Source organism: Sycon ciliatum, chromosome 9 (genome assembly GCF_964019385.1).
Source record: "Sycon ciliatum chromosome 9, ocSycCili1.1, whole genome shotgun sequence".
In the NCBI taxonomy this organism is placed as follows: domain Eukaryota; kingdom Metazoa; phylum Porifera; class Calcarea; order Leucosolenida; family Sycettidae; genus Sycon; species Sycon ciliatum.
Genome location: NC_088651.1, coordinates 11053518 through 11124314, shown reverse-complemented (window position 1 = coordinate 11124314; position 70797 = coordinate 11053518). Strand labels below are relative to the sequence as shown.

Below are 70797 nucleotides of genomic sequence, written 5' to 3'. Positions count from 1 at the left end.
GCACCGAGAGTGCTCAACAAGACGCATGTCGAGGAGCGAGATACCCAATGCTGTAGACAGCAAGATGCTTCGGCCATCGAGGCCTCATCAGTACAGCTACGAGCTTTAGATGAGCAAAACTACCGACCACGGTGCAAAGGTGGCACCACAGACATTTTATGATAGCTCATCGTTCTAGCGCCAGAGTGCTCGCACTACGAAGAGTAGAGAGCGATGCATAAGTTGGAAGATAGTATGTGCATGCATACTTGAACACCTGCTGTCTGCAGCTGTCCTGCGTCTCCATAGCAACTGATCATTGCTGCCTGTACTGTCTGGGGGCACCGTATCTTCTGGAGTATTAGCCGCAATTTAAATACTCGTAATACGCCCACACGAAAAGCCGGTGCGGTGCGACTTCTACTACGATGGTCAAAAGAACCATGAAGTGAGGGTAGATGGCTGTATCTCTACGCACCGTATGTCATGACAAACACCTGGGTGTGGCTTATATTCCGGAAAGCTCGGTATGTCAGCTCAACATGATGATTGTGCGTTGGGCTTGTTTGGTTTTCACGTGACGTCTTACACGCTGTGCATGTGTATGGGGTGACCAAATTGTCACTTGACCAGTTTTCCCTTTTACTTTTGTTAGAATTCAATTGCGGTCCCCTGGATGCGTGTGTGTGTGTGTGTGTGTGTGCGAGTGTGTGCATGTGCGCGTTGGCGTGTGCGTGCGTGCGTGTGTGTGTGCGTGTATGTGTGTGTACGTGTGTGTGTGTGTGTGTGTGTGCGTGTTCAGGTTCGTCTTCTATTTTTGTAACTGTATGTCTGTGTAGCTGTCTGAATCTGTTTTTTGCCTGTCCGTTTGTCAGTCTGTGTGTACGTCCGAGGGACGCTCAAAACATTTCCGGCCTAACACAGCAAATCGGCCAAATTTCTGCCGAAGAAATCATTTTTGCAAATTGTGTATTATGGACCATACAAAATGTTACCAAATTTGGAAAATAGAAAGTAGTTATCATTACGAACTTAGAAGTTGCAACTTCGGCAGCAATAGTCATGAAGTTGATTGTTCCAACTAGGAACACACGCTTCTTGCCGAACTCGACACTTGACTGACTCACGACTGCCATCCGGAGCACACGAGGAGCACGTCGCACATTCGTCTCGGCAAACCTGCAGGGAGAGGTGCTTTCTTGCAGGTTTGCCGAGAGGAAGGTGCGACGTGCTCCTCGTGTGCTCCGGATGGCAGGCGTGAGTCAGTCAAGTGTTAAGTTTGGCAAGAAGCGTGTGTTCCTAGTTGGAACAATCAACTTCATAGTTATCATTACAGAAGGAAAAGATCATTTTGGACTTTTGTAGAATTAGGCTGTGAGTGGTGTTGAAACTGAAATGGAGATGGACAGGAAAGAGATCAGGACAATCATCGTATGCCGGTGTGCATGTGTGTGTACACATGGTTGTAAACAAACGCGCTGCGCACTAGGTAGCTTCAAGGGTAGTAGCTAACGGCAACGGAATTTTGGCTCGTACTTTGTATTTCGTATTTGTATTTATGGGTTCTCCACCGGCCTTAGCCTAAATCGAGCGGAGTCTCCATAATTAGGTACATGTATGTGTGTTTCTGCTGTCCTTCTCGTGCAGAGATCTCAGCCAGAATAGAATACATACTTTGCCGGATGGTGTTTTCGATTTGAACAAGATGACCCAGCTCCGAGTTCTGTGAGTACCACGCATTTGGATACCTTTACCTCAGTGAATATCTTACTACTTCTGGGCATTGCCTTTAGTACTCCATGATTACTACAGTCAATATCATGAACAACGACATCAGGTATAATGCCCACTCACAAATTACAACACAAAACTCAAAAACCTACACATTGTAGTGACCATTTGACTTCATGCATTCAACCTCACGAATAACGACGTTTGAATGGACGCCTAGCCCGGAGCTTATGCTCATCATCGGGCCAGGATTATCCTGTTTGAGAAGGGGTCGTCGCAAAAATTAATGTTTGTTTTTATGCCTGAAATGAACGTAATGCGGGGGGGGGGGGGTGCGAGCCGAAATCACTTTCCACCGACACTGAGCATGTGGGTGTGAATGTAAAGTGCTTGGGATTTGCCTCATCCACCAGAGTAAAATGAGGTCATTAGAGAGGTTCTGCACAACGAAAATTCGAACGAAGTTTCGCGGCAGGCCTTGCAAAAATGTGTACGAATTGTCGCACGAACTTTGTGATCTGCACGTTTTCGTAGTTTGCATGCGCCAAGTGCACGTACACCATGACCCAATCTCACGAAACGTCCTACGAAAGTTCATTTCGCGTTCCCTGCAAGTTTCACGTCCAGAGTTGCGAAAGTTCGTGCGAAGTTTCTCACTTCGTGACGTAGAGCGAAAGTTCGTACACATTTTCGTTTTGCAGAACCTCTCTATTGTACGAAAAGAATGATAGTCGTTTTACGAACAGGATGACAACAAAATTCTGTGAACGACCCCGTAGCATGCTGACCACACGATTCTTTGTTTGTTTTAGCAGACAATAAAGCTACCAAACGTCTTCTTCTTTTTCAAGTCGACGAGGAGATAACAGCTTAGTCATTTGTATGAAACAACATCCGGAAATCACAGCAATTCTGAGGGGGGGGGGGCATGAGCATGTGCGAAGATCTCCGCCGCCATGCTCTGATTCTGGCGGGTAGGTACATGTATGTTTGAAGTCTTGGACGGCAGGCGCCGAGTTGACGACGCCACTCATTACCCGCTCATTACCCGCTCATTACCCGCTCATTACCCACTCATCACCCACTCATTACCCACTCATTACCCGATCATTACCCGATCATTACCCACTCATTACCCACTCAGCTCCTAGAGGAGAACAACATAAAACAGAATAAAGGGGATGTTGTGACGACGTGCCGATGTACTGTTTTGTCATTATTTTCTAGTTTGCTAAGTGTTTGCCTGTTGCTGTTGTACAACATGCTTACTGTGTTTCTGCTTGACAGTAAACTGAACAAGAATAACTTGACATCCATCTCCGAACGTATCTTTTACGATGGAGCCATAACCAGTAATCCCTCTACACGTGTTCTGTAAGTCATGGGACATTGATATTGGGTGTGTGTGTGGGGGGGGGGGGGGCTCATGCCGAGCACCGACCGCACCAGCTGCTCTTGCCACCGGTGATACTACCGCTCAGAGTTGCTCCAATGCTCACTGTGACAGTTGCAATCTATTTCTCTCTCTCTCTCATGTGTGCATGCTTCACACTCTCATGTCATGTTTCTTTCCTGTCTTCAAATGTCGATGTTCACGTTTAGATTAGTAAAGTTGTGTGCACAACTGAGCTCGTACTGTGTGTGTATGTGTGTGTGTGTGTGTGTCTGTGTGTCTGTGTGTGTGTGTGTGTGTCTGTGTGTGTGTCTGTGTATATGTGTGTCTGTGTCTGTGTATATCTATGCTGATTGTAGGGACTTGAGCGACAATTATCTGGCTGAGCTTCCAGGAGATTTGCTCAAGGGTATGCCCAATTTGGAAGAATTGTAAGAAATGATGTTCGAAAGCACCTTCCCTGCAGTCAATGCATTGAAATTTGGCGCCTGCGTGTTATTGTCTTCCGCATAATAATTATAGTTCATGAAAGTAACTGTACATCCTGCATTGTGTGATCTGTGCAATCATTGTGTGCGTGTTTGGTTGCTTGTGTATTTGTATGTACACATGTGGGTGTGTAGGTGTGTGTAGGTGTGGGGGGGGGGGGTGAGGGGGATGGTGGAGGTGTGGGCGGTGGGTGGGTATTGGGGTGTTGGGGGTGTTGGGGGGGGGGGGGGGCGTTTGGGGGGATGACGCTTGTTGGGTGCTTGCGGATCATGGGTGGTGTAGAATGTGGACTACAGTTGAACATCGATTATCCGACCACCTCTGGGCAGACAACTGTCAGGCGGTGTTCAGATAAGGCAAATGTTCTGGATAAGAAAAAACTGTCACTCACACACTTTCAGTGGTTATTACTAGCCGCACGACCTTTTTACTTTTTACTTTTCAAAATTTTCGTATTTTTTGAATGGCTCACTACATGCACAGTGCGTACTCTACGGCACGTGCGCCCAAAAAAACTGTTACGGATAATCGAATGGTCGGATAGTCGATGTGCGGATAATCGATGTTCAACTGTATGTGCAAATTTGGTGAGCCGGCCATTCGAAGATTCCGAGACCTCTGGTCGGTTGAGCATGGCAGGCCCTACCAGCACCATCCCACCCCATGCTAGCCCCATGCTAGCCCATGCTAGCCCCATGTGCCTGCGGGTGAGTTGTGTATCTTGTTAAAATATTGTGCTACAGTCAACTTCGCTAATAACGACTGCGGATATAACGACAATTCGCGAATAACGACAGAATTTCCATGTCCAGAGCAAAATCCCACTCAACTGTAATACACGAGAGAGCTTGGAAGCTCAGGGCCCTACGCTATGCTTTTTTGCCTTGATGACCTAGACAAAAAAAGCATAGGGATGTTATAAATTCTTATAAGTTTCTACTTTTTGTTTTTAGACAAAACCTGGGATTCGAACCCGCACTATCGCCCTGCATGCATCCCCCGATACACTTCGCATACATACTAATTCTTCCAAGTTGCTTCACGTTATGACCTTGTATTTGAATGCCCTATTTGAATATGCATTTTGGCCAGCCGTCTTTGAATGTACGGTATGGTACGGGATAGGTACGGGACAGGTATGGGACAGGTACGGGACAGGTACGGGACAGGTACGGTCGAGGGTAATACGACACCGTCTACCGCCTTGATGACGGCAAAAAAGAAAAGGGATGTTATAAATTTTTCAATTCTCCTATTTTTTAGGCATTACCTGGGATTCGAACCCGCACTATTGCCCCACATGCACTCCCCCATACACTTCGCATTCATACTCATTCTTCCAAGTTGCTTCACGTTATGATCTTCCGTTTGAAAGCCCTGTTTGAATATTGCGGCCAGCTGATGTGGCCAGCTGTGTTTGATGGTACGGTACGGTACGGGACAGATACGGGATAGCGCCAGGCGTGACACAAACATAAACACACAAACACCAAATTAAAGCTGTGTGGACCCTGGCTAGCGCCAGACGTTACTGAAGTAACGTCTTCTGCATAGCTACGGGAATAATTATAATTATAATGAGACTTCGGGTATAACGACACTTCGCGAATAAGGACACTTTTCTGATGCCCCGCTGAGTGTCGTTATACGCGAAGTTGACTGTACGTGTGTTGTGCTGCTCTGTGTTGTTTCCTACTACAGCTATGCTGATCGTAACCAGATCACCACTCTTGGAGCTGACCTATTAGCCCACAAATCACTCTACATTCTGTAAGTAATAATATTATTCGCACTGCTGTGCACTGCATTACATTGTCAAACGACACCGACTTTCTGCCGGTAGGTCGGTGGAATTCTCTTCCTCTAAACTGGCGTCAGGCACAATCTGCTGGTACTTTTGCTCATCCCACAAAGATTCACCTAGGGTTCCCTGTAACAAGGCCATGCCTGTTGGGACTCCCCTAGTCAAATAATGAATACTATTACTACTACTACTACTACTACTACTACTACTACTACTACTACTACTACTACTACTACTACTACTACTACTACTACTACTACTACTACTACTACTACTACTACTACTACTACTACTACTACTACTACTACTACTACTACTACTACTACTACTACTACTACTACTACTACTACTACTACTACTACTACTACTACTAATACGTTTAGAAATTGTTTCAGCTGTGCACTTGGGTGGGTTGTGGTGTTCAATAGGAGACAAAACAGAGGAGCTTTTAGGAAGAACTGCAGTATCTATGTGATCTTTTGAATCTTTCAGGGTGGTCATTCCCTCACCCTGTGCCAATCTTTTTTTCTCTTTCTCTTTCACTGTCTTCCTTTCCTTCTCTACCACCTCACCACCACCATCTTTATCCTCCTCCGCCTTCCCTCTTCCTCTGACTCAGTTTCTCCTTCCTTTTATGTCTCCTTTCTGTCTCTCTCTTCTGTCTCTCTCTCTATTCTGTCTCTCTCTCTCTGTCTGTCTCTCTCTCTCTCTCTCTCTCTCTCTCTCTCTCTCTCTCTCTCTTTTCTCCATCTTTCTCTGCCTGCATTTCTTCCTCTCTATCTCTCTATGTCTCTTCCTCATTAACCCTTTGCGGACCGATGCTGCACATGTACGTCAAAAACGTCATACCCTGGTTTCCTGATGCCGCATATGTGCGTCAAGTAAAAACCCATACTTGTACAGTGCATATACATCACTGTTTGAATTGTCGTAACTCCATTGTACATTATCCGATCGTCAATAATGGCTCATTGGAAAGGTGAGAGAATAAGCTTTCCAGCGGTATGTCGTTTGATATGGCGCGATGCGGAATCACTGAGTATTGCTATCGAAGAACGAAACATGGATACGCTTCAAATTGTTTTGAAATCGGCGTGCCTCAAAAGGGTATTTTGCCTGTGACTCACATTGCTGCACAGCGCATGCGAAGTACAGACCAATGAATCGCTTGAGCTTCATGAATCTGCAGGACTTTGAATCATCGTTCTACATGGTGTAAAAATTGAGAAACGATAAATTTTATGTGGAGGTAGGTCGGTACAGAAACGAACGTGTGCATAATTCCATCATATTAATGTAGCATTGATGTTTCTATTGAAAAGATAAGCCCCTTCTCGAATAGAGCCCCCTCTCAAATACAGCCCCCCCCCCTCTGGGTGTCTTCTGGAAAAATAGAGCCCCAGAGCTTCTATTCACGCCTATACGGTCATTTTCAAATGCATACTGGGACTAATGCGTATGGCGACCGGTGGCAGGAATCTGGGGATTTACCATGCACCGTCAGCGTCAGGGCCACGCAAAAGGTTAATGTGATCTCACTCTCTTCGTGCTCTCCTTACATCACATAATGTTGGTGTTGTTTCCTGCAGGTCATTGAAGGACAACTCTATTGCAGATCTTCCCCATAATCTCTTCTATGGCTTCTGGCCTACCAACCAGTAAGTTTTTTTTTAGCCCTTACAAGACTCTTTTTGGGGCAAAAATTAACACAATGGATTAAAATGCAATAAAAAATACACTGGAGAAGAAATCAGAAAAATGCATGTGTAAAATAAAGATTTTCGAACCCAAACCAAAAAAACTTCAAATCAATTTTTTTATCCAGTAAGTTTTCCTGTTTCAATTGTCTTCATTCTTCTAGATCATTTTGTTCATGTTCAGACAGATAGCGCTAGTGAAAGCCCACTTCCTTTCGAGAACAAAAGTGTGTGTGTGTGTGTGTGTGTGTGTGTGTGTGTGCTTGCGTGCGTGCGTGCGTGCGTGCATGTGTGTTTTCCTATGCAGATCAGTGAACTCTACGGTACGAAAGCATACCAGGTACAGCGGCTACTTAGAGCGTATTGACTTCTCCGGCAATCCGCTCAACGCAAATACGTCAGTCTGTCCCCTGGCCGTGTTGGTCGAGAAAGTTGAACGCCTCTTCCCCAGCAGACAACACTACGCGCGCAACACCATACTGCGCTACTTTGATGACAGCCAGAGGAACGTATCGGATGCACTCATGACATCGCTACTTAGTAAGGACGTTGGAGCGTGCTGTGTGTCTCCCTGTCACTCTAGGGTTGCTTATAAAAAGTTTTTTGTAAGTAAATATGGTATCCGTTCCCGAAGGGAACTCATGCCGGCCGCTGACACCCGGTAAACCCTAGCGGCAGATGTAGCTACTAACTTTAGCTACTGTGATGTAGCAAGTATGGATAGAGTTGAGTCCTTCTGTTTCCTGCTACGTGTTTCGGCCCTGGTCCTGAATGGTCTCTATTTCGTCGTTTTACAATCCCGTGCTGGGTCTTTGCGATGTGAGCGCACCGCTCAGGGGGGGGGGGGGGGGGGGGGTCGGATTTCAGTTTCCAGCACTGTGCATATGCATGGTCTGTGTGGAGTGCTCAATACCCCAATGATCACACCCAGCAATGCAATAGTCACACACTCGGCACCGGTACAACCAACACCCTCCCTGCTCTTACTCCGATTTCTCTGTTACCGTATTTCCCCGAAGATAAGTCACACCTTCTTTTTTTTACATTACAGTTCAAGGGCAAAAGAGGAGTGCGACTTACAAACGAGCATGCCGTACTACTGAAGTGACTTTATCCACAATGTGGTTCAACACTGAAACTACTCAGATGGTGAGCCAAGGAAAAAAAATTAATTGCAACATGGAAATTGTGGCCTTCTCCTCTTTGGAATTAGCACTAATATCCATGAACCTTCCAAGTTGGAAAGCCGTTGGTTAGCGCTACCGAGCAGTGCTCAAGCTGACTTTCATGCTTTGGAAATGTCTCAGTACTCCTTGTCAGTTATGTGCTAGATTGTGCGCATCTGACTGTTCAAAGTTTGGTTTAGTTGGTGGACTCGATCGCATAACTTGTGCCCACAATTTCCATGTTACAATTTACACTGACAGTGGGGGAGGGGGGGGGGGGGTGCCACGTACAATCGAGTGGGACTTGTACTCGGTGAAATACGGTTTTAAGACATTTAGCATGTGTTCAACCATACAGGCGTGAAACACACCTAGCCAACCTCTTGCCATCCTACTGCCACTATCTCACCACTATCTCACCACTATCTCACCACTATCTCACCACTATCTCACCACTATCTCACCACTGTCTCACCACTATCTCACCACTGTCTTGCATGCTACCGTCTTGCCGCCATCTTTCCACTGTTTTTTCCCACCATCTTCCCCTTATGTTTCCACCGTCTTCCCCTTATATTTCCACCGAATTTCCCTAAGGTTGCCTTGCAGTCTTTTCCAGCATTGTTCATATGCACTGTAGAGATAGCAATGCATGGAACTCGCAGTCCTCACAAGACCTCTCGGTCCGCCATTGTGCTGATGTGTGCCCATGGCAACCACATTGGTGTCCTGTTTCTCCACTACAGGCTACCCATGCAGGGAAGCAGGCGATGGCGTCCGTCCGATATTGTCGTGCAATTCCCAGGGAAAGCAAGTGTGCCTAGTCGGCACAGAGCTAGGTGGTCCTAGCCGGTCGGTTCAAGCGTGCCTCGGTTCCTGCACTACCTACCCGTTGTGCTCGGTTGAGCTGGGCGGAGGGCAGTTTGGCTGCCAGTGTGACTACACTACTGCTCCACAGCAGACTGTCACTTGCCAGACGTGGCAGCCAGCCACTCAAGCTGTGACCTCTCCTACACCGTCCACCACCCAGTCACATCAAACACCAGTTGAGATTATATCTGATGGAGCTAAGGAGGCAGCATCAACCGCTCAGGCATCAAGAACAGTCCCAGTGTCGCCCACGGCCCAAGCAACACCAGCAGACCAAGCATCAACAACAGCCCCAGCTCCAGCCACAACAGCCCCAGCTCCAACCACAACAGCGCCAGCTCCAGCCTCAACAGCCCCAGCTCCAGCCACAACAGCCCCAGCCCCAGCCACAGAAGCCCCAGCTGCAGCCACAACAGCCCCAGCCCCAGCCTCAACAGCTCCAGCTCAAGCCACGACAGCCCCAGCTGCAGCCACAACAGCCCCAGCTGCAGCCTCAACAACTCCAGCTCAAGCCACGACAGCCCCAGCTCCAGCCACAACAGCCCCAGCTCCAGCCACGACAGCTCCTGCCCCAGACACAACAGCCCCAGCTCCATCCACAACAGCCCCAGCTCCGTCCACAACAGCCCCAGCTCCAACCACAACAGCCCCAGCTCCAGCCACAACAGCCCCAGCTCCAGCCACAACAGCCCCAGCTCCAGCCACAACAACCCCAGCTTCAGCCACAACAACCCCAGCTCCAGCCACAACAACCCCAGCTCAAGCTACAACAACCCCAGCTTCAGCCACAACAACCCCAGCTCCAGCCACAACAACCCCAGCTTCAGCCGCAACAACCCCAGCTCCAGCCACAACAACCCCAGCTCCAGCCACAACAACCCCAGCTCCAACCACAACAACCCCAGCTCCAGCTACAACCCCAGCTCCAGCTACAACAACCCCAGCTCCAGCCACAACAACCCCAGCTCCCGCCACAACAACCCCAGCTCCAGCTACAACAACCCCAGCTCCAGCCACAACAACCCCAGCGCCAGCCACAACAACCCCAGCTCCAGCCACAACAACCCCAGCTCCAGCTACAACCCCAGCTCCAGCTACAACAACCCCAGCTCCAGCCACAACAACCCCAGCTCCAGCTACAACCCCAGCTCAAGCTACAACAACCCCAGCTCCAGCCACAACAACCCCAGCTCCAACCACAACAACCCCAGCTCCAACCACAACAGCCCCAGCACCTGCAACTACCCCAGCTCCAACAACAACCGCCACTGCAACAACGACAACCCCAGCTCCCACAACAATCCAGCCGCTAACAACAGGCCAGAATGCGTCAACCGTCCAGTCATCTGAAGCAGACCCGTCTGTTGAAAATGCAACTGACGGCAGCGGTGGTTGGGAGGGAGACTCGCTCAACGCAACTAACACGTCCCAGCTGATCTTCCCGGTGAGTACCAGTTGAGAGGTTTGATAATAGTGCCGATCAGCTGCCAACCATGGCAGAATGGATGATACAGAGAGGGAGGGCAGAGAGGGAGGGCAGAGAGAAAAGAAAAGAAAACTGCACTTTGCACTTGAGAGCCTTCATAATACTGTATAGCAGGAGATTTTCGGACGGAAATATTTTCGGACAAATCCGAATTTCGACCTTTCGAACGGATTATATTTTCGTACAGTGCTGCATGCTAAATACGCGTGTTCGCTAGCAGTACGCATGTACAGTGTACATAATTTCACATGAACAAATTTTAGTACGGAATTAACTTTAGTACTACAGTCAAATCTGCCGTTAGCGACCTCTGCTGTAGGCGACCATCTACCATTAGAGACCGATTTTCCGTGCACCGACGGTTTCACATACAAACTGATCTGTCCAGAGCGACCATCTGCTGTGCGTGACCAGCGACCGCGATTTCATGCACGGTGGCTGCATTCAAATCTGCTGTAAGCGACCGCGACCCACGTCCAATCAGGTGCGAAACTGTCAACTGAAAGGTGTGAAAATGCGCTGTCCTGCAAGTGCGATCGACTGGCCCTGGCCTGTACTGAGGCTGCGCTGTAGCTCTCAAGTCCAGGCAATGTCGATCTACTGCCGTGTTTTTGAGTACATGGAAGCATATATGCATGCCCTGTATGCCGGATTTACCATACATCTGCCGTAAGAGACCGCTTTTTCTTGCACCAAGGGGCGGTCGCTTACAACAGATTTGACTGTAGTAAAATAGGCCGTGTACGAAATTGTACGAAAATAAATTCCGTCCGAACATTTCCTGCTATATAGTAGTGCGTCAGCTGCTTATGTCTATGAGCCAGAGCTGCTTTGCCGACAATTGTGGTTGTGCTCGGTGAGATCTTACCCGAAGTGCATATTTGCTGCCCGCAGCTTGCACGGCGGCCCCTGTTGCCTTGGCAATAGCACGAATGCGGCTGGATGTACACAAGTACCAGTGCAGTGATGTAATCGGAACGTGTCCAGGGCATCAGTTTTGCATTTCGGGTTGTACACTCAAACCTCGTTAGGACAAACACTGATAATGCGAACTTTCCATTAGTACGAACTAGGCCCAATCCTATGGTTATTATTATTATTATTATTATTATTATTATTATTATTATTCTCGTATCCGTTCCCAAGGGGAACTCACGACAATGGAGTGAAAAAACATAAACAAAAATAAAAACACGGTGATGTGGAGATAATAGTGTTGCATACATTGAGTACAAAATAATACAGATACAATCAGTGCTTCGGATGCCTGTAGACCCTGATATAGTAGTGAGCACAAGCACCGTCCACACACGTAAGCCAGTCCATATGTTCATGTGATGGCCGAGCAGATGTTGCCCCATCTCGTTCGATCGGCCGCAAAGTCCCGGAGCGTGTCTAGGTGTCGATTCGTCTTCAGCGCAACTGCAGTTTGCTTGCGGTCTCGCTGAAGGGTGGTTACCAGGCAGGACCGAGGTGCTCCCTTCCTGTGTTTAGTTGTTCCCTCTGCAGTGAGGTATGCCATCATTGCTTGGTTCCCTGGTGTGCCGATTGGTTGGCGTAGAATGTGCCCGAGTAACCGCCATCCGCCATCCTATGGTTGGCCAGGCATTAATATCAGGTCAAATTATTCGTTTACGACAAACTCTTGTATAGCGAACTTTCGTGAAGACGAACTAATTTCAGGCGTAATTTGAATAAAACAGCGTGTAGTGCGAACTTTCGGTCCACGTGTGTGCGCTGTCTGTAGTTTTTTCCGATGGTCAATGCCTCTTGGACGGGCGAAATGAATGGACAGCATGCTTTAAGGCAGAGGACATGCTGTCATGAATTCATTGCACATTGTACTTACCTGTTGCTGGGTTATGCTATGAATAAATGCTTTACATGTGCCACAGCATGCACCTTCACATAAATACAATCCATATGGCACGCATACCGGTATCATTTTTTTTTTGTCAGATCTGGATAAGCAGAACTCCGGATAAGACAAACAAACTAGTTCAGTTCGCTTGAAGTTCGTCCAAACCAGGTTTGACTGTATTTCACTCATTTCAGTGAGCGCAACTGTACATGCTTGTCCGCATGATTTCTCTGAGTCGAGTAGTGTTGCGGATCTCGGCAGTCATGTGACTACACTGAGCGTGGAAAGCGAGTGTACACTGCCTGTGGACAGCGCAACCAACATGGCCGCCACGTCGCGTGACCCAGTGATGCAGGGATTCAGAGGAGTTGGAACCAACATGGTTGTCCTGTATGGTGATGTGATAGATGTGCGATAGGTCTCAGTACTGTTTGCAATGTCCTCGCATCACTTTCAGGGTAAGGGGCAATGAGGTCATCTCGACAGACACACTACAAACGCATGTCAACAAATAATGATGAAATTATTGTACCGTGGGAAAATGTGGGCACAAGGCATGCGATCGAGTCCACCAACTAAATCAGATTTTGAACAGTCAGACGTGCACAATCTAGCACAAAACTGACAGGGAGTACTGAGACATTCCACGGCATGAACGTCAGCTTGAGCACTGCTCGATTGCGCTAACCAACGGCGTTCCAAAGTGGAAGGTTCATGGATAATAGTGCTAATTCCAAAGCGGGGAAGGTAAGCACCATCGACCCGAGCACAAGCTACATTCCAAGCATACTTGCCAACCCAGCCAAAGCAAATCCCTTTGTCACGCACCCAGTTTCCCTTGATTCTCTCTCACTTCCCTTATTTTGCTGGTTTTCGCCGCCAATTTCAGCCATTTTCTCTTTTTTGGGCAATTGTTTTAGTATTTTGCGTAATTTTTGCGCAATTCTTATTCATTTCTCACCCATTGCTCATCGGGGCACCAAAACCTGAGTTTCTTTTACTACGAGTACTGTCAGATCGCCCCTACATGTGTGATTCTGTGAAATGCAGGGCCGCATGCGCCCTTGTCACACCACATAACAAACTTTTTTGGAACACTCATGGTTCAGTGCCAACACCGGTAGTTTTTCGATCAAAGTCAAAAATCCCTGGTATGCCGGTAATTACCCTTGTTTTCAGGTGGTTTACCCGGAAAACATGGTGCAGCCTCTCAATTTTTATCAGCGACGGCCATTTCTCTGTACGCTCTGCATTCACCAAACAACTACAACTCCATATCTTTGATGTCCCCATCTGGATTGAGAATACCGTTATCTGCAGTGCTTTAGCTGCAGTTGGCCAAATCCATGTCGGTATGGTTGGCAAATATGTCCAAGGCTTCATGGACTGACTGTTCAAAATCTGGTTCAGTTGGTGGACTCGATCGCATAACTTGTGCCCACATTTTCCATGTTACAATTTTTCCTTGGCTCACCATCCGAGTTCCTAATGCACACGTGAAATTATTCGAACGCACGGCGAGGAGACAATAATTTGATAACCGCAATCAATAGAACTAGCTGAACCGACATTTGTGTACTTTATTCATGCAATGTAAAAACGGTGGAGACGATGTGCAATGAAACGATGAAAATATGAAGAAATGGTGTAGGGAAAAAATATGGATTCAAACAAGTTTTCGTACAACACTCATCAGGAATCGTCGTTGTACTAAAGGACACTGAAACAAAAATTGAACTATTATAGAAAATCTAAGTTAGAGAAATAACACTAAGAGCAACAGCAGTGAAATTTACAAGTGTGAATTTTAACAATCAAAGCGAGAAATGAACAAAGGAGAAAGGAAGGAAAGACAACGTGATAACACATAACAGCAGTACATTACACCTAGAGCATTAACGGCCGAGCTTGGCCGCACTAAACACGACACGTTACTTGAACAATTTCAACCCATAATTGGGTATAATTGGGTTCGACTATTACCCTAATGTCGGTTCAGCTAGTTCTATTGATTGCGGTTATGAAATTATTCTTTGGTGTTTGCAAGGTGTTTGGAGTTGGGGGATGTTCTAGTCACAACTGGGCGTAACGTTGAGGGGAGGTCATTGAAAATTAATAATGAAGATATTTATACAGAGGGACCCCAGGCAACGGACGGTTCTTGCATTTTAGCAAATGCCGAGTGCGGGTGTGCCGAAAGCTATATTTGTATTGACTCGATTTGTGGTTGCCAGCATCAGAATGTGAGGCAGGGCGTAATTGTGGATATTTGTTGTTCAAACTGGACTTCTTCTGATTTTCATTGTTGCAGGACGGACAGCCTCTGGAACAATCAGGAGATCAAGACGAAGGCAATCGTGTAAACGTGTCTGCGAATTCCGGTTTTGACTCTCCGATCGGCTACTTCAAGGCAATGGGTGCACTTAGCGGAGCGGACACTGTCGGACAAAGTTCCTCGTTAGCTCTCGTGTTCATGACCGCCGCCACCAGCCTACTCAAGAGTTGGTTATAGACTCAAAACATCTATTTGTTCAACCATGATACATGCATTTTGTCATCCGGTTCATGTTAGTGTGGATCTCGAATCTTTTTACCTGCAAATCGCCTTGATTTTTGATTCTTGATGTTATTATTACAAGCTTTCAAGGTCACTGTTGCCTTTGGTGCTTTTTTGTGCTTTTGATATTGCCAGGCAAATCGGCAGGTTGTAGCACAGTGCCGAGTAGATAAACCTGTCACCTGGTCACCAGGATGCCTGCAGGGTACCACTTAGGGCCGATTCCCACTACGGTACCGTGAGTGCCGTGCCGTGAGTACCCATGGTGATTTGCTCACGTGAGGGGCAGTTTTGGCGCGAGTTCATTCAGTGGCTCCTGCCGTACCGCGCCGTGGACATTCCGGTGCCGAGGGCCTCTGGGGGGTGGAAATGGCATGCCGTGGTATTCCGCGAGGTCAAATGCAGTGAGTAGTAGGTATTTTACTACTCCCTGAAAGGAAGTTTTTTGCTTTCTTTTGTATTTGTGGTATAACCGGTACGAAGTTTTTTCTTGGCTTTTGGCTTTTCGATTGGTTGATTCTTGAGCTTTCTCCAGTCATCTCCCCGGCCCCTGCTATTTTCCCTCAGGACCAAAGTCAGAAATTGATTTAAAAAAATGGTGATCCGGCCTGCCGACGGAATGCACGGAATGATTGTGCGCAGGTGTAAATCACTCTCAGCTTCAAGCTCGTACCGTGGGGTACACGTGACCTACCCAAATCGTCGGCACGGCACTCACGGTACCGTAGTGGGAATCGGCCCTTACAGCCTGTTTGGGCGCGTTCCTGTCACTCGAGTTGAACCTTGGTGTGAAAGTTCAAAGGGAGTTGTAGCCTGCAGGCATGGTGACCAGGTGACTGGCGTACGCATGAGCACGTGACCACCTATTCAACCATGTTCGATTGGGAATAAGGGCCGGACACGGCATTGCAGCCTTCTCGGACCCAAACCAGTCGACGCAGCGTCCAAAAGACTTCAACTTTGGGCCAATTGCGGTTGTTCGTGCTTTTATAAGAACGAAATGGCGCTTTTAGTGACATTTTGCATACAAATCCCCATCTAGTTGGGCGCAGTCACCCAGTTTTTCGGTGGAAGTGGCGAGTTTGATTGGGAATAAAGGAGGAAAGCCTTAAGGAGCGTCTCAGCTTCCTCGGACCAAGACCATCCGTAGATCCCCCCAGCTGCACAGAGTGCTCAATGACGTCATAGACGGAGCTTACACTTACACAATGTAGAGCATGAGAGACTGAGCAGAGGAAGTTAGTTCAGGTCACAATCAGTGTAACTCCCAGTTGTTTTCATGCCGCAACCCAATACCCAGACAACTGATAACAACAGTGACCATGGTGACCGATGATTGCCTGCGCGGATCCACACATCTCTCCCGAGGGCGGGCGGGGGGGGGGGAGGGGGTCCAGCGTAGCCAAACCTGAATGGCTGATACATGTACATGGGCTTCCAGTAGCACATATGCGATAGCTAACCGCCGGAACTCCCTCCCCCCCCCCCCCCCCCCTCTACATCCGCCCCCCTGATTGCCTGGTATTCACAATGAACCTGAGAGCTGAACGTCCGCTTCTAAGTCTGCTATGTATGCATTAGCGATGTACTGGAAGGAAGAGGCAACGGCTGATGAGTTCATGGTATGATTCAGTGCGAGAAAACGAGGAAAGCAACGCCCGTACTTGACCGACTAAGAAACTGTTCTAGAGCATACTCCTCAGGACCTCTAAGACCCTAGAGCATGCCACTGTGTGCTGACTGCTCCCCTTGGCGGGAGTCTAGCGGCTCTTCTACTGCCGAGTACTGGTGTGGAACCCAGCACAGCGTAGTGATAGTTCGCGCCCGTGCCTCCGCGACGCAACGAATATTAGCCATGGTTAGCATTTTACCGTTCACGCTATTTTCGACGGTCGGCCTGTACCGTTTTTTGTGTGTGTAGACATGGCATTTTACAGATCATGCGCTAGATTCAAGGGTACTCGTACACAACACCCAAAATACCGTCGGTTTGGTACCGTTTCGACGATAGAAAGCTCTGTTTAGCGGGAGAACGAAACGGTAAGATTCCAACTGGGGTTACCTCACAAGTCTATCGTTGCGTCAGGAGTCAGGACTCAGAAGCCGAACTGCTAACCGTGTCTCGAAAACACATCCAAAACAGTAGACTCGCCCTCTACACGCCGACCGTCGAAATAGCGTGAACGGTAAAATGCTATCCATGTCTAGTTACTTCCAGCACGGTCCTCTAGCGAGTAATAATTCTTTGTTTACCTCTAGCGAGTGTCTGCAGGATTTCTCAGGTCGCATTACGTAGACCTACCCACAGATTCGCAAGTCTGTCCAATCCATAGAATCTTGGACAGACTTGCGAATCTGTGGGTACAGACAGAATTACAGATAGCATAGAAAAAAAGATTTTACTCGTGTTGAACTGCGCCGACACCCACGGTCAACTGGGTACTCACAGCTCGGAGTGAGAATAACAAGGATGCAGTTTACAGGGTTATGGGCCGTTACACGCCCGATTGGTTGAGAGACTAACCTCCTCTCCCCTGACTCACTTGTGAGGTCTGCACTCGCCACTAAGGTTAACAGACATAGTGGTGGCCTGCGGATGCGAAGGCTAGTTTGTGTGTTTCTGAACATTCAAGCGATGCCGACGCGGATCCCGCGAATATTATTATAGAAAAAAAGAAGTGTCATGTACATATAGTCGACTTAAAGTCTTTGGATGCGTCGTATTAGACTATTACCCTATTCAAAATAATGCATGTGGAGCTGTGTGTCATTGTGCACACCCCACCTTCCTTTTTCTTCCATTCTGCTGTCTTATATTGATGTACCGCCTTGTGTGCCTGTGTCTGCATTCGCCTTTCGATTATCGGGCCAAGTAAAGTTAGTTCCTGTTTACGTGTGGGTGAAAAATTGAAAACCAAATGAGGCGGGCATTGTGAGAACAAACAAGAATATTGTGAATCCGCATGTACATGAAAGTTTTCCTAATCGATTTTCATGACACACTCATCAGGGAAAGTCGTCTCAACATTAGAAGCTAGGCACTGACTCAAGTGTCAAGTCAAGTCGGCGGGAAAGCGCGAGCTCCAGCGTGGTGAGCCGATTTTTTTGCTTTGAAACCCTTTCCTAAAGCCTGGTTCACACTAGGCCGATTTTCCGGCCGGTGCTCCGACACCGACTCCGACATGGAGTCTGCCGACTGTGTCGACTAAGTCGGACGGCCTGTTCACACACGGGGAACGACTCACTCGCAATAGAGTCGCATCGATTATCCATAAAAGCAAGAGTTCATGGGGGTTATGAAATTTTGGTAGGACTTTACATTTCATCAAGAGTACAAAAGTACAAAAGTACAAGAGGTCATGAGCTCGACATCGACGCTCTTTGCTGTCATGGTGAAAAGCCTACCGTGATTGGTCCGAATCCCGCTCCATCACGTGCAAGCAGTAAAAATCGGCCGGCTTTTCGCCTAAATATCGACCAGTCGATACTTGGCCGAAAACTAGTGCGACAAGAAAATCGCCGCAGATTTGTCGGAACCCTGTACGACAACACAGTTCACACTACGCAATTTTCGCCCCGATCTTGAGGATTTTTCGTACGAGTCCATGTCGGCCGGAAAATCGGCCTAGTGTGAACCAGGCTTAACAAATCATCGCCGAAGTCGCTACCACTATTTCCTACCGTAAAACGATAGAAAAATTCTGATAATGAAGTGAAGTGTGATCACCGTGCGGCTGGCCGGCCCCATGCATGAAGGAGCGGAGACATGCACCAGGAGGACAACGCTACGTGAGCAAAATACCGTCCGTAGGTGAGATAAAGGCCGGCCATTGCAGTGTTTCTGGAGAGTTAGTCACACACAGTGCTCTCACGCAATGATGCACGTGTGTCGTTCCCAGGCCCGGTGAGCTCATGCATACTTTTTTCTGTGCGTTGCAGTCACGTGCTAGTAGTAGAACTGGGGAACTGTCCGGTGCTCTGTGGCTGTGCACATGATTGTGCTCCCTGCTGCTCAGTGCTCACGATCACTAGCGCACTGTGTGGAAGTGACGTCAGTTCACTCAGATAACTGTTTGTTTTCTTCTACTCAGCGCCCAGTTTGGGTGCCGCGGTTGTCGGAAGGCCGTCGCAGGTGCCGAGGGTCAGTTACCAGGGAGTAGTTTGCCCGCTCGTGACTTTAAATCCCCCCCCCCCCGGCCCTCACTATGCAAGTAACACATGCAGTTACCTCGCATGCATGTCTTTTGTCTACTGCTTGGACACCAGTGCAGCGGAACTGGAAGAAAGCTCGTCGGCGACGCGGAGAGCACCGTTTCTATTCGTGAAGACTCCGCTGCTGCGTGCGCATGTGATCAACCTTACAGCACCTTACTCAGGTGGACAGCGACAGGGTCGGTGGTCAAAGCAAAGAGTCGTAAATACCCGGTGTTGTGCGACTCTCTGGTGATAAGCATGCAATGTCCCTGAGTAGATATCCCTATCTTCGTCCTCCATTGTGTTATCGCAGGGTCAAGAGTCTTTAACACCGTCCGTATCACAGCTACCAGCAAACCATCATGGCAACACCAACAAGGCAACATAGCGACCAAATCAGGGAGAACGACTTCGTTATAGTTATACGACTCCCTGGACCAACATGTACGGGTGCGGTGCTGACTGTCTAGGCAAGATATTGCACGTGACCTTGCGGCTTGACATGCGATAGTATTACTACTAATACTAGAATTAGTAGTCGGCACTGCACTGCATGCACTGGGCACGGGCAGATAGGATCCCGGGGCCGCGGCGCCGGGGGATCCCGTGCACGCTCTACTGTCTGTAGTCCACGCTGTTGCCTCGTGATAAAAGCTTCTCCGGCTCCACATGTATTCTAATTCTGCCTATATTATGATAGATATGATAACTCTGCATCCGCTGACGTCATGACGTGCAGGCCGCATATCCATGGTAGCCAGTCATACATAGTCATCGTACACTGTACCTGTCAGGGCGACCACGCTCATCATGGCGACCACCTGTGCAAGAGGACCACTACAACAATCAGGACCATGGCAAGGGATGTCATTTCCTGTACACGGGGACCACAGTTATAACTAGTTGTGAGGTACTAGCTAGGTCCCTTCTTTGCGGCCGTTTTGGAAAGGTTTCATTGTACTACTATACATGTACATGAACCCAGTCACTCACCAGAGTCACCACCATGCCGTGTTCAGCCATACCAACGAGTCTCAGTGTTGACGTCGTCTCATCATCACCGCACCATATTCAGTGAGCGATTTTCCCCAGGTTTCTCTCGCCCACCGGTCCAGCATCCAGGGCCTGCAGGGGCAGAGCTAGAGGTACGAAGAAGGGTGCTATGCAGCAGTGATTCAGTGATTCAGTGAGTAGCACTGTACATGTACATGTTGAGTTGATATTGCCTGGACCTGAGTCTTTTCAACTACATGTATGGTGAGACGTCACTTCAGACCAGCACACAATACCATACCAGGGATCCCTACACTGTACACATGCCGGTATGTGTAGGGGATCCCTGCCCCTGGACCATGCATAGCAGTTTGACCGTGGCACTGGAATCACACACACTCACACACACACTCACTTGACATACATGTTTATCATTGGCCATTCGATTCGGTGTAGGCAGTCACTTCACCTGCACGAGTGTGAGCTAGCACTGGATATGGACTATTGCACTGTGAGAAGCGATATGCTTGCTGCTGCTGCTGTCAGCACTGCCGTCTCTTCTGTAACGTCACACATGATGTCATTGTCAGCCCCAAACCTCTCATGCATAGGTGAACCATTAGCACTCGGCCAGCGCTTCTGCAGGGTAGAGCTAGGACGCGTTGCTGAAGCCTTGAAGGGTGCATTCTTCTTGGGCCCAGAAAAGCTTGAAGAGCGTTTTAGCCAGCTCCCTGTCTGACTGCAATCACTGGTTCGGCGAGCCCACTCTCTCTCTCTCTCTCTCCCGTCTTCCCTGCTTTGCTGAATACCTCCGTGCCCCTGAGTAGCTGTGTGGATGTGCCGCTCACTTTGAAGACCAACACGACAGGATCCCGTTGAACAAGGTGAGGGAACTGAGTAACCGGATGTTGTACGCGTTGCAGTTTCGATTTAATCAGTATTTCGCTAGTTATAGTTTTGAGCGCTGCGGTCCGAGCAGTGGCTTGTCGGTTAGAAGAGTGTGTTGTCAGTTTATACATTTCTGCATAGGCTGACCGCCTGTCGCGAACATGTATGACCGACTGTAGTAGATGTGGCTCAAGGAAGACGGCACAATGCGCCAAAAAATAGCCTGCAATTCGTCTCCGAAAGGCAATGCACGTTAGAGAGTGTACAGTGAAGTAAACGCTGGACATCGTGGTGGAGGTGTCGCGAGGAATGTGTGTGTATGTGTGTGTGTGTGTGTGTGTGTGTGTGTGTGTGTGTGTGTGTGTGTGTGTGTGTGTGCGTGTGTGCGCGCGTGTGTATCGTGCTGTGTCTGTGTGTACATGGTGCGATAGAACTTCTTGCATCCCTAGAGTTAAAGCGTCGTGTCACTAACGAAATATCACCAGCCAAATGATCTGCAGCACACAATACAAACAAAGATCATTGCATCAGCGATATAATAGATGTAACATTAGCACATGTTCACAGTCAGTTTCTCTACCTACATCGAGTGCCAACACAAACACTGGCCATTACTCTCTCACTGGCCAGCTAGTGTGTGCCTCCCCTGGTTGGTGTCTTCGTGATCCTCTACTCCCTACATGCACTACTGTACTAGTAGAAATGTTTTGACGAGACCTCAGGTCGGCTGAGGGAAAACACTTCACCATCACTATGCTCCAACTCTGCAATTTTTTGTCTGTGCCTGTGAGCTGTGATCATTGTAAACAAAAATCTTCCAGAGTGGTTTCTAGGAAGAAGATAGAACAAACTGATGAAATTCTAATCCCTGCTTTTCACCAATGGTGAAAAGCAGGGATTTGAGTGTGAGCCAGTGTTGCTCACAACCAATTTTTTACTTATGAAGCTGCGTGATGCGTCCTACAAGATTTTAAATGATGAAATTCTTTAAAAAGAATTCGTCTCCCAGTGTTTATTAAAACGTCGATGTTGGGCCAGCAGTCAGGTAACTAGAAATAACCAATACGTTGATGTATATGGCATACTTCCGTATATGGTGCAACTCCCGCACCCCGTATGCACCCGCCTAGAGCTCCTGCTTCCATATGCGCTCGTACACACTTTCCTTGGTGTTCGTACACACTTCCCTTTTGTGTTCGCACACTGCTTGGAATGTTGTTCTTCGTTTGTTGTCCTCCTTGCTAGTTGTGAATAAACTCTGTCTGACACCACATGGCGCAGTGAACATTTCGTCCTGTAGTTTCCATTCTGTCCACACCAACCTAGTTTGTAGTGTCTTACCTGGCCCAGTAGCAGTGTAGCACTCCGTTGGATTTGGATTAGATTACCCTGCAGTTAGTTTGTTAGTTCGTTTTAGATAGGAGTGTTGTTCAATTTATTTCGTAGGACGTAGTCGTGTGAGCTGTCACAACGAGCATTTGTGATCAGCATGGCGAGCAGCGATCCCGCAGCACCTTCTGGTAATGGAGTGCCTGACGTCGCCACGCTCCTGCAGCTCCTGACAACTCAGGCACAGGCGTCTGCACTGCGAGACCAGCAGTTTCAGACCCTGATGGAAAGGATGTCCAACCAGACCAGTACTAGTTCTACAACCCCACCCGCACCCAAGTCTGTGTCCGCAGAACGACCAGTATTGTTATCTACTGCCACAATGGCAGAATTTACCGCTTGGGAGGAGGCCTGGCGTGACTATGCGCAATGCCAATGTCTCGCCAGCCACGACCGCCATACACGTATGTCAGCGTTCCGCCAGGCCCTAGATGAGGACCTGCGCCGTTTCATCCGAGAAGGCATTATCGCCTTCCCGGAAGACGCTGACATTGCTGATGCCATCCCGGTCCTCCAGCAGTACATCCGGCGGCAGAGGAACCCGCTGCTCGACCGAATCGAATTTTACAAGAGACGGCAGCAGCGTGGGGAATCATTTGACTCCTTTTATACGGCCCTCCGTGAACTGTTTCACGCGTGTGACTTTTCTGGGTGTTCAGTATGTCATAACTGCAACCAGGCGATGTGCAACCCCTGCAAGGCAGGCCTGTTGAAATTCAACAACGACATACTACGTGACCGCATTGTGACAGGCGTATTTGAGGACGACGTGCGTCACAAGCTGCTGGCCCTCCAGAACTTGGATCTGGAGGCAACCGTGAAGCTCTGCCGTGCTGAGGAAGCAGCCTGCCAAACTTCCTCTGGCATTCCCTCCAGTGGTCACGTGCACGCAGCTAAGAAATCATCTTATAAACAGCAGAAGGCGAGCCGTCCCGCTCCCGTGAAGTCCACACCAGACAAGCCCGCAGGTGACAAGTGTCCCAGCTGTGGTCGCAGTCCCCACACCAAAGGCACATGTCCTGCGAAGTCACGCAAATGTAACGGATGTCAACGTGTCGGACATTTCCAGTCCATGTGCCCGCACAAAGGCAAACCAACAGCATCCGGCAAAGTCGGCCAACTTAAGTTGCAACGTGCCTCTGTTCGACATGGTCTAGAACTCAGTGTCCACACGCAGCTCAACACAGAACCAGCCGCCGAAGCCATGACATGGATTCCAGACACCGGCAGTGATGTTGACGCCATTGGGCCAGCACATCTTTCCCAGCTAGGTGGCTTCCCTGAGAACCTTGCCGTCGATTCCGACACTGTTTCAGCAGCAAACGGCACCTCTCTGGTTAGCCTGGGAAAGATTTCTGCCACGCTCTCCATTGGCTCAGCCCAGCACACCACGGTACTTCATGTGTATGAAGACCTCGATGAGGCGTTGCTGTCATGCCAATCTCTCCGTGCTCTTGGCATTCTCCCTGAGTCCTGGCCGCGGATCTCCCGTGTGAAGTCCGAACCCAGTAGTGCAGACATTGCTGATGTTAAGGCTCAGCTGATGCAAGAGTTTGCTGATGTATTCGACGACTCCCAATTGAAGCCCATGGCTGGTCCTCCCATGGAGATAAAGCTTCAATCTGACGCCACACCAACTCGTGTTAATGGTGCCCGCGCAATCCCATTCGCATTCCGAGACCAGATAAAATCTCAACTGGACGATATGGTGATCAATGGAATTATTGAGCCAGTCACTGAACCGTCAGACTGGTGCCACCCGATCGTCATCGCAGATAAGAAGTCTTCTAACGAGAAGCGCCTCACCGTTGATTTGCGTAAACTCAACGACCAAGTCTGCCGACCAACACACCCAGCTCGTACTCCGCGTGACGCCGTGACAGCTATTGGTAAAGCCCGTTTCTTCACCACACTCGACGCTCGTCATGGGTACTGGCAAATATCCCTGTCCGACGACTCGAAGCCGCTCACGACATTCATCACGCCCTGGGGTCGGTATCGCTATTGCCGCAACCCTCAAGGTCTGTCCTCAGCAGGTGACGAATTCAACTGCCGCACAGACGCAGCATTTGACCGCCTCGCTAACTTCGTCAAAGTCGTTGATGACGGCCTAGTACATGACGTCGATTTTCAAGACCACATCACCCACGTTCGTGACGTCCTTCACCGTGCCCGTGAGCATCACATTACGCTCAGCCCACACAAGTTTGTATTCGGCGCTAGTGAAGTACAGTTCTGCGGATTCGTCATCAATGCTGATGGTTATGCCGTTGATGGTAGCAAGACATCTGCCATTCGCCAGTTCGAAGTGCCCTGCAACCGCACTGACCTCCGCTCATTCTTCGGTTTGGTCAACCAATGCAGCGACTTCACACCGCGCATTGCTGAACTAAGTGAGCCGCTTCGCCCACTCCTGAAAACCAGCAATGAGTTCGCCTGGGATCAGCAGCACACCATAGCATTCGAAGCCGTCAAAGCCATCCTGACTGAGTCACCAGTGTTAGCTTTCTTCCAGCCTGGCAAGCCTCTCCGTCTCGAGACTGATGCATCTGTGAAGAATGGCCTCGGATTTGCCCTATGGCAACAGCATGATGACCAGAAATGGCACCTCATCCAGTGTGGAAGTCGTTTCTTATCTGACGCTGAAACAAGGTACGCTGTAATCGAGCTCGAGTGCCTCGCAGTCGTCTGGGCAGTGCACAAGTGCCGCTTGTATCTATCTGGTGCACAGTTCTCACTAATCACCGACCATCGTCCGCTTGTACCGATTATCAACAGCTACACCCTTGACCAGATTGAGAACTCTCGTCTACTCCGATTGATCATGAAACTTCGTCCGTATCAAGTGAAAGCATCGTGGCGTAAGGGTTCAGAGCACGTATTCGCTGACGCCCTCTCACGACATCCTGTATCAATCCCGACTAGTGATGATGAACTTGGAGAAGATCCAGCACTGTCCTGCCGCAGTATCCGTATCTGTCTACTCCAAGATGGTCCCCAGAGTCTCCGGTTCGCTAAGCTCCGTGCCGCAGCAGCATCTGATCCTGACTACCAGATGCTACTCAGGTATATCCAGAACGGATTTCCCTCAGCACAAAAGCAGCTGCCCGAGCCTCTTCGTGCGTATTGGAACGTGCGTGAACATTTGTCCACCGACAATGGCATAGTCCTGAAAGGTCTACGCATAGTCGTCCCAGCCTCTCTGCGTGCGTCAACGCTGATCGACCTTCACGCAGCCCACCAAGGTCTGACCCGTACCAAACGACGTGCTCGTCAGACAGTGTATTGGCCCGGAATGAACAGTGAGTTAGACACGCTAGTCCGCAGCTGTGATGCATGCCGTGAATTTCAGCCGTCTCAGTCTGCCGAACCGCCCATTTCTGACCGCAAGCCCACTTTGCCATTCGAAAGTGTTAGTGCTGACCTTTTCAGTTGCCAAGGTTGCGAGTATTTGGTATTCGTCGACCGCTTAACCGGATGGCCATGCATAGCCAAGCTTGGTCACTCAGCCACGTCAGCTGACGTCATTCGTCATTTCCGCAGGTGGTTCCCAGATGTAGGCGTACCACAGGTCATTTCAACGGACGGCGGTCCTCAGTTTGCGTCTCACAGATTTGCTGAATTTTGCGAGCGCTGGGGAATCCGTCATATCAAGTCGTCCCCTCACTACCCACAGTCGAACGGACATGCGGAAGCAGCCGTAAAGGCAATGAAGTACCTGGTGGAAAAGACTACCAATGACGGTAATCTAGACACCGATGCTTTCCAGCGTGGCCTTCTCGAGTGGCGCAATACTCCTGGCACTTCGGGAAAGAGTCCTGCCCAGTTACTGTATGGTCGCCCACTCGTCTCCTTCGTTCTCGCCCAATGGAGCCAGTTCGACTCCCACTGGCAAGACACCGCATCTGACATGGATGATGTTGATCGCGTAGACCAGCCTCCCAGTCAGCCTCACCGAGAGCTTCCCCACTTGTCTATCGGGACGCACGTTGACATTCAGCACCCGAAGACAAAACGGTGGTCTTCCCGCGGCGTTGTCGTGGCTATCGGTGACCACCGCGACTACTACGTCAAGCTACCGAGTGGACGCGTATATTGGCGCAACCGTCGCTACCTCCGCCCGTACCGTCCTCCTACTCCAGCTTCAACAGCCATGCCTGCATCGTCTCCCGTACTCGACGCTGCACCACAAGCAGTCCCTGTGACTCAGTCGTCGCCACAGTCAACTGTTCAGGTACCACCTCGAACAAGCCAACGCCCCCGGCGACAGAATGTCCCCTTTAACATTATTTCAATGCGTGGACAATCGTACAATTAACACTCGCTCTGTTCAATTGTCATTCCCGTTGTTTCGCAGTTGAAAACCTTCATGTATATAATTTTTGCAATTATCCTTTTACAAGTCTGTTGGAAGTTGCTGCTGCTCCGCGACATGTCATTTGCTACGCACATGCAATTTTCACATTATTTTTGTTGATTAGATAAACACTTGTACGTTTTTTATCTTAGGAGGGGCATGATGTATATGGCATACTTCCGTATATGGTGCAACTCCCGCACCCCGTATGCACCCGCCTAGAGCTCCTGCTTCCATATGCGCTCGTACACACTTTCCTTGGTGTTCGTACACACTTCCCTTTTGTGTTCGCACACTGCTTGGAATGTTGTTCTTCGTTTGTTGTCCTCCTTGCTAGTTGTGAATAAACTCTGTCTGACACCACATACGTTACTCGTTATGACTAACAGTCCACCAAGGTAAGGAGATGTCAGATAGTGCGACGACAAGGCACAAGACTGGCAATCTCCGTGTTCGTGAAATATGCGTTAGATTCCACCTTAAACCTCCGAGAGGCCGGCCCGAACTGTTGATACTTTTATGAGCAGTCATGTACATGGATAATAGACACAAGTCCATAGTGGCCGGAAACTATGATTTATTGGTTCTCAGAGTTTCAAGGCAGTGGGGCCAATTTTAGACACCACATAGGATGCTTTACCTGCAAAGGTGATGTGGTGTACACAGCAGGAAATAAAACCTGTGAACCTGGCTTTTAAAGTTTAAACTTTAAACACTGTTTGTTGACAGCAATGTACGAATTGTAAATGCGGGACTAAAACTGCTTGATCCGTGTCTGTGGTGAAGGCACATTACGTTCCACTTCAGTGATCTACAGAGCCATGCATGCCTTATAGTAACAAACAGCAACTCTGCTTGGTTGCATACTCTAGGTACGGTACTGTAGGTTAGAGCGTCTACATGTACTGAATAGGGGTGTGCGGATTATGCTCGAAAAGGTGGCAGATTCTGCTCAAAAATCAGTGAAATTGGCAGAACCATACAAACCTTATGGCGGGCAATTCCTCGAATTCTGCTCCATTTCTTTATCCACATACGAAACATGCATGAAACTTACCAGAAAAAGTACCGAGTTCTGCCAAGTTTTCTGCCGGCATTATCCGCATATGCCTACTGCTGAATGTCCCTGCTTCCAATTCGCTGATGATTGTCGATATTACTTAGGACGTGTTCTTCTTCCTACTTGGAAGCACCTCATTCTAATGCATGTTGATCGGTGACTGACACGTGACTGGTAACCTTTCCTACATTGTTCCCGTGTGTTCCTTTCCGGGGATTTCCTACAGCTGTGATCTGCAGATGCGATTTGTAAACATGTACTTGTAGCAGCACATTTGCCATGCATGTGCAACGCTGTCTGTTTTTGATACACTTTTAACTGATTGGAGTTAGTTACTTTCGAACTCAGCACACTGCCGTAAATGGTGCTAAACAACTAGACCCGAACTTAGGAATCATGCCTGAACTATCGGCGAATTTGTCCGAAACGACAGGATGGCACTGCGTTGATTTGTACCCCGGGGTATTCAGTGTCTGAAATGCCCTCGACGTGCTGCAGATTGTAAATGCTGTTATCGCAGAACAAACAGCTCTTCCCCGATGGTGCGGTCGGATCACAGCGGGGTGGGAAATAATAATTTTATACATCGCATTTAAGACACAATTACAAGGTCAATGCCAATACTAATGTCAATAGTGATAGCGTGGTTCTTGACTTGAAGTGTACAGTGACTATACCGGTGATACATGTACTGCTGTACTGGCCTGCATGCTGGCTGGCCTGTGCACTAATAACAGTACATATTGTGTAGATTCTGCAGTGTGCTCAGCTGTGCTGTGTCCTATGTGCACACATTGTGATACACGCGGGGGCTATTATTTCTGGCCCGGCAGCAACGGGGCAGCGCATACCTGCTGTGCATAATTGGGTAAGCGGCACTTAAGGCCTCATTGAGCCACGACTGTCCATAAGGGCTGTCCAGAAGGAATTGCAAAGGAGAGCGCTTGCCGGATGAATGGGTGTAGTTGAGTGTCGTGCAAAGTTTGAAGTATACAGCACTTGCTGTGTTCCCGTTATTACGTGTTATAACTTGAGCTGATGCCCCAAGCGGCATTGGTAAAGTTCAACTAGAGTGCGCTGTCGATAACTTACAGAGTAGAAGGGAAATATTATGCATATTTATTCAGGAACACTGGAGCAATGGAGGATGTTGACAGGATTGAATTTGAACTGGCATGGAACGAGCAAGTGTCAAGTTCGCAAAGTAGAATAATACCCACTGCACAAGGGGAGTGTACCTTGTGCAGCTATTCTGGGTTGCTTGCGGTGTGATGGGTGCGGAGGATTCGTCTTGCACGTACCATAGAGGTCCTTGTGAGGTTCCGATTGGGTGGGGACGCTGAAAACCGTTCAAATGGTGCGGATTAGCAGCTCGCTGGTATCTAGATGATTGCATTGAGTCACTCCAGTGTACAAGACTTAGTGCATGAAACGTGGATGAAATATCCCCTGCGCAAATATCATAATGTCGGATTTCTTTGGCCAGTGCTGTGCACGTAGTGGGTAACTGCAGTATGTCCGCCATCACGCACTCAATGACATTCTCCATAAACGTTCCTGTGACGTTTCTACTGTTTCAATTATGGATGTGATGATGGCAATTATTGTGACACGATGTATTACAATAGTATGTACGAGGTACTTGAGCGAAAGGAGCGAGTCTGCGAAGAGAAAATGTGTAATTATTAGGTGTCAGCGTCTGCTGTTACGGATGGCAATTGCGGCCAAAGTCGAGGCCAATCCCCTCTGGTAAGAAGCCATAGCATGTACTTTGCTGCTGTTTCGCAACTACCGGTGCAGCCGCACTACAGGGCATTGAACAAGGCCTTGCCTCTTCGGCTTCTTGTCTGTACTGCCGCACAAAAGCTATTGTCACTACGCCATGTAGTGACAATAGCTACGTCACTACAGGACGGAGTGGTACTGTGGTATTGGGTTTATGTATTTCAAAACGGATTGTGAATAGGGGCCAATAGTGGCGTGTAGGACAGGTTCCGATGATCCAAACTTTTGAGGACATAACTCATGAATGAGGCCAAAACCGAGTACAGTGACTTGTGGATACATGTATACCGTAACTGCACTCCCAGCTCGTACAATGGCAACTGTGGCCAACGGGGTGGGCAGTTATTTAATTTCACGATAAGGTCAGGGCAAGAGACAAGACTCACAAGAGCGTCACAAACGACGTCCTCCAGGTGAACGCTGGCCAGATGCTTGTGGAGGTTTGTGTGAGAGTTCATATTGTTTAGTGTCACTTTGGTAAAAGGAAGGAGCAGTCGGCTCGATTCGGATGCTATATTCCACCTGCTGAGACCTGGATACCAGGCTGTGTTGAGAATTCCGGTAGTCGGGTAACAGTTCCACATCCATTGTACTATATGTGGCCGAGAGGCCTTTGTAGGCGGTGTGTGTTAACTCGTGCTGTGCAACTTGATCAGTCATCTACCCATTATTTTTATTTATTCTAGTGCTTTAGTGTTGTGGTGTGTGACAGTTGAAACCACCTACACAGGATTGGGTTTATCATGAGTGGGACGGACTTCGATTTTCTCTTGAGCTTCATTAGATCTTGGAATGATTGTATTCTTTCTTGGTAAAGGGCGGTTCCATCCATTCTACTTGCACTATAATGGACGTAGGCAACTGTACAATGTAGTCATAAAAATAATATTGGAGGACAGATCACAGCAATGACTAGCTGCATCGTGATCGCCTGTGTAAGTAATTTCAGAATTAATATTTACCGAAAAATGTTCCGATAGTAAGATGTATTAAAGATAGTAAGACTAAGAGCACGTGATACACAGTACATGATTGTACATGTAGAGTAGATGCAGACAGCGTATTGAACAGTCATGAGAATGGTCTGACTGCTCACCCACGACTGAATGAGGTGGTCCGACAACAGTAGTACTGACTGTCGAAATGTACTGCGAAATGTAGAATGTACTGCCAAATGTAGAATGTAGAATGTACTGCGAAATGTAGAATGTACTGCCAAATGTAGAATGTAGAATGTACTGCGAAATGTAGAATGTAGAATGTGCGGAGAAATGTAGAATGTAGAATGTACTGCTGCGAAATGCAGAATGCAGAATGTGCGGAGAAAAACGGCCTCGAGCGCCAGGTGGTCCCAGAAAGCAGTTGGTTGCTTTGCCAGGTTCAATAGGTGCATCTTCTACACTACAGGGCCTAGGGTCGATCTGACAGTGCAATGATGCTTACAGCAGTCAGTCAGCCAATGCGCCATATGGATATACATTACACAATACATGTGCACAGCGCTGCCAAGTACTCTATGCCACGTTCCAAGTCACACACTACTACACTGTACATGTATGGCACACCAAACGTACTACATGTACATGTACGTGTGTTAACACACCGCCAGTACTGCAGTGCAGTACCTTATGATACGTAAACCGTAAAAAAAGGTAAAGTCATTATGTACCTGCATGCATGATTGCACCTCCATTATGTTATTCTGTTATTCTGCCACTGACACAAAGTTGTTCCTACCCCTCCCACGCACGCACCGACTACGTAGTTGCTAGCTTGTACCCAAGCTTAAGCCAGGCTGTAGAACATTATACTTGATAAAGCTCAGGTGCTGAAAGGTGTGGGCGCGACACAATGCAAAAAAAACCAGTGAGCCCACAATCTCAGACCGGAAGCACCTAGGCGAGCAATGGCTAGTACAACACGGTGCATGCTAGTAGCTCTTTGCCAACCGGCGTGTCGTGCTTGAAGATGAGTGGATAACGATAACAGTGCACCGTCTTACAAAGAGTGTTGTTACGTTCAGCCGCACACAATGCAGGTATGATGCCATTGAATTAATTTCTATGTCGGTGCTGCTGCTGGTAATATGAGGGCCGCTGGAGCGATATTATCGGTTAGTTGTGCTTTGTGGTATGTACCTAGAGTATTATAACATTACATGTATATACTCTTGGTAGTACGTATTGAGCAACTAGCTGACATGCAGCAGAGATGCAGAAGACAATCTTCAATGGGCATAATGGTGCTCTAGTGTCTGATAGTATTCATACGCGTCATGTAGATTTCTACTGGGATTGGTGCGGTACTGTCTCACTGAGTGCGGCCTCCCTGTCTAGTACTGTACTAGTCTGTAGTAGTGCAACGACACGGCTACAGCATAATATCAGAGAGAGAGACGGTTACGAACAACTATAGCTAGCATATCATCCCTTATCTCAATCTCTATTTCGATCCCCGGGCCGCGGGGCCCCTGCACCCTTTCATCCACGCATGACACTGACCAAAGTCTGTAGTCGTTGTACAATCTAACACGTGTTTAGAAGTAACTTAGCTACATGTATGTTAACTTTACAGTTCTTTACAGTTCTATTTCTGCAGTACGCTCCACTTGTAAATTCCATGTTTGGGCTTTGGGAGAATGTAGCATGCAGATGAGATAAGTCAACTTTACTTGGGACATTCAGACGACAGAGCTAGAGCGCATTCAAGACCTTACAACCAGCTATCGTGGAATGTGGTTACTCAGTGTGTCTTTCAGCAGGGAGACAGCACACAATGATTGGACATGTTCGGGTCGACTTCTAAAGACGCTAGCTAAGCTTTATGCTAGCTTTGCCCATCTATTGACCTTACATGGATGTTTCTTGAATCAGTGTCGGAGGCAATTCATCCACCAAACTGCCATGCCATCCATTATCCAGTCTCTGATATTGGTATAACCTTTCAGGGGACCTCAACCACGTGCAGAGAGCCTGATTTGGAAAAGATCGCGGCCTGCAGTCAATGACAACGGTAGCTCTGTTCCCAACACAACATAAACTTCAGAGACTTGCGATTCAGGGAGTGCAGCTAGCTGTGTGTGTGTATCCATGCGTGGCATTGTGCTCTGCTCTTGTCTGAGTGTTGATGAAACCAGAGATTGAATCTAGCCCTTGGTTGATCTTCGAAATGTCTCATCACTACTACGATTCGCTAGATCGGTAGATCCGTATCTACATCTACATGTAGTTCCAACTATATCAAATTAGACAACTTGGTTCAAATGAGGTTAGCAACCGCCATGAGTCACGTCTGTACGATCCTTATCAGGATCACGGCTCCCAGAAGCACGCCCTGCGTTTCGACCACCTTAGCTCACCACCACGTGTAGGATATAAGACGTCAGCACAAGGACGTCATTGCTGGTGACGGTCGGCACCAGTTTGTAGCTGACAGCTGCGAGGACGCTGGACAAAAGGGAAGACATGACCTGCATTGGTAAGTAAAAGGCGATCAGTAGTAACTAATGGAACATGTGACGGTAGCGGAAATGTACAACATCACTCTGCAATGTGCATGTAAAATGCATACAAACATACTGATGTTGCAGTGTTGGGCAAGCGCACTATGCTCCAGTTTGGCTTCCTGTAGGTGACAGCACAACCGGTCTGGAATGGGGGTGCACTGACTGGGACGAGGACTCCCGAACACGCAGTGTGACACAGACAACAGGTCACATGTCATGTCTTCATCTACCCGTGACCTTATGATTTCCTGGGATCCTGCTTGCAAGTCCAAAGCAGAACCAAGAATAAGAGTTGAGCTAGGGCATGCAGATCCTCCTCGGCTGGACATTTATTTCAGTGACAATGAACATAACACGTACATGCGTGGTATCAAGAGTACAGAACCATGACATTGTGTACTCTTGGTGGTATAGTACTAGTGGAGCCAGAACAACGCATGCTACACACAATGGCCGTCTGGCACTGCTTTCTCTGACGAATTCACTGATCTAAGCCCATCACTCCCACCAGTGTATCCGTTGCTGTGCAGCACCACGCAGACGGCCGCCAGCATTCTTTCGTAATGAGGTGTTAAACGCATAGTACACTTCGGGGTGTTTGATTGATCGCCCGTCCGGCAAAAAAATGAGAAGCGCACATCAAAACGTACTTTCTCTACCACTGAACTACATGTACGATCTCTACTAACTACATCTCTGTTTAACAGTGACAGAAAAACAACAGGTGCTGGGCGTAATCGCGATATCACCATCGATCCATGTGCTTCACTCACATCGGGTACAGTGTAGATATCAGGCAAATCTGCCTCTACGTCACACCTTCATGCAGCTGCTCGATCGAGGGACCTTACGCATGTGCTCCCGGTGCACAGGTGGTCCCCAGCCCCTTTTCCCCACGGTCATTAGACAGGAAATAACACCCATTGACCCTAGTTGTAGTGGTCTTCTGGGACAGGTGGTCGCCTTATCCGAGTGGTCGCCTTATCCGAGTGGTCGCCTTATCAGAGTGGTCGCCTTATCAGAGTGGTCGCTCTACTGTGCAGTCCGTGTATCGCAAGCATCAGGAGATGGGAGTACGACTATACTACAGTATTGACTTCGTTTTGGGGGTTAGACATGGGCAAGTAACTAGCTGCCATACTGGCTTGGGAGCCCGCCTCTCGGCAACGGGAGTACAGCTCGCTCGACTCGACCGAGTGAACAGGACCCACGCTTTGATCTGGTGAGCTGCTTTACAGGGATTCTCAGTCAGATGTGCGACAACAGGACTGCTCCATGGGATGATAATGTACTCGTACATTGGATTCACTTTAATTATTACCGTGAATCTAATGTACCTTCTTTTAGAATCAATCTCCGGATGATGGCATAGAGCAAGAAACTCCAAGTAGGGACACTGGGCCTTTGTGCGTGAGAAAGGTCTGGAGCAGTGATGATCTGTCAGCACTCTGATAGAGCACTCTAACCGTGCCGCTGTAAAGGATGATCCTGCAAAGTCATGATTGTACTTCAGTAACGAGATTGAGAAACAAACCATCACCAACCGTCTAGTCTGCAAGCAGTAAAATAATTCTCCTACGAGTACTAAACTAGCAGAGTATCAGTGATGATTACCATGACATCATCTAGGGAAAGCCTTATAGGAAGCCTTAGGTTAGTGGATGTTTACGTTGTACACCGCACGGTGCACTCCCGCGAATACTACTATTAGTATTACAAGATGATGTGCGTGATCGCACTTCCGTAGCACAAGCATGATCATGTGTGTCGTCTGCCATTGTGTCGTGCGTGACGTCTTTTGTGGAACATACTTGTAGGTGTGCGTGTGTGCGTGTGTGTGTGTGTGTGTTGTGTGTGTGTGTGTGTGTGTGTGTGTGTGTGTGTGTGTGTGTGTATGTGTGTGTGTGGTACATGGTGTGTCCGTACTTGTAAAGCGTATTGGGATCAGACCACATTGACTGCAACGAAATAAGCTCAGGATCAGGCATCATGTTTCGCCCTTGTACCAATTTGCTCAGACAAAAACAGCTAGATAAATCGAATCAGACCTTTTGAAGCACTTTAATGGCGGGTGTTCCTGGTTTCGAGTTGCTGGCATTGCGAAATATACCCGGATCCCACTTGAAATTTGATATCCTTCTCTCGACTATGAGAATAAATTCCTGATTGAGTAGAGGCATCATTAGCTGTATGATTACAACAAGAGGAGTTTGATCATTGGACACAATCATAGTCTCGTTACAAATTGACAGAACAGCTCACTCGGAGTTACAATGATCGTGGAGTCCGGATTCATCACCACCAAGTGGCCACCCTCTTTCCCGCCACGCTCCTATAGCCTAGGGGATCAGTGGAATAATGGCGTGTGTCGCTCAGGAGAAAGGCACATCACACTGTTGGTATGCAAGCTATCAGTCAGTAGGGCCAGGGTGTGTATGTGTGTGTGTGTGTAAGTAAAAGATGTTTACGATCAGTCGATTTGCAATCCACCCAAAAGGGTCCTACATGTACACGTGCTCATAGTTACTAATCGGTAGTAATCGCACGGAATTCCTACAAGGCCAGTACTGCATGGAATCAGCCCAGGCTCTTGATCCGCAATGAATACCCTTTGTAACGGCGTTAAGTACGTGTCGTTCTAAACAGAATTGTGAGCATGAGTGGCGGTGACCGTTACACAGGAAGGACATTTATCCCATGCATAACGGTCAGCGGGTGCAGCAGATGTTTCGTGATGGACACTACTGCGACTAAAGTGTAGTTCAGACCTACATGACTGTATCCGCAAAGTGTCACAGCCTGTATGCACGATGTGCTGGGAAGTAAGGGTGGACGTGAGCGAATTCCAGCCTTCCGACAAAATCTAATACATGTTGTTGAAATACATGGCTTGCATTGAGTGGAGTGTTGATATGCCAGCACTCTGACCTAGACCTGAAGTCATCAAGGATCATCCTATGATTTGTACAGCATTCAGCTGGCGCACATTACACTCACCGTGCAATGGTGTGTTTAAAACGCCCCGGCCAACCCTTGGAATAGCAACTTGAATACTTAGTACTTCACTTGTGGGACACTGGCACCAGGCCAAGTGCGGATCACGCCGTTTGTGTTGGTGTGCAACACTGTGTCAATCCGAATCGCCTCTCTCTCCATTCAGCCCTTGCCTTGGCCATTGGACACACTGTTACGCTGTGTACTACATTTGTAGTGATGTAGCTTCGGAATTCAGTTTGGAAAGTAAGAATCTGTGCACGCAACGCTGTGTATCATAATTATCGCTGACTGCAGAGTGTATTTTCGTGTGGTAGGACCCCGGGCAGGCCGTGCACTGGATCTGCACCGCAGTGCCCGGAGACACTCGGAAACCATGCTCGTGTAGAAAAAATAATTGTACAATCGTGTCTCTCGTCGATGGTGTCGCTGACGGTAGTAGTTTTCTTGTAGTCTACTCAGCATGTCTGTGTCAGAGGTAGGACTAGGACTAGGAGGCTACTGACTCAGTGACTGCAACACTAAGCCTAAGGACAGCAGGGTAGATCTACCAGATGTGACATGTTCACAGGATCTGGACGAGACGGAACTACGTAGTCGTTACCTGGTTACTTGTGCATCGCTCTTCCAGTGAAGCCTCTAACAGTCATCAGGTCATAGCTATCTGCTGTTTTGACCAGCTGCATATCCGGGGAGAACAGGAGTAGATCAAACTCTACACTTGGAGGAGAACGAATGGATCTCTACTCTACGCAGTCTAGTGAGTATTTTCGCCTTGTACTTGTAGATCTAGTACAGGACTTGTTACGATGTAGAGCTACCTACCCGTTACTTCCGAAGTCTAAGGTACATGATTGTACAAGACTAGTTGGTGCGTTCACACGTCTGAAAGATGGAGGTGCATGTGACCAGTCTGGCACAAGCATTCTGTTCCGTCTCAGACATAACATTCCTGTAGGGAGGCCATCCGTAGCAGTCGTGGGTTCGTGGGTAATACTAATCACACTGGAGAGTGTATTGTGCATGATTGTACAGGACAATGTATTTTAGCAAGCAGAAGAAGAATGCTCCTGGAAGTGGAGGTTCCTGTTCTGCTGTAGCCTAGAAACGTGCGTTCGTTATTAGTCTACAGCCCACCGCTTTGTGTCCTATGGATGTCTGAACGGTTTCCTATGGATTGTTAGCTTATGGAGGCAGGGTATAATCTGCATTGTCTGCCCAGGGGGTCGTTATGATGTGTCTGGTGCGCGTGTTGCTCCTACTCCACTCAATATTCTACCATGATTTCCTGTTCGCCATACAGTGTGTTGACTGTTGTTGTTTGTGATTCTCAAAACCTGGGAAATCGATGACCTAGAGTTTAGCTAAACTGCGACATGTATCCGTCTTGTCTCGGTAGGATTCTGTCCTCATTGATCCCCACATTGGATTAATGTTGTCTTGCTAAGCATAATCATACACAAGTGACATCCTGGTAGAATGGTGTCCTCCAAGATTGAAGTCATGTTGTGTAACTGTTGCCTACATAAAATTAATAACGTTTCAGGCCTTTGGGGTCTGGAACGTGACACAAGCTGGGAAAAGAATCAAGAGGCGTGTTGCCATTTATCCTGCTAGTAGCAGAAAGCTTGAGAGTGGAGCAGCAGCTGTCAAATGTTGACAGCAAGTAGCCATCTTCAGCCAGGTAAATACAACAACAATAGTGGTACATGTAGTGCGCGCGCGCGCGTGTGTGTATGTGTGTGTGTGTGTGTGTGTGTGTGTGTGTGTGTGTGTGTGTGTGTGTGTGTGTGTGTGTGTGCTTTTGTCCGTAGTCACAAAGCTTCCTTTTCAAAGAAGAGGCTACCTGAAAGGAAAACAAAATTGGTGACAGAATGAATGGTGCCCCCGCACATAAAGTAGAGAAAGACAACAGGGAGAGAGATACAAAGTTGCACTTCAGCGACAGGCCTTGCAATCTAATCTGCTCGTTCATTTGTTTGCGACTGCGCAAAATTAACATTGCAACAACATGATGAACTACCCACAGCATTGTACAAGGACAATATCAAAACACGAGAAGTTCTGCATTTTTCACGTATCGCATTGTCGGTAGGCCCCATAAGAAACATTTTGAAACTTCCCTTTTCCGTCGCTATCCCCGGGCTAGGCCGCGGTTACGTAGTTCAGGGTGGGAACACTCATGCATATGTATCTGTGTGTTGAAGGCGGAAGAGAACTTCCTTTCTCTCTCTCGAGCCGTTGCTACTTTAACCATTCTCCCCAGCATGGAAGGGATACGTGGGTGGGAGAGGGGTGTAGGCTGGACAGGAAGTTATCACGTGATCTCGACCGCAGATAGGGTATTCTACACAGCTATGGCCGTATGGGGTGTCTGGCAGTGCAGATGAGCTGCTGTTCGGAACGGTCTGCTGTGCTGCACGTACGTAGCATTATGCAAAAACACGTAGAACCGTTTGTCTTCATGATCTGTTAGTTGGGAACTCCAGCGAAAGGTGATCATTTTCCTCGGGATCTTTTACCCTGCGGCTGGTGGATAATATTAGTTAAATTTAGCATCTGCCTGGAAAATGCCCTCCACCGCCATTCCCACCCCTGCCCAACATTGAAGCTTCGCCTGTAGACTGTTTTCTCTGTGCATGTGCAGAAGTTACAGACAACCCGGGCGTGTAGTGTTACGGATACGGTTCTCTCGTCCGGCATTCCATGCAAGCCCCATGTCCATAGGCTTACAGAAGTACAGGAGATGGCACTGTTATGTGTGTGTAGAGTTGCGTGCCCGAGAACGTTGTTTTCGGTGGTTCGTATAATCCAATGTTCTCATTTTCAGCAATCTGGCTGCGTTCGTAAACAGGTTTTTGGAAACAACTCGTACTTTGGCGTAATTATGACATATCGTATTGTATCTCAAATGCAACACTGCCGTTCTCAATTTGAGGCCGTGGTGTTCTGAGCATTTCGAGCTGGGTGTTCTTGGACTAGCTCTGATTGTACTCAAAGGTACTATGTAGTCAGTACAACAAGTCACATACAGTGTGTGTGAGGGTTGCCTAGAAACAACGAGCGGCACGGAGCGCAAAAGTGCAACTTACCAACCGATTGGTGCATGCATCACGAAACCTTAGCTCAGGAACACAGTAACGTGTGGGTAGCTACCGGGTGGGCATAACTTTGAAAACTCTGACAGCCGGATAAAACACTGTTTCTGATCGAGATGCAAACCAGACCCGGTCGAGCGTTGGGAGAAATCCGATGCGCGCCTTCAAGGCTGAATGCGTCCCGGCTGTGTGGGAACCAGACGTGCAGGAAATTAAACATCTTATCCTGTCGAGTTGACATACCATTGAATTCTGGATTAGGTTTCTGGCTATCACATGCCCTTGCAGGAGGATGCGTATTTTTAGTTGGCGTGCCGTTTGTACAATGACTATGTGCGTCACAACCTGTCAGAGCACCTAAATAAGGAAGAAGCACCCATGAGAAGTGAATTGTCATGCAGAGTATCGTGTTGTGCAATTCATTATTTTTGTTGAATGCTGAGCTGGTCTGTACCGGCCGGGTAGATCGGGTGACGGCAATATGGAATGAGCGGTGTGTGTGTGTGTGTGTGTGTGTGTGTGTGTGTGTGTGTGTGTGTGTGTGTGTGTGTGTGTACGTGTGGGTATGTGTGTGTGTGGGGGGGGGGGGGGGGGGGTGGGAGTGAGCACACATCTGTGAAAATGTAGTCATGACGCTACATGTATGCTAAAATGATAACTACGGTGGACAGCAATGGCAAACCATTGCACAGTGCTTGACAAACAACAGTAACTATTGCTTGGCACACCTGCCTTTTGCATGACCAAAGTTGCATCATACCACTCATCAAACCATTGTGATGGCGTCGCATTAATAAAGGCAGATGCATGTATTGATCGCTACGGAGAGCTCTAAAAGGCGCCGGTATCACAAAGCGTCCGTATGACAAAAAAATGGTGATGTCACCGTGAGTCGGACGCACTGTGGATGAATCACCATAGCCCAGCATGCCTATAGACTAGTATTACTGGTGTAGAATAGATAGCAGCTGAACACCTCAATGCCCATAAGCAGATGAACTCTGTGACACCAGCAGATGGTGCTGGCACAATTATTCACAGTCTGGTGTCATGCAGCATGGTTACGGCTTGAAGTGGACACAAACATTACAACACGGTGTGTAATGCACACCCAGCTCCATAAATGCACTCGCAATGGCATCATTCGCGTTGCACAATATTTTAATGTCGACTGATATAGTCATTCGATAACATCATTATTGACAAATTTACTGCACGGCATATGCCATCGAATGACAAAGTCAGTCGACACTGTTTGTGTTCTATAGCCCAGTCTGCTATGGCGATTCGTTCGGACGTAACATTTAAGCAGAATACATTTGTTCGTAACATTAACCTGTCGTTAATGGGTGAGGGTGATCAGATAACTGCATCGTGTGTTGTCTCAATGGACCTGCTATTGTCTGGCATGGCGTAAGCATGAAAGGGCAGTTCGTTCCAGTTAGTCTGCCATTGTCTGGCGCAGTATGTAGATGCTGTGGAGCAGAACTTGAATTAGGCCAGTGAGTTGGCTGTGAATTAGGTACTGCCTCAACAGTGAATATCCAACAGACAACTAGAATAATGGAGGAGGAAAGGGGAGGGGGCAGTAACATAGAAAAAGCGGTACTGGAGCGTATGGCGTACAGCGGAAATATATTTACATACACTAGTGCCGTTTGATGAGTGTCTTCAGACACGAAACTACGAGCAACGGCAAGGAAGGACCTGGTTGCACTGTTGCTGTTGGTGACTTGTACCGTGGTAGATACACTACACTGTAGCGGGTGTTCAGGAGAATTTACTGACATGGCCACCGGGATAGTCTAGACACTCCAGGTATGCGTGCAAGAGTCGGCAAAACCGAGGAAAAACCTCTTGTCTGAGGCGACCATTAAAGTTGTACCAGAGAGATCAGTTCAACAGAAACCTCGCAAACAGTTAGATCCTGAGGGCCAAGCTCACCCCAGCAGACAAGACAGTCATGGTTCTAAGAATATTATTAAAATACCTGCACTGCCAGCGAAGCAGGATTTAGGAGAACGAGAGAACACACTAGACAGGGAGAAGCGAGAAAACGAGGCTGCCATCAGCCTGCCTCTGTGGCGGATCAGACCGGAAAGGCCCAAATGCGAATCCGGCTGCAGTGCGACACCAAGCTAAGCTGGCCATGGTGAGGTATGGCACTTGCTCGTGCAGGTACCAATCTAGCCTGGGAAAATCACAGTGTGCCAACGGGCTAGCCTTTCGGAACCAATGTGAATGAACAGGTGGTGACCACCTGTTCCGGTGTGCAGGTCATAGCTGAAGTATTCTTCTGGCACACGCAGTGCAAAGTTCCCATTAACCGGGTCATCCGTGAAGGGTTTTTGCCGCGCGCGGTGGGATCATGGCAGACAGCCGTGTCCGAATATGGACATAAGCATGCCTGCGAATATCGCATGCGGGTAACGTCTGCCCGGGAGGAGAGTTAGGAGCTTGCTTGTACGGGCGTCGGTGCGTGCCGGGAATGGACACGGGGTGCGTAATCGTGACACTGCATGTGCTCGCTCGCGACACAATCATTTCCTGTGCAGGCAGTCGCAAGACGACAGCGGTGTGTCGTATAAAAGCCGTGTCGCTTACTCGCATGCACACAGAACCATTGCAGAGAGAGCAAGGCAAACTTTGAGAGAGAGAGAGAGAGAGAGAGAGAGAGAGAGAGAGAGAGAGAGAGAGAGAGAGAGAGAGAGAGAGAGAGAAACAGTCAGACTAGACGTATTCCTAGCCACATTTAGGCTACAGTGCTACCCGTAGGAGTTGCGCTAACATGAAGACTGTGTCGTCCTGTTCCCTCAGATCTCTATCCCCGCTAGCTGCCGGAGGAGCAGCAGCAGCATCTGCTGTCACTCTCAGCGCAACCGGCAACAGAAGCAGCACGAGAAGTCTCAACATTGTACCAGGTCTACTTTGCAGCAGCAGCAACAGCAGCAGCAGCAACAGCAGCAACACGACCAGCAACAGCAGCAGCAACACCAGCAGCACAAGTATGGATTCGCCAGTCAAGCTGCTCAGCTACCGGCAGCGCATGTCGACACACATCGACCAGCAGCCCATGCAACTCCGCCAGTCATCCTCCTCCTCCGACTTCCAGTCCTCCGAGAGCTCGCGCTACTCGACGGCTGTCAGCAGCTCGGACGCGGAGATCAGCTCGGCAACACAGAGTCCATTGCGGCACCGGCAGGCATCCGGTGGCTCGCGCCGAAGCACGACGTCGTCATCGCTGTCGTCGCTGTTTCACAAGCTGAGCCTGCGCCGCTCCAGCACAGCGTCCAGTTTCGACCTATCGCCTCAGAGCGACCTTTATCGCCACGGCAGCCGTGCCGCTGGCTGCTGTGAGTCGTCGGACGAGGACACCATGCTATCGAGGCTGAAGAAGAAGTCCAAGAGCGTGGGCAACATGCGCCGTAAGAAGAAGACCGCCATGCGCCGCCAGCCGGCCACGTCCGACCTCATGGATGCGCCCATGCCGTCAGCGACGGCAGGGTACCATGGCGCTGCCGCAGCTGCTGGGTCGTCAGCCACGCTGCCGAGTCGCAGTAAGAGCCTGGATGTGCTGGCAGAGGCCGTGTGTCAGAACTGCCGACTGCAGTCGCTGGCCGCTACCGACTCCGGCATGGGCTCAATGTCGCTGACGGCGCCCACCGATAGCCCGCTCTGGCTCGGCTGGCATAGCTCTGAAACGGGCGCAGGCGCTGCTGCCGGCGGCCAGGGTGACTCAAACTTCCTGGCCCAGACCCATCTGGCCCAGTCCAATCCGGACCTGCTGACAGCCGACTACGCGGAGAGTCCGGTGTGTGACGAGGACGACGACGACGAGTCCTACAGTGTCGGTGTTAGCCACTGCAAGGACTGCGGGTGCTTGTTTCGTGAGCCGCTGCGGAGTAGTCCCAACGTGCGCGTCGAGTTCGAGCAAGACTACATGTGCTGATCTGAGTCATAGCACGTCGTGCTTGTGTGTGTGTGTGTGTGGTGTGTGTGTGTGTGTGTGTGTGTGTGTGCGTGTGTGTGTGCGTGTGTGTGTGCGCGCGCGAGGCAGCAAGCAAGCAAGGAGAATGGCAAGAGAGATGAATAGAGGGCATGAGTGAGCGTGGAATACACAGAGTGTGCTGCAAGCTTTTACAACTACGTCCTCTGTCCTTCTGAACGCTGGCTGGCGTGCACAGTGTCACGAGTGAGCAAGGAGAGCCATCTAAACACATGCTCCAGCACACAGTGACAAGAGACTTGCTGCACGGACACAAGTCAGCTTTCCTCACTCACAGCCTTGGTAAGACACGTATCTTGCCTAATTCTCCAAAATCCCGTTTTCAATAGAGCTTGACTAAGCTCTCCTGCATCAACCTTGCTTCATTTTTCATTTCTTTTTTTACCAATGGTCCAGACTATCAATTGATAACACGCCATTTTCTCGATCGATCTTGAGCCACAGCCAGCGCTGCTACGCCTGATTCAATTCAAATTTGTGCTGACAATTTCTTACTTGAACCGCATCCCTGCATGGCTGGAATTTCCGACCTATTTCCAAGAAATCACGGCTCCTTGAAAGTAATCCGACTATGCTCGTTGTCTGGGGCACAAATTTATTGCATTGCGAATTGTTGGTGTGACTAATCTTCACACTGATGTGTACACACCAATGCATGTGTAGAAAATAGCCAGAGCCGACGGGGGGGGGGCGGAAATATAATTATTGATATAGGCATATGTAGGAATATTTTGAGACCAAACATGTGACAGCGCATGCACAGACACAGCTGTCATAAAAAGATATACACAATGCCATCTGCATCTACATGCAAGTACATGTACAGTGCTGCTCAGTGAAATCCAGTCGCGTCACTCAAGTACGCGCCCAGTGTTGCACAGCCATGGACCTGCCAACACTGGGCTGCGAAATGGTGCAAGGCGCAAACTTGAGTGCCGTGACTGGATTTCATTGAGCAGGACTGTACTTTAAGCAATAATCAGGAGAATAGTAAAATATTGTACAACTCACTGACTATAATAATTGCTACAGGACATTTTCTTCTTTGCCAATTGCTAGTACATGGTAGTGATTACACGTCATGTAGTTAGAACCACGAGAACATCAAAGTAGGCCAGATGTGTACGGTATTATGGCAATGAGACCACATGCATGCACACCATTGAGAACATGAAAAACAAGGGCGAAAAGATTTTTTTTGAATGTCTACTTTCGGAAATGGCACTTACCAGAAAAACCCTTGCAAGTTGATTTACCGAAGCTCCCGTGACAACGGTAAAATAGGAGGATCTAGATATACTAACCAGCTCAGCGTACAGATAATTACGGTCTAGCTGCAAATATTGGTTTTGCTCGAACATGCATCAAAATCGCACGCGACCGAATCCGCAAGCATGGCAATAAGAATGTCAAGGAAGAGCACTCACACCAGACAGAATTCCATTGCTATTCGTCGGCATAGAGGCTCTTCCGATGTAAGCCAGTAATCGATTAAAAACAAGATTGATACATGGCACCAGGTCCAGTGCACCTAGCCTTAGAAATAGAAAGGAGAGAACAGCCTTTCCCCTTTCAGCCTTGTCTTTTTCAGTTTGAGAATTTTCCGAAACAACATGCTTGCCCAGAAGTGGATTCCTCGGATCCGCGCCGCGGCCGGAATGCAAAACGGAGATATTGATAGTTTCGGACTCTGAAACCGTGGAATTTGCGCCAAATCTTTCCCTTTTTGCATTGATGTCTTGGCAACAGGTCATAAACAATCTCAAATCTGGAATAACTGTCAAAATCTTTTCTCCAATCTGGGGAAAACCCCTTACAGGAGACTGCTGCGCATGCGCCGGGGACCGCCTCGAACCCTGGCAACGAGCGCAGTGTATGCTGCGCCCCCGAGCTCGGCTAGCTTTTGATCTTGCTGTCGAAAGGAGCAAGACGAGAAAGAGAGACATAATGTTGAGGACTAGCTCTAGGCTTTCACAGGCGGCCCGCTTCGTGAGCGCTTGCCGCCATGCTAGCACTTCTGATGCAGCATTTCGTCTGATCGATCCTCTGCCCAACACGGCACAGGTTGGACAGGTAGCTCCTCCAACTGAGCGTAAGGTATGTTGAATTTCGGGGGTACAAGTAATGTTTAGTCACAACAGGAACGACCAAGGTGCTACACTCTACTATCTTCATGGTTGAACTCCTGAAACGTGTGATAGACGTGCACATAAACCTTGTCAAAGCCCCAGTTTGTTCGCGAACTTATTTACTCCATTTCCGTGAGGATAGAGTAAAAATGCATAGAAAATTGTTTGATTTGCTGAGGCTGTTATACTATAGCACGGCGCGACACACGTCACAATCCTCGCACCATGTTGGCGATGGCGTGTAACAGTGTTACATGCAAGGGTGTTATCCGGAGAGGTCTCCACATTCTTGTTCTCCTCGAGTTACCCTGGAGTGGAGGCCATAAAAATTCCCTGAGTACTAGTATGACTACGTTGTACAAACTTTCAGAGTGAAAATTATCCTTCACAGCTTGCTTGACTGGCTCATTAAGAATAAGACATTATGCGTGTCATGCCGTTGATAGCAAGGTAGATCTACACTGTAGACGGATGATAGCCATGCGTACAAAGGGGTCAACAACATTCATTCGGTCCAACACACAAAGACTAAGATTAGTGATGTGTCCAACATGGAGGATGTGTGTGTGTGGGTGTGTTACAGACATTGTAGGTAGTTGTAAGAGGTGTGCATGCGATCCATGTCTACTCCTATTCAACCCCTGAGACGTCCCAATTCAATTTGACTCAGTGTACAATTTGTAATGTAGATACAAAAATAATATGTTGAGAATGCCCAGAATTTGGAAAATTCCCTTGTACACACGTGCACAAACACACACGCGTGCAGACACACGCACGCACACCACACACATGCACACACACCACATACCTACCTTGAAACTGGTGCCTTTAGAGGTTCTACAATTAGATCATAGTCGAGGTGGGTTTCGTAGGGAGTAGCGAAGTCGCAGCATGGCAATGCACTGGGTCAAGCGAAACTGCTGACTCACACTGTATTCGAATCTGCCGACCTGTGCCGTAGACATTGCACCCATGAGCGCATCCAGTGGCCCACCACCATGATGCAAAACACCGGTAATATAATTTTGTATAACCTCCATGGGTGATGTAGTGGCTCAAAGGGCCGGAAAGAGAATGGCTGTGGAATTTGTTGCATTTTGTTTTGGCCAAGGTACGATCAACACGAAAATTCCCATGGACAGATACTGCACGCGTCTTCACTCACGCGCACACACATACGCGCGCGCGCGCAAACACACACACATCTGTTTGACCTCTGGTCACTCTTTCGCCCAAGCTGTTAACTTGTTAGATATGCTCTCATGGTGTTATATTTCTGGCTCCACTCTTGTTGTTGCTGCTGTACACAGCTGAGTGAGTTTAACAACGGTATTTATGTGGCCGCCACCACTTCAAACTCTCCTCTTTGCACGGTCAACATTGTGGTGAAGGCCGGCAGCCGTTATGAGCTTCCCGGTGAGGAGGGCCTTGCTCACTTCATGCGCCGTCTGGCATACAAGGTAAGAAGGCACAGTGCGTACAACACATAGCGTGCTGTTCAACACGTGCGTACACGCAGACCTGACTGCTCAAAGCACCCCGGCATGCTTTGTCCTCACTCGCTGGTCTTTCCATTAACTTTGGCGATGCGAGTTGCCGAGAACACCAGTTGACCCTGGGCCGTGCCGTCCTCTGGGACACGTGGTTGCCCTAGTAGAGTGATAACCTTGGCAGGTAGTCAAACAAGAATCGAGATTGCATGGTACAGTGGTGCACACGAGCCCGGCTTTATTGACAGCTGGTCTTTCGTCACCAGTTTGATGCCTGGTCTCATAGACAGGTAGTCTTTTGTCACAGGTCTGATGCCACTGTAGTTTCAGACCCGAGTCAACAGGTTGCTAAAGACTGACAACGGGTCACCTATGCGGAACACAGGTTAAGCTGCAGCTTTTCTTTGAAAGGTCGCTCCAGGCCCGGCCACCAAAATAATTGATCAGTTTTACTAGCAACACTCACTGTTTATGAAACCCTAACAGTTGCTGCCATGATCATCTGTAAATGCGGGTCTTTCCCATTGTATTGCGCCCTCTTTGCTAAACTTACTGAGCTTCACCTTACACGCTGCCTACTATCTGCTGTGTGTGTGTGTCCTACCTTGTTCCACCTCCGTACAGTCCACTGACAAGCACACCGCCATTTACATGACCTGTCTGCCCCAGTGGTACGGCATGAAGCTTTCGTAAGTACCTGCTCTCTTTCTCTCTCTCTCTCTCTCTCTCTCTCTCTCTCTCTCTCTCTCTCTCTCTCTCTCCCCCCCCTCTCTCTCTCTCTCTCTCTCTCTCTCTCTCTCTCTCTCTCTCTCTCTCTCTCTCGCTGCATTTGTGTGTGTCTGTGTGAATCTCTGCAAGTGTGTGTGTGGTGTGTGTGTGTGACCTGTCTACGCTTTCCCCGCATTTACACGCCGTGTTGCCTGTGACTCTTCGCACCCTAGGCCCGAGCTCTTGCAGTTTCTGTTGCGTGTGGGCATTCTAAGAGTTGTGGTACCCCTCACTTACAATGCATACTGTTCTTCACCAGTGCCACCTTGCTTTTCATTGCCAATTTGCTAGGAGGTCTCGGGTGATTACTTCTCGCTCTTCCACGTTACCTACATCACTACATGGCCGTGCATTTTAGCCTTTACTCACCATTGAGTGTGTGTGTGTGTGTGGTGGTGGGGGTGACATTTGTACCTAATGGGTGGCCGGGGTGTGTGTGTGACATTTGTACCTAATGGGTGTCAAGTCATCACCCTTCCCAACCAATAGCTTTTTACTAGCGTGCACAGTCGAGTCAGTCTCATTTGCTCCTTTCAGAATTCATTGTGCTAGTTGTGTCTTGTAGTTCTCTTTTGAATGCTTTGGAGCTTCAAAGCCCTGACTCGAGTGTCACATTGCTGATACACCATGCTGTTGGCTGTATTTGCCGGATGCTCTCCTGGTCTGAGCTTCATCTCTATTGTGCGTAGGAAGTCTGTTTCCTGTGTTTTGCCCGGGCTGCGAGTAAATTTTAAATTTTGCCCAATCATGCTTGCTTGAGTAGAAAGCAAACATTTGTTTGTTATGTTTGTGTGCTTGCAGATGCACCGGTACTCGGGAGTCCATCGTCTATTCCGGCACCTGCTTGAAGGACGATGTGTAAGTACTGTGTTTTCACCAATTCTTGGTGTGCTTTTATTTTCGCTACTTTCGGTACATCTGTTTCATGCCAAACACTGTCAATAGCTTGCTCACACACTGGCACACGTAATCCAATAGGTGGCGGTGGTCATGCTTGCCAGTGAAGTAGCCAGTACATGAAGTGCTGAGAGCAATTTTTCTGTAAAGTTTACTATCTAGGGGGTTGTGGGTGCGCTGCCTGGCTCAACACACATTCGAAAGCATGCTCTATGGTTGTCACTGATTAGTGTGCATGAACGTGTCTTTCTGGTGTTGCTCTTTCTGCCATGCTACTGTACAGTGACAACATGTTGGACGTCATGTGCCAGACCATCGTTGCACCGAAGATCTACAACTGGGAGGTCGGTCGATGTACATTGTGTTCAGTTCTTTGCTACTGCTGGCCGGGGTTGCCGCTGCTTGTGGTGCTACTTCCTCCTGAAACAAAAACTTCGTGACTTTTTTCTCTGCTTTTGAAGGTGTTGCTGCGCTCGAAAAATCGAACAATACATTCAGGTTGACAGAGAGATTGGCCCTGCTTCATTATTCAGCTGTCTGTGGGTCTGCTCGTAGTGGCATTCAATGTACTAGCAGCCGTTGGTGGATCTCTGTCTCTTGTCCTTCATGCTTTGTGCTTGTTTTTCATTCCTTTCTTTGTCAGGTTCACTACACACCTGCTGAGCATGATGGTCTCACCGCTCGTCTCATCGATGCCCGTCAGCGTGTTGCACAGGACAACGGTGGCCTGGTCAACAACCGTGCTGGATGTAAGAACAAGCGCCTCTCTGTCCCTTTCTCTTTCTCTCTCTGTCTGTCTCTCTCTCTCTCTTTCCCTCTCTCTGTGCCTCTCTCTCTTGTTCTCTCTCGCTCTCTCTCTCTCTCTTTCTCGCTCTCTTTCTCTCTCCCCGTTCTCTCTCGCTCTCTCTCTCCCCGTTCTCTCTCTCTCTCTTTCTCGCTCTCTCTCTCTCTCTCTCTCTCTCTCTCTCTCTCTCTCTCTCTCTCTCTCTCTCTCTCTCTCTCTCTCTCACTCACTCAAGGGAGACACATTTGCCTTGTGCCCATTTTGCTGCTATTGTATCTGTCCTTCTTGGCTTTCAATTGTTTGTATCTGATCGTATTGTTTGTTTGCCTTGTCTGTGTGTGTTTCTCTGTTGTCTGTAGCTGTGATAAACGCTCTGCAGAACCACGCTTTCCGGTAAGCCCCAGTTCACTGAGGCTGTGCTGCTTGCTTCTTGGCATTACTCTATGACATGACCTTATATTACAAGTGGAACGTGAATGAATTCTAAGATCGTTATCTCCTCGTCTGCGTAGATGTGTGATACGTTGCCGCCGCCGCCCGCCCCCCCCCCCCCCCCCTTCCTCAGACCTTTCCCTTTTCATACCCTCAAACTATAAAAAATTGACCATCTCTTTACACATAGTTATAATTACAAGTTGTGAAAGTGTCAGTCATTGCTATGTGCAGCTCGGGCGGGGTAGTAAGTGCAGCATTAGTCCATTATCGCTCTTCTTCTAAACTAAAGCATGTTTTCATCTTCATTTACTTTCTGCAGTGGTGGTCTCAGCCAGTCCGTGTTCTGCCCCGACCATCGCGTCGGAAATGTCGATGAAGAGCACGTAAGCAACAATTCTCCTGTATTATGCACACATTCAGCAGTTCTCCTGTAGTAGGGATGTCAGCAAACGCACTGCGCAGACCTCTGCGCATGCATTGCGTCATCGATTTTTTGAACGTGATCGTGGCCGACAGAGAAAACATGGCCGCGGTCTGTTTGCACCGCTGGGAGTCGTAAAATTACTGTTCTTCTGTCCCCGCGACCATTCAAATCATACGCGATACTCGAGGACACACGTACTCACCACGTTCTCCCCGGTCGATTTCTCTGAAAGTTTGCACATCGTGAAACACCAGTATGAGAGGTGTTCAGGCCAATTTTCAAGGAATTTCCCTGGTTGGATCGTTCCAAAATCAGACTTGCATTTCTCGCTGGTGAGTAACCAGCTTCGCGCTTGGTAGAGAGTTGCTGCAATCAGCTCCCTGATGTCTTCGCTGCCATTGTCAGAAGCGATGGACCATGAATTTGTTTGAGAGTCTCTGGATGCTACTATTCCTCAGCCTAGTTTTCAGCCATTCCGTGCATCTTCTTCGCACGATTTATTTTGCAAAAAAATGAAAGTGTTCATGAGTTTTCTTGTCGGCCGCGCGTAGTGGGCCAGGCTGACCTGCGCAGATGGGCTGCGCAGTGCGTTCGCTGATACCCCTACCTCTAGCATAATTATGCACACATCCAGCAAGCGATAAATGTCCATGTTGTTGTTGTATGGCAGATGGCTGGGTAGTACCACTCATTGCCTCCATTCGCCCTTTCCATCTCTGTCAGCATGTAAACTTGGCTGATTACGGTGCATAGCTATCATACTCACCCGTTTAGAATCTCCTCTTGAATATAAAAGCCCCCTCCCCCATCCCTATGTGATGACTATGTTAGAGATGGACGCCCGTCTCAAACGAAAACCCCAATTCCAATGCTAGTAGTTCCGGGGTGGTGGCCCGTGTGACGTATTGATGGCAGTGCAGATCATAAAGGTATGCTGAGAAGATGAGAGCCGCTCTTGAATAGATGCCGTGTCAACGAGGGCATTTGAGCCAAGCCAAGCCTGCACTTCAGGCGACTAGTCCAAGATGGCGCATGCTGGTTGTGACGTAATACACAGGCAAAATATATGACGTAATAGTCACGTGATAAGACATGAGCATCATATCACATCAGTAGAAGGGCTGGCTTCCAATCCAGTGCTAATCTGCCACAGTAGTGCAGTAGAGGATTGCATAGTGAGCCAGGATACTGTGGGTTGCTTCTGGGAGTAGAGAGAGAGAGAGAGTCCCTGGGCCAGTGCTATCTGTAGGTTTGTACAGTGCTGGCAACTGAAATCTGATCACTGATGTTGGTGCTCGGGTGCAGCACCGATTCTAGTGGCCTCTTTTTGGTAGTGTACAAGCTCGTCCTGGGGTTTGCAATGTGAGCAGCGCACCCAGCTGGGGTCTGATTTCACTTGCCACCACTCTAGATGTACAGTGAACCTGTTTAAGCCCACCGCTCAAGGGACTTTCCTAATGTGGCCTCTCTGAACAGGTGGCCTCCTTGTCCAGGGTCCTTTGACTGTAAACACCATCCCGTGGTCCTCTAGGGCAGGTGGTTGCCTTGACAGGTTTTACTGTAATGTAATCTCTTTCTCGTTGTTGTCTCTCTTGTTGCCCTGGTTTGTCGCCCAGTGCGTGGCATACCACAAGCGTCGCTACCTCGGCAGCAACATTGGCGTGTTCGCCGCTGGTGTGCATCCCGACGACCTGGTCACCTCCGTCACTCGCCACGGCCTCTACAACCTGCCCAAGGGTGACCCTCTCACTCAGCAAGCACAGGGTGCCAGCAAGTTCACCACGGGAAACTATGAGAGCAGAATACAGACTGGCGACAGCACAGTCATTGCCGGCCTTGTTGGACAGGGTGCCAGGTAGGCCATCACCGAATGCAATGTGCTGTTGCTCGTGTTGTGTGTGTGTGTGTTGCTGCTGCTGCTGCTGCTTGTGCTGGTGCTGCTGCTGCTTGTGGTGCTGCTGCTGCTGCTTGTGGTGCTGCTGCTGCTGCTTGTGGTGGTGCTGCTGCTTGTGGTGCTGCTGCTGCTGCTTGTGGTGCTGCTGCTGCTGCTTGTGGTGCTCCTGCTGCTTGTGTTGCTGCTGCTGCTTGTGTTGCTTATGTTGCTGCTGCTGCTTGTGTTGCTGCTGCTTCTTTGGCTGGTGGCTGACTGTGTCCTGACGTATGTGTAGGTCCTCAGCTAGTGGTCGTGCTTGCCAGTGAAGTAGCCAGTATTGACCTTGCCAGTAAAATGTCAGTCAAGTTGAACTGCAATTAGTCGGTTGTGAACCTGCTGAATATAGAGAACCGCCATTATGGTACACCTCCAATTTGCCATACCGATCACTGTCATGTCCACCGCACTCTCTCACATGCCTTGGGATAGAGATAGTGCGGTTGTTTTTGCACAACATGGATTGTGCCATATTAATGGTGGAAGTGATCATCACCCATGTTGCCTGTGTGCTATGTTCTTTTTGAGCCCTTTGCTTCCTGTTTCTGCTACTGGTGTGCGTGTGTGTGTATGTGTGCACAGCCTGACCGACGAGAAGCAGCACATCAGCTCTCTGCTGTTCCAGCGTATGTTGGGTTCCAACGCTCCTCTGGAGAGCGGTGTCTCCACCTCCAGGTAAGTGGGAGTGATTCTGACATGACTGTTGATGTTCCCCCCTGTGTGTGTGTGTGTGTGTGTGTGTGTGTGTGTGTCTCTCTCTCTCTCTCTCTCTCTCTCTCTCTCTCTCTCTCTCTCTATCATCCGAGAGACCTTGGAGTTGTTTGAGAAGACTCCTGAGCATCTCTGCTACCATCTAGGTCGTTAGACTGTTGAATTACGTTTAGAATTGAGCGAGTTACACTCCTGTTAGGCACGCACTGCACAACAATAGATCGTGAACGGCCCAAGGGGTTTAGATCGTTGTAGCTGTGACCTGAAGATTGAAGATGGGCCTTGCCCGAAAGTCGGATATTAAACACTAGTCTTTATTACTGGTTGTTGTAGCCCAGAGACCGTCTGAAGAGTGTTGTGATGATGTGTGGCTGCGACCGTGAATGTTATCTGTGTATTGTTATAATTATGTGGTTTCTTTTGAACACCATCTGGGTGTGTTGTTTCTGTTTTAATTGTATTCTAACTAATTCTTTCTCACCGCGTTTCCTGTAGGCTGCAGGTGGCCGCTGACAAAGCTGTTGGCAGCACTGCCTCGGCTCCACCCACTGTCAGCTCTCTCAACATCAACTTCTCCGATGCCGGTCTCTTTGGCATGCAGGTCGAGGCTGGAAAGTCCGAGATCCGCGATGTAAGCCCCTCTCTCCTGCTTGACTATCAATTATTGGTCCTCTCTATCAAAGACAAAAGAACAAACTTTCCCACCGGTGTTCCTTCTTCTTTGATAGTATGGGCACAATATGTGGATACTGTTGGATGAAGCCAGCTGATCATATTCCTGCACTGCGTATATTCATACCGTTGCAGGGACGCTCATATCAGACTGGCTGTGTTGGATATGAAGGATAATGGCTGTGTCTTTTTCATCGTGGTGCACACAGATATTGTAGATGTGGTGGAGATGAGGGATTATTGTTGCGTCTTTTTCATGGTTGTCACGCCAGTGTTGAACGTAAACCATAATTTTCTTTTCTTTTTTTTCTTTTCTTTCAGGTACTGAAGGCGGCCACCGCTGAGTTCACCCGGGCCAGCTCTGGTGTCACAGAGAAGGAGCTCAAGATGGCCAAGTATGTCACCTTCTCATTGTGTGCTGCTGCTATGCCTGTGTCACAGTGTTCTTGGTGAATGCAGCTGCACTGGCTCGAATATGTGCATGGTGTGTGTGTGTGTTCACATGCTTCGCCAGTTGTGTGGATTAGGCAGTTATCTGGAGCTAGTTTGATCTGTTTCATTCAGATCTTGTCCACTACCTTTGCTAAGAGAACCTCTGCGGGTGCAGTGCATTTGCAGATTTGCGCGCTTCTCTTGCAACGGGCGTATGCATGGTACATGGTGTGTGTGGCACGACAGCTTTCCTGGGTTGTGCCGAGTCCAACATGAGCTTCCGAACACTAGCTATGCTCATCGCAAGGCCAGGATTGCCTGCATTGAGAAAGGCTACTAACTCGGGTCCAGCCTCGAGGAGAATCCATTCAGTGTGGTATCTACCTTTGAAAGTGACGTCACTGTGTTCTGTGCAGGTGCTTGTCTGGCTTGTTGCGTCCTGAAGAGCTCTGCCTTCTATAGTAATGCAGGGTATTTCCCTATTCCTGTCTGTGTGTTCTGCATACTAAGCACTCCGTCGCTGTGTGTGTTATGCCTTTGTCCCCCGTTTTGTCCATTCCAGGGCTCAGCTGAAGGCTGACCTTGCTGAGACGCAGGAGAGCCATGCTGGTATTGTGGAAGACATGGCATACCAGGTTAGTTACTCTCACTACACACCATGCCAAGGCTACACCAGAGTGTCCTACTCCGGCTATCGGGACAGTGCAGTTTGTCGCTTACTTAATTCTTGACGCCGAATACAGTAAAAACGGGTGTTACGCGTTGTACTGAAGCAGTGCGATACTGTGACCATCACGATTCCCATGATCCGTCACTCATGCTGTGAGCGATGAACTCCATTTTCCCTAACTGATATTGTGTTGTCCTACTTGAGATCCACTATGACTTGCTTATATACATGTAAGCTCAGACTAAACCCAAATGTTGACCGTGTCTCTTGAAGAGGTTTTGCCTGACCCTGTAAACGCCAGTGCCCAATGTAACAATGATGACTGTTGTCTCTCCACTTTATGCAGCCTGCTCCCACACGTGGTGCTGCTTTGACAGGTGCATGACTGTGTGTGTGTGTGTGTGTGTGTGTGTGTGTGTGTGTGTGTGTGTGTGTGCGTGTGTGTGTATCTGTCAGCCGGTGCTTTGTTTTGTCGTTAGGCATATGAATTTTTCCTTTCCCCTGTTCACACTGTGCTTGATAACTTGATTGGGTGTTTGTTTGTTTGTGTGTTTGTTTCCTCGTGTTCAGGTCATGTACCGTGGTGGCAAGTACCTTGTTCCCGAGAAGGTCGCAGAGCGCGTTGAGGCCGTTACACTCAAGGACGTCAAGAGCGTAAGTACAGAGCACCGGGGCTAAGGGGTATCTTGTCGCTCTCTCTCTCTCTCTCTCTCTCTCTCTCTCTCTCTCTCTCTCTCTCTCTCTCTCTCTCTCTCTCTCTCTCTCTCTCTCTCTCTCTCTCGCACGCCTTCACTTTGCGAATGCTGTCAGCAGTTCTGACACGACCATTGCATCTGAGTGGGTGGGCGGGCTGGGTTTGCTAGTATTTCTATTAACTAGCCAAGCACGTGTGTGGGCGTGTACATTCTGAGCCTGCATAGCTGCATAGCTTTCACACTTTCCTCCTAAACCCTATGATTACATGTACATGTACTTACCCATCTTCCTGTTTTCGCCGTGTTCCTGCGTGGATGGTTTTTGGTCTTCTCTTCCTGCTTCCTTTCTTGTGAAGTGCACTTTGGTATAGACAGAGTGTTTGTTGAATCTCCATTGATTCACTGCTTACTTGAATTGCCCTGTGTGTGTGTGTGTTGTGTTGGTGTGTTGCAGTTTGCCCAGTCTGTTGTTCAGAGCAAGCACGTGCTCGTGCAGCACGGAAACCTGAACGAAGCACCTCATTTGGATGAACTCGGCCTATAAGCGGTAGTGTTCTGTTAGCTCATTGCCTTCTATAGCTCTTGTTGCTGCTGCTGCTGCTCGTCACCACCGCTATTTTGCCCCGTAGTCTCGTTGTGAACTTGTTCAGCAGTGTCCTCTGCTGCCTGTGTCCTCCTCTCCCGTGCCATCATCATTATCATGAAAAGCTCCGGCTGCTTGTCGGGCTTGTTTCTATTCTTTCCGCATCCTTCATCTGTTTCTCTAGCTCTTTCTCTCCTCGCTCGTCGTTGCTAAATTGTACATATTTTTCTCTCTCTCTTCGGTATGACATTTGATTTATGTATGAAATTATTTAAATGATGTGAACCAATTCATGCTCGGGTATAGAGCTAGACCGGATCTCTCTGGAGCTGATATGTCGTGCTGTATGGTTCACTCCACTGTGCTGGGACGGCCGCTCAGTGTGGATTTGACTTATGCTTGTTTGAGTTTGCCGTACCGGTATGATCTACCGGTAGCTGTTGTGCGCAGGTTTACAGCCTGTCAACGTCATGCAGTTACTCTAGATTGTGAGTCCTTCTTGTGTGTGCTCATTTCTGCGCACACTGTTTACTGTTTTGCTTGTGTGTACTGCATGCAGTGATGCAGCATTTATTATGTAATGCTGAAGGCATCAGACGCTCTTGTAGATCATAGGTTTGTGATGTGTCACTTGGGTGGTTTTTTCCTCTAGCCTTGGTCAATGATCCTAAATTCGATGCGAAACCCTTCTTCGTTGGGAGATAATTTAATGATCCATTCAAATGCCATGCAGAAACCAGCGCTAGTTTCGTCACCGGCATTTATTTTCTTGACTTCGTTTCATTTTCGCGCTGAAATTAGCGCCGGTTTCAGCGCTAATTTCATTACCGTGATTTTTCCATTTTCGCGCTGAAGTAAGCGCTAATTTTAGCAACGTGATTTATTTTTTCTGAACTTTATAATTTTCGCGCTGCTTTCAGCGCTAATTTTATCGCGATGATTATTTTCGCACTGCTTTCAGCGATACTTTCAAGACTGTGATTTTTTGTTGATTTTTTCCATTTTCGCGCTGAAGTTAGCGCTAATTTTAGCAACGTGATTTATTTTTTCTGAACTTTTTCATTTTCGCGCTGCTTTCAGCACTAATTTTATCGCGATGATTTATTTTCCAGCAAATTTTCATTTTCGTGCTGAAATTAGTGCTGATTCCAGTGCTAAATTTCATCACTGGAAATTTTCTTCAGTGATTTCCACGCTGAAATTAGCACTAATTTCACCACTGAATTTAGTACCTTTGATGGCAATTTTTCAGCGCCAGGATTTCGAGAAGTTCCAAGTATTCACCATGCGAGAGAAAAGTATTCCAAAATAGACGCGCGTACGCGGAGAGTTTATTCCTATTTTTTCATTCATGGCTGAATACTGTGTGCATGTGACAGATGGCGGAAAACCTCAGTGCAATATTGCTCAGGGAGGTATTAATTTAGGCGCTACTTAGCTACTTTACGGCGTTGTGATGTAAGATACTGGACAGAAAACCGCCTTGTCTTGCCTTTTGCTTGTGCAATTGTTGGATGGCTTTCATGTGGACAGGGAAAGGGTCATACTAAAATTATTATTATTAGTGTGTACATGCATGCATGCGTGTGTATGTGCATGTTATTATTACACTGTAATGACATGATTGTGTGTATGTAGTGCGATTAGTATACCATGCATGCAGTTCGTACATGCATCTGAGAATCTTGTGTGGATACTGGATACAGTGGGTAGGTCAGCAAAATATACATAATGTATACGCAAGAGCAAGTAAGCTCCTAAGCTCATCAATAATAATTACTCTTGCTATAATTTTTTTAAATTAAAAGAATATACAAGCAGCAGTTGATGAGAAATGAAGGAGAAAGCATGCATTTTTCGCCCGGCTAACTTACAAATCAGTATAGCTGTTTTTCATCAATGCCAGTGATAAACAATAGTGATGGGATGTAGCCAGCACGGAAAATGATTAGTTTTATCATGTAACATTGTTATCTAAGCTATTCTGTTTGATATAATAATTATAGTATTCAGTTCAAGAGGGGGAGCAGAGAATGAAGTCTGCAAAGGTAAATCTTAGATTCCAACTCGCTCGCAGTGTAAAATTCGCAGTTGGAAAGCTGCTGGGGTTCTTTCCGTGTCACCAACACAAGCCATGAATACAGCAATCAAATCGGTACGCTAGACAGGCAATCAAATATTTGCACTATCATGTCCATATACTTGATTTCATAAAGTTGCGTATATTTGCCGAATACTTCGCGAATGTTTGGTTTACAATTCTAGAATTCAGCTACTTCGCAGTACACTATTACGTCTTGATTCCCAATGAATTCCAATGAATAGTCATGGTCAGTGCTGCTGAGATGTCTAGCCCTCCTGATCTCAATAATTATTGTGTGACGAAAGCAGCAACTCCTCTATGTGGTGGTCTTTTCGTACTGTTGTCATTATGCTCCGCAATATACAACGCGACTCGCGTCGAATGCGTACATCCTGGTGCTTTCAGCAGACCCGGAACAACACCAGCGTGGAGACCAGGGTCTCGGCCACGACGACCAGCGCGCTCAGCGATACCACCATCAGCACCGAGGCCTGATAGGCTGGTGCACATGCAGACGTGTCCGTCTTCTTGGTCTCGTTGTGGGGCGTGTCACCGTAGAGGCCGCCACCGCCACCGATCAGAACCGTGGAGTTCTGCTTGGAGGCTGTAGAGTTCTTATCAGCAACTTTACCCTTGCTACTGTCAGTGGTACTGGTTTTGGATTCTGTTGCGGCGGCCTCACCACCGGCAGGGAATGCGGTTGGATAGAGGTCAGGGAAGAATTGCTGTAGAAATTAGGAGAAGTCCGGAAGGAGGCAACACAGGAGAGAAGGAGAGAGAGAGAGAGAGAGAGAGAGAGAGAGAGAGAGAGAGAGAGAGAGAGAGAGAGAGAGAGAGAGAGAGAGAGAGACAGAGAGAGACAGAGAGAGACAGAGAGAGACAGAGAGAGACAGAGAGAGACAGAGAGAGAGAGAGACAGAGAGAGAGACAGAGAGAGAGACAGAGAGAGAGACAGAGAGAGAGACAGAGAGAGAGACAGACAGAGAGAGAGAGAGAGAGAGAGAGAGAGAGAGAGAGAGAGAGAGAGAGAGAGAGAGAGAGAGAGAGCACCATGTTCTCGTTAACTGAAATGTGCATTTGCACATTTCACCATACAAGGCTGAATGTTCAGTTTTACCTTGTAGGAAAGATCAATGCATTCGCAACGGAGGTGCCTAACCCAACATTTCACGAAACATGCAAGTCGAGCCAGACTTGCAAGTTGCAATGTTCATTGCAAGCCCAGGCCAGCCTGTTCACTGGCTTTCACGTCACGTACATGCACTGGTAGTGACAACGTACACTCTGAGTAGGCGCCTACAGTAGGCGCCTACCAAAACTATTTTTAATGTTGCATTCTCCTAGACTCATCCTTTGTGATTATGCTCCAGTTCGACACGAGTCTCTAAGCAACATAAAGGAGGTGGCTTTCCAAGTTTCCACACAAGTCTCCGTATCTTTAGGACCAAGGGGGCTTCGAACAAAAGTCTCTTTAGGAACGTAAATTGGGTTTTCGACACAAGTCTCTTCAGGAACATGATGGTGGCTGCAAGCCAAACCAAATTGCACTTTTACTTGCTCACTGCGCCTTGATTCTAGACCGCGCTGGTGTTCATGTGGGCGTGGAAAATTCAGACCGAGTCTCATGGCAACCGTAAGTTTTTTTTTGACTCCCTGCCTCAAACTGGTCACATGGGTTTCCCCGTTTGAGACGGGAGGAAGACTTGGAAGAAATCGCGGAAATAAGACCGAATTCAATGTACGCTGAACCACCCGATGACAGGCAACCCGGAATCCCCTACCTACGAGTGAACATACACCCAGGACACCAATAAGTAGACAGCTTGTTTTTCACACCAGCACATTAACACAAACTTCAGGATCAACAACACCAGCATACACCAGCGTACCTTGACGGTGTCGGAGCCTTGCTGTGGCGTTCCGGGCTGCAGGTACTGCGGATAGTTCACGCCCGGGTTGGGTGGCACACCACCTGCGGGCTGTTTGCCGGGCTGCTGCTGATCCGGTGTTGGAAAGACTGGCAGGGCAGCACCAGGGTATGCCGGGTACGGTGCCGGGAATCCCGGGTACTTCGGCGTCACCGGGGGCAGCATGTTAGTGTGATACCCGGGTGTCGGGTGAGTGCTGTCGGCTGTCGGATGATCGGGTACCGGGTACTTCGTGGTGCCACCAGGGTTTGGGGCAATGTGGTCGCCAGGCTGGACCGGTGGCCAGGGCTGTTGTTGGTCGCCAGGCAGCTGCGGATAGCCTGGCAGCATTGGCTGCCCGGGATAGAGGGTAGGTTGTCCTGGCATTGGCTGTCCGGGGTAGAGGGTAGGCTGTCCGGGCACTGGTTGTCCGGGGTAGAGGGTAGGTTGTCCTGGCATTGGCTGTCCGGGGTAGAGGGTAGGCTGTTCTGGCATTGGCTGTCCTGGCTGTGGCTGTCCTGGGTAGAGGGTCGGCTGTCCTGGCATTGGCTGTCCTGGGTAGAGGGTCGGCTGTCCAGGCATTGGCTGGCCTGGCATTGGCTGGCCTGGCATTGGCTGTCCGGGGTAGAGGGTCGGCTGTCCAGGCATTGGCTGTCCGGGATAGAGGGTAGGCTGTCCTGGCAGTGGCTGTCCTGGGTAGAGGGTCGGCTGTCCTGGCATTGGCTGGCCTGGCATTGGCTGTCCTGGGTACAAAGTTGGCTGGGGAAGGACCTGACCAGGGTATTGGGTAGGCATGGGCTGTCCAGGAGAGGTTGGGGTGACCGGTGTCTCTTGGGTTCCATCCCCAGTGGCAGTGCCATGGGCTGGCGGCGCAGTCTGTCCGGGGTAGGCGGTTGCTTGCTGTTCACCCGGGAAGCCGTGCCCAGGTCCCGGAGCAGTGGGATAGGCACCAGCAAAGGGTGGTTGGTAAGTCGGTCCGGACACTGGCCGTTGCTGTGGGCTATACGTGGGCATTGGGTAGGGGCCGGGGAACGGTAGGTGAGCTGGTTGTGCTGGCGCGGAGGGATCACCCGCTGCGGGACCGTCTGAGCTAGGTGTTTGAGTACTTGCACCATGTGGTCCCGGGTACACACCTTGTCCCGGTCCGGGCAGGGCAGCTCCAACGTCAGCAGTGACCGGTGTTGGTGACTGTGTTGGCGGTGCTGAGCAGAACCAGGAAGGAACAATGCCGAGGTCATGTGAATATACACACATATGTTCGCATACATGTACATGCACACACACACACATGCACGCGCGTGTGCGCACACACACACACACACACATGATACATGAAACATGTATTTGCCTGATACAGCATGACAGCGCACACAGGCAGGTTCCATACAGGCGAAAATTTAACGCGACCGAAAAGGATTTTGGTCCGAATACGAAATGCTAAATGTTCGTTTCAGGGACAACAAAAAACTTTCGCAACGACACCCAAGGTTGGAGGACATACAGTAGAAGACACACATACATGCACACACACACACACACACACACACACACACACACACACACACACACACACACACACACACACACACACACACACACACACACACACACACACACACACACACACACACACACACACACACACACACACACACTCACGCTGATACAATCTATATTCTCACCCTTACGGTCTGTGCAGACGACTGTGGTAGTGCATGCCCGCGGTATGGGCAGGGGTATGCCATGGAACTCGCACACGGAGTCACTGATCGGCACGCCAAACTCCATGCAGCGATGTGGCCTCGCCAAGAGGAACTCATTGCAGCAGTCTGCCTGGCCGGGAACCCACATGGCACGGCATCGGCGTCGTGCGCAGAAGCGCTGCTCCAGGCTGCCGTTGCGTCCGCAGTGCTCCATGCCCAGCGTGCGCGTGTGTCCCTCGATGTCTGTCTGACGGCACTCCATGTAGCGCGTGTGCACGCACCGTCGGCACGGCGACCAGTCCGTCAGGTTCACCATGAATGGCATGCAAGAAGCCTGGCCATGCCGGACAGAACACACAGAAATGATTCCGGAGTCAGACACAAAACACTCTAATTTCAGAAATCCTAGGTGCTCAATATCTTCGGTATGAGGGCAATTGGCCAGGTTAGGTGAACAGAAATGTTAGGTATGGAGAAACAGTTCCCTATTGGATTATGTGTGTTAGTGTTTGTTCGGTGTATTGAAATTTTAGGTATGAAACAGATGCACGGAAAGTACCGACAATATAAGTACACCGAAAATTTGTGAAATTACTGTACTCAACGTGCAGGTCCACCGGAACCGGTCTTGTTGGTTAGGTCATCACCGGAGCAAAGTTTTGGCCAACACATGTTTACCGTAGTGTCATGTATTACAGCCTGTCTTGTATAGAAGCCTGTTTTGAATAGAATCCTGTTTTTCAAGATACACCGTCAGCACATACGCCTGGTCTTAGTGTTGACACACATAGAAAGTTAGAAATACCTGGTTTGAATAGAAGCCTGATGTGAATAGAAGCCTAGCCCTGACATCGGCTTCTACAGAAATAAGCCCGGCTTTATTACGCGACATTACGGTATGCAAAGTGTGCATGACACATACCTCAGCACATGGCTCTAGATAGACCGGCTTCTCGGTGCCGGCACAGAATGAGTCGTCGATGGTCTCGCCCAGTCTGTCTGCGCATCGCACTGCCCGTGTGCGATTGCCTCCGCCGCAGGTCACCGAGCATGGCGAGTACGTGTTGCTTAGTCTCCACTGGGAGCCGATTGGTGGCTCGGTGGTCGATGGCGCTGCCGGGAAAGCAGAAACAACAAAGACAGTAGCAGAGGTCTGTGAACATGGTCACTAGAACCCCGATCATAATACACAGTAAACTTTGTGTTTGCCAGACCCTGTACCCAGCGACACACGGGACCCTGTACCCAGCGACACACGGGACCCTGTACCCAGCGACACACGGGACCCTGTACCCAGCGACACACGGGACCCTGTACCCAGCGACACACGGGACCCTGTACCCAGCGACACACGGGACCCTGTACCCAGCGACACACGGGACCCTGTACCCAGCGACACACGGGACCCTGTACCCAGCGACACATGGGACCCTGAACCCAGCGACACACGGGACCCTGTACCCAGCGACACACAGGACCCTGTACCCAGCGACACACAGGACCCTGTAAAAAAAAGAAAAGTCGGTGTCGCCTGTACTACGATGGTCAGATCAGTGGCGGATCTAGGGGAGGGCGCGGTGGGCGCGCGCCCTCCCCTCAAACAGTTCGATGTTTTTAGTGCATGCACATGGGCAGTTGCGCAAGTGTTTGCACATGCTGTGACAAGTAGTTTCTAGTGTCAGATATGAAAGTTCTTCTGAACACGGAATAGTTGTTCTCTTAGACTTTGGTTGACTTTTAGTTTTGAAATTAGTATTCAGTTGACCAACTTGTATAGCTAAGTCGGTGAAGGGGAAGGGGATGGCGCACCGCCCGCCCAAGCGGCTAGGGAGCCAACAAACTCTCCATGGATTTTTCGCGAGGCGAACTTGCTCTTCGTCAGCTGCTCAGTCCAGCGATCCGTCTTTGGAGGAGAATTCGGACCACCGCGAAGATCCTGAGATCGAGGTCTGCTCAGACTCTGATCTTCCCCAGATGGAATCCGAAGTAGATTCTGACGACGATGGTGGGACTGTCAGTAGTAGTGATGCGAGTCAGGAGCGTTTACCTGTTGAAACTATCGCAGATGACGACGTTGTGACTGTCACGAATGTGGCTGGTGGCACTGCTACGCAGCGAAGTTACTCGGATGCTGTTGATGCAGCTATTGGCGGTGCAACTCTCAGCGATGCAGAAAAGCGCAACAAATTTGGGAACCGGGAAGCCTGGTAAGCAGACGGTGTTGCCATCTAGGGATTATCCCGACAACCGCCGAAAGACCGGTACTTCCACTCACTCGCTGCTACTGAAGTGGTTTGAGTGGCTTGCCTATTCCGGAAAGGCTGGCGAGGAAGGCGTTTTTTGTGCGCCGTGCGTCCCGTTTCCTACATTGCATCGACAAGGATCAACCCGAGGTGAATACCTCATCTTCCATTCTTACTGCTGGACATGGCCATCCAAGTAATCGTATATTTTATCATTTTGCCATTGTTCTCGATCTCAGCATGTCTGGAGCTTTGAAGCACTATCTTTACACAATTCAACGTAGTACGGCTATGTTCTACTACAGCCAGAGTCCTCAATGAAGTGGTTGAAAAAGTGGGAGTGAGTGCATGTGCTAAAATAGTAATTCTACATAACCGCTAAGCCTATGACTTAAAATAGCCGCTATGTCGTAATGTGTACAAAATACAAGTACCGCATGGGTTCCCTGTCATGAATATTACCCGCGCCCTCCCCTCAGCTGAACTCTGGATCCGCCACTGCAGATGAACCGTGAAGTACAGGGTGGATGTCTGTATTTTATGACAAACATCTGGGTGTGGCTTATACTCCAGTGTGGCTTATACTCCAGTGTGGCTTATACTCCAGTGTGGCTTATACTCCAGTGTGGCTTATACTCCAGTGCGGCTTATACTCCAGTGCGGCTTATACTCCAGAAAATATGGCACTTGTATACACAGTCGACTTCACTTATAATGAACTCGCATATAGCGAATTTCGTGATGTAGCGAACTCCTGTCCATGTCCCTGTTTGAACCCGTACAAAATTGACCCTTCATCGCGAACAGTTTTCGTTAAAAACGAATCAAATATGGTAGGGTCGCATGTAAACCAAGTGCATTCATACTGTCATGAACCACTTGCCAGTCACGACTTGCTGCTTGTATGGTGTGAGTGCACGTCTGTTATAACAACCTTTGGCTATAAAGAACTAATTCACAATGGTGTTTGTTATATCAGGAGACGACTGTAGACATGTGCATCTATATGGTCGGTACCTGTGGTGCAGGATCCAGTGCACGGGATTGGCGCAGGAGTAGTCTGTCCAAGTTCAGACCCGCATGGCACCTGCACAATACACATGTACACGGAACATCCACAGAGAACGGTTGAAATTGGAAACAGGGAAACAGTTCTGTATTAACTACCATGGATACAACATATTACATGCAGGGTGTCGCACACGGTACGGTCACTACGGTATATTGACCGTACCACTATTTGCCCCAAGTGCCCCGTGAATCAAAAAAACGCACTGATTTGGGCTCTAAATTTCCAAAATTTTCAGCTCAGCCACCCCTCCTCATGAGTAAATTGCACTTCACATGGCTGACCGTAGCACACTAAATTACCTTCCGACATTGCCCCTGCTTGTAAGGCACATAATGAAAACCGTGGGCAAATTCCGTTGTGGCTCAGAGTTTCATTGCTGAACCAATCATCAGACTACAAACACTGTCGTTGTCTGATGATTGGTTCAGCAATGAAACTCTGAGTCACAACGGAATTTGCCCAAGGTTGTTCATTGTGTGCCTTTGTGTACGCCGCTCTGCCCGGATCAGCTATTGAGCACTTTCGCAGAACCTAGGCCTATTGCCTCTGTACTATATGTATGGATAGTATACAACTGCATATACAACTGCAGGGGCGTCGGAAGGTATTTTAGTGTGCTACGGTCAGCGATCTGAAGTACAGTTTACTTGTGGGGGAGGGGTTGCTGAGCCGAATATTTTGGAATTTTAGATCCCAGATCAGTGTATTTTATTGATTCATGGGGTACCTGGGGCAAAAAGGGGTACGGTCAATACCGTAGTGACCGTACCGTGTCAAACGCCCTTGACAAAGTACAGTTAAACCTGTGTTTCCTGGACCCGGAATGAAGCGGGATCCTGTATTAACTGGAACAATTGTCATGCACCAAAGTGCAATGGATCGAACGGGCATCCCTGGATCAAGTGGGATCCTGCCATATCAGGACAGTTTCCGCTGCAGCAACGGCGTCCGGTTAGGGCAGGTTTAATTAACTAAACTTACTGAAACATACTCTGGATATAACAAACTATGGATATAATTATCATATTCTGGATATAACAAACAATGGATACAACAAACTATGGATATATCATTTTCTGGATACAACGTACTATGGGTAATAAAGTACTGTTTTTGCTGACCCAGAATCATGTTATATCAGTCTTGGATATACAATGTAGTAGCAATGTACAGTACATCGGCTAGAAACTGTACAGACCAGCAGACGGCTCTTGAAGGCGTATACCCCAGGGAAATACGGTACACACGCAGCACATCCGCTTACCCGTCCACACGGCGCTGTCTGGCTGGGCTTGTCAGGGCTACTGCACTGGGCGTCGGGTATAGTACGTCCCGTGGAGTCGGCACACCGTACGGTGCGTGTGTAAACACCGTTGTCTCCGCACGTAGCCGAGCATTCCTGATTGAACTGTCCTGCTCTCCAGTGACTGTGTTGTACACAGACAGGGGAACGTGAACAGTAAAGACACAATCAAAATTGAAACAAGGAAAACGATGGGGCACAAGTTATGCATTAGAGTCCACCAACTAAACCAGGTTTTGAACAGTCAGACGTGCACAAGGTAGCACCAGACTGACAAGGAGTACTGCGACATTCCATGGCAAGGAAGCGAGCTTGTGCAGCACGGTTTTCCTTGTTTCAATTTTAATAATATTTCCTTGGCTCACCATCCGAGTACTTAAAAAACACAGTTTCAGTTTCAAGTGCAGAACTGCTCTGCTGGAAGCTTGATTTTGTTGGTTAGTGGTAATCATGTTATAAGAGTGTTGCGAGCCTGCAGCAACACAATCCACTAACCGCCCATAGAATGTCATGCGAACATTGCATTTGCTGGAATGTGTGCATGTATGGCAAAGCCTATGACATTGTGTACCTGTATACGCTTGAAGTTCATACTCAGGCATGCATGGCAAAACCTACCACGTTGTTTGTTGTTGCTACTGAAGAACTACATGACCCCAGTATGCCCTCTGGTCATCGACAACAACCCACAGAGGTGACGTTCAGAATGTGGCATTGTGTGCCCTTGAACGCAGGTGTTCCGAGGGACCGTGAGCGGTGCTTGGGGTTTACTCGTGGTGGAACGAATCCTCCCCGCATGCACTTGGCTAGAACCTCCCCCATACGGCCGCTGGCTCGAGAGCACTTCCCACCGGACCTCCGTCGAGACCGAGCTTATTCGCGGCGCACACACGCCCTCCCTGAATTGAAACACTCTCGCGCTGTGAGGGACTGCCATTATGTTCAGGAAGTCCAGCGAATCAAGTTGGTACAGGTGAGGACAATTAGAACAATTAGCTTACCTGACCGAGTGCGCGCTACTTGCGAGCGCCGCCACGAGAACAAGCACGGGTAATGTACCAACTGCCATGTTCTCCTTTGTTCCGTGTACGTTACTGGTCCGCTCCGGAACCTACTTCACACAGGGGTCGAACAGGGTCAAAGTTCTCACTCGCTACAACGAGAGAGCATGGGCTTCTTCTTCTTCAATTTCTGCTTCTTCTCTTTTGTTCTCCGCTCTGCTGTGTGGAAGGAGAGAGCTGCGCATAACGGTAGGAACGACAAGGTTCCTTCCACTCCAGTGCGCCAGTACATGTAGTGACCGCCGCATGCTGCGTCTCTCTGCCAGGGCCCCTGCTTGCTGCCATTGCGTAGATATCACCCACTGATTAGGTGCGAGCTTGCAGCTTGTAGCTGCTGGGGTTCGGCTGCTAATGATGGTGTCGCTGGCTGCCGTTGCAGCATGATGTCGGCGCGATCTGCGCTGCCGTTGCCTGCCGGAACAGCTCGCTCATGGACGGGTGGCGATAAGACCTGGCTGATATAGATAGTAAGCTGGGCGGGCAGGTGCCTTCTGTTCTGCCCAGCGAGAAACTTTTGGACCGTCGCTCCCGTCGCTCCCGTCCTATCGCTATTATAATATGCACACTATTTTAGTATCCTCTGCATGCCATGCATGTGTGTATGTATGTCAACAGTTAGACATCAGCTAGCCAGCCGAACATCACCATGATCACTGCCCATCAGCGACCAACCCGGGGGGGGGGGGTCTTGGGCTGAACCCGACAGCCATCATTCCGTACACTGACACAGGTGCTACTTATCAAGAGTGCAATGCTAGGCGCTGCAGCGATGGTGCAGTGCCAGTGCAACTAGTGGTACTGGTGGTTTCACTTTTGGCGCGCAAGGTGATAAAAAAACCGGGAGTAGAGGTTAGCAGTTGGAAGCTTGGCTTGATGGAGTCCTACTCCTAGCGAGGGTACCGGTGGGCTAGACTTGGTACGGAAAGGTTTAGCCTGTAAAGTGTAAGTCAACCTGCTCTGGATTCTGGTGCTGAAATCGTCGCTCTCGGTTTCGTGTATTTTGTTTGGCACATGTAGACCTACTACTGTAGATCTACACGAACACGTACCTGTACTGAGCTGTAGATCTACATGGCATGATTGTCTGACACAATATCAACATGCTCTGAGGGCAGCTCGACGTTGCTGATTTACGTTCGAAGCTGCCATCGCACATCACTTTCTTTCTCCCTATCGCACAGAGAGCTTGTAGTTGCTGACTACATCAGTGTAGTCTCTGGCTGGTGATGTGGGATATCCTAGGGGATAAGTCACCGGCAACGTAACCAGCACTAGACCTTCAGAGATGACATGGACATGACGTGTTAGGGTGGCCCTTGACGGATAACTGCGGTAGACATATTTGGCGGACAGAAAAGTACCAAAATGATCTTGGTACTTGTTTCTGGTACGTTTCATGCACGGTACGCGGTTTGGATATGTGGATAAAGAAATGGAGTAGAATTCAAGGAAGTGCCTGCCGTTAAGTTTTTATGGTTCTGCCAATTTCCCTGCTTTTCGAGCAGAATCTGCCATTTTCGAGCATTATCCACCCACGGTTATGCTAGAGTGTTCGAGCAAAGAATCCCAGCCATCACGCGGTGGTTGGGCAGGAGAGATGGCGGTGATATTCTGCACTGTGAATATGAATTGCATGTCTGTAGTCTGTGTGGTGCAGACTGCATGAAGCTAGTGGGAAGTTCACACGTCGATGATCGCTTGCAGACAGAGCCAATGCTGTTAGATATACGCGGTGTGACGATACGGACGATGTGTAAGGCGGAGGGAATAACTAATGCTTTGATTGAAAATTCCATAATCAACAGATATCTACAATCTTGCACATTACAGGGCTGCGCAATGGAATTTAGGGAGTGAGTCAAATAATTTGTGCCATGCTCCCAGTGAACATTCTAGTGCTCGTAGGCGCACAAGTTCGCAGGTGTACTAAACGTGCGTGCAGCGATAAGTGTAGTGCACACATACCCTCTAGTATAATGTACTAATGGCATTACCGCATGTAAATGATTATGTACATGTGTGCATGCGGTCACCTCTCAGTCCCTCACACGTGCCCCGATATGCGTACACGTGCGCGACCGGCATCACATAATTTTATAGGAGCTTCCTTCCAAATGTGCAGTCATGCACCAGCAAGCACACACACACACGTGTACGCGCATGCACGCGCACACACACACCACCACCACCACCACGGGAGGCAGAATTGTGAGCGGTATGTTATACAGTCCTGCGACTGGGGAGTAAGTACCCAGGTGTGTCTCCCGCTCGGTCTACGTCGGGACGGTCGACCACTTACAGCCTAGCCTTCCTAAACAAGAGCAACAATAACTGGGCTGCAATAGGCAGCTACCACGCCAGTCGATCACAAACTGCTATCTCCGTTCTTTGGCAGCTTCGAACGTCGAAACCAGGCGTGTGATATTGAATTTCTAATGCCGCAGCCTCGAGCTCGAGGCAAACACCCGCCTTAGCCCACCACATTAGGTGTACCCCCATACTGCCACGACGACTCTCATTGCCCAACAGCCGAATATGGAGATAGAAAATCAACACAACGACGCGGCCGAACCAAGCACGAACATGTCCGCCAGTTCATGTGGAAGGCGGATCACGTGCAAGGGTAGGCTTACAGGATATGGTCTCCAAGTTGTGTGCCCTGGCTGCCATTGAGAAGACAAAAGAGTTCGACAAATGCATCAGAGTTAACCCACTTGGGTTCCTCATCCACCGTCTCCTCCTCCACTACCTTCACACCATTCCCCCACCGGCCAGACTATAAGGGCAAGCCCTAGCTCGAATATGTACGTGTCGGTCTCACCAGCACTATTTTGCACATCAGTCAGAGTGGGCTGGGTAATCTGCCATGATGAGAGTGCGGTGGACATCAGAGATTGTTTGTGTGTTTGTGCACGCAATATAGTCATGTGATCTACCACTACTTCGAAGAACAACCACCCATTAGGTCGGTACCATTTCAGAGCTTCTATTGCACTCATAATGAGACCATTTCAAACTGCTCAAAGCCCCAACCAAAGCGCCCTGTAGAGCAAATCAGATGAGCATTTCCTCACGGCGTGTTACATGTGTTGCGCGTCTAATTAGAGATCCGCGGCTCTTGTCCCAGGCTGCCCCCCCCCTCACACACACACACACACACAACAACGACACAACACACACACACACACACACACACACACACACACACACACACACACACACACACACACACACACACACACACACACACACACACTCTCTCTCTCTCTCTCTCTCTCTCTCTCTCTCTCTCTCTCTCTCTCTCTCTCTCTTCTCTCCTCTATCTGCATGGTATCCCTGTTAGCCCTCCGCCGGTGATCTATACCTTATGGCCATGATGCCCACGCTAGAGCTAACGCTGAAACAAGAGGCAGAGGTCGTCGTTGTTGGCGTGCCTGACCAGCACAGGCTCCAACCTGGAGTCCCTACTCTCCCGTCCTGCTGGAGTGCTGCTAAGCAGC

General features: G+C 48.8%; 5 protein-coding genes across 7 annotated transcripts in view; 4 read left to right on the top strand and 1 right to left on the bottom strand.

The window, feature by feature from the left end:
- Positions 1-15145, top strand: part of LOC135824433 (uncharacterized) — a 68302-nt gene extending 53157 nt beyond the window's left edge. Inside the window, exons 19-26 of the mRNA XM_065337171.1 lie at positions 1627-1704; positions 2998-3084; positions 3463-3534; positions 5294-5362; positions 6986-7054; positions 7401-7633; positions 9006-10573; positions 14788-15145. Of these exons, the coding sequence (XP_065193243.1) occupies positions 1627-1704; positions 2998-3084; positions 3463-3534; positions 5294-5362; positions 6986-7054; positions 7401-7633; positions 9006-10573; positions 14788-14988 (2377 nt within the window). The 3' untranslated portion in view covers positions 14989-15145. The remainder of the gene's footprint in view (positions 1-1626; positions 1705-2997; positions 3085-3462; positions 3535-5293; positions 5363-6985; positions 7055-7400; positions 7634-9005; positions 10574-14787) is intronic.
- Positions 15146-20893: 5748 nt separating this feature from the next.
- LOC135824907 (uncharacterized) lies at positions 20894-43900 on the top strand. 2 transcript variants are annotated; one of them, XM_065337652.1, is made up of 2 exons: positions 20894-21104; positions 42114-43900. In XM_065337652.1, exon 2 carries the CDS (start codon positions 42304-42306, stop codon positions 43243-43245), a length of 942 nt encoding a protein of 313 aa, XP_065193724.1. In that variant the 5' UTR covers positions 20894-21104; positions 42114-42303; the 3' UTR covers positions 43246-43900. The 2 variants fall into 2 exon arrangements, with proteins under 2 accessions (XP_065193724.1, XP_065193725.1); XM_065337653.1 differs by lacking the exon at positions 20894-21104 and adding an exon at positions 36803-36958.
- On the top strand, positions 22598-26815 carry LOC135824253 (uncharacterized protein K02A2.6-like). The gene has a single exon (XM_065336984.1). It carries the CDS (start codon positions 22598-22600, stop codon positions 26813-26815), a length of 4218 nt encoding a protein of 1405 aa, XP_065193056.1.
- A 1278-nt stretch (positions 43901-45178) lies between the features above and the next one.
- LOC135824850 (cytochrome b-c1 complex subunit 2, mitochondrial-like) lies at positions 45179-56243 on the top strand. The gene is made up of 15 exons (XM_065337574.1): positions 45179-45399; positions 46745-46894; positions 47549-47613; positions 48494-48550; positions 48873-48933; positions 49233-49338; positions 49733-49766; positions 50128-50191; positions 51849-52087; positions 52745-52837; positions 53369-53504; positions 53867-53940; positions 54540-54612; positions 55218-55301; positions 55797-56243. Exons 1-15 carry the CDS (start codon positions 45250-45252, stop codon positions 55884-55886), a joined length of 1476 nt encoding a protein of 491 aa, XP_065193646.1. The 5' UTR covers positions 45179-45249; the 3' UTR covers positions 55887-56243.
- A 1383-nt stretch (positions 56244-57626) lies between these two features.
- On the bottom strand, positions 57627-67624 carry LOC135824849 (mucin-1-like). Of its 2 annotated transcripts, none has more exons than XM_065337571.1 (7): positions 67238-67624; positions 66198-66360; positions 64879-64948; positions 62541-62731; positions 61598-61952; positions 59898-61117; positions 57627-58733 (listed from the first exon to the last, which is right to left on the bottom strand). In XM_065337571.1, the coding sequence occupies exons 1-7, from the start codon at positions 67303-67305 to the stop codon at positions 58410-58412; spliced, it is 2391 nt and encodes a 796-aa protein (XP_065193643.1). In that variant the 5' UTR covers positions 67306-67624; the 3' UTR covers positions 57627-58409. The 2 variants fall into 2 exon arrangements, with proteins under 2 accessions (XP_065193643.1, XP_065193645.1); XM_065337573.1 differs by having other exon boundaries at positions 61604-61952.
- Positions 67625-70797: the final 3173 nt, after the last annotated feature.

Bases quoted from the DNA above. Each gene is read 5' to 3' on its own strand.
- LOC135824253 (XM_065336984.1), top strand. From the start codon at position 22,598: ATGGCGAGCAGCGATCCCGCAGCACCTTCTGGTAATGGAGTGCCTGAC.
- LOC135824907 (XM_065337652.1), top strand. From the start codon at position 42,304: ATGGATTCGCCAGTCAAGCTGCTCAGCTACCGGCAGCGCATGTCGACA.
- LOC135824850 (XM_065337574.1), top strand. From the start codon at position 45,250: ATGTTGAGGACTAGCTCTAGGCTTTCACAGGCGGCCCGCTTCGTGAGC. The intron at 45,400-46,744 runs GTATGTTGAATT...TGCTGTACACAG, and splicing joins CTCCTCCAACTGAGCGTAAG to CTGAGTGAGTTTAACAACGG. The intron at 50,192-51,848 runs GTAAGCAACAAT...TTTGTCGCCCAG, and splicing joins GAAATGTCGATGAAGAGCAC to TGCGTGGCATACCACAAGCG.
- LOC135824849 (XM_065337571.1), bottom strand. From the start codon at position 67,305: ATGGCAGTTGGTACATTACCCGTGCTTGTTCTCGTGGCGGCGCTCGCA. The intron at 66,361-67,237 runs GTAAGCTAATTG...TGTACAACACAG, and splicing joins AGTAGCGCGCACTCGGTCAG to TCACTGGAGAGCAGGACAGT. The intron at 61,118-61,597 runs GTGAGAATATAG...GGTTCTGCTCAG, and splicing joins CGTCTGCACAGACCGTAAGG to CACCGCCAACACAGTCACCA.